General features: G+C 35.7%; 2 protein-coding genes across 4 annotated transcripts; one reads left to right on the top strand and one right to left on the bottom strand.

Moving 5' to 3' along the window:
- Positions 1-15,471: 15,471 nt before the first annotated feature.
- On the bottom strand, positions 15,472-20,389 carry LOC119642331 (rho guanine nucleotide exchange factor 18). 3 transcript variants are annotated; one of them, XM_038041459.1, is made up of 4 exons: positions 20,095-20,388; positions 19,890-20,029; positions 19,309-19,835; positions 15,473-19,098 (listed from the first exon to the last, which is right to left on the bottom strand). In XM_038041459.1, the coding sequence occupies exons 2-4, from the start codon at positions 19,952-19,954 to the stop codon at positions 15,557-15,559; spliced, it is 4,134 nt and encodes a 1,377-aa protein (XP_037897387.1). In that variant the 5' UTR covers positions 19,955-20,029; positions 20,095-20,388; the 3' UTR covers positions 15,473-15,556. The 3 variants fall into 3 exon arrangements, with proteins under 3 accessions (XP_037897386.1, XP_037897387.1, XP_037897388.1); XM_038041460.1 differs by having other exon boundaries at positions 15,848-15,984; positions 16,061-19,098; positions 19,890-20,389; XM_038041458.1 differs by having other exon boundaries at positions 15,472-19,098; positions 19,890-20,389.
- Positions 20,390-24,050: 3,661 nt separating this feature from the next.
- Positions 24,051-28,123, top strand: LOC119642396 (transmembrane 9 superfamily member 4). Its single transcript, XM_038041548.1, has 11 exons — positions 24,051-24,178; positions 24,318-24,354; positions 24,421-24,775; positions 24,842-25,000; positions 25,057-25,334; positions 25,416-25,619; positions 25,676-25,865; positions 25,944-26,171; positions 26,243-26,426; positions 26,491-26,629; positions 27,274-28,123. The coding sequence occupies exons 1-11, from the start codon at positions 24,173-24,175 to the stop codon at positions 27,372-27,374; spliced, it is 1,881 nt and encodes a 626-aa protein (XP_037897476.1). The 5' UTR covers positions 24,051-24,172; the 3' UTR covers positions 27,375-28,123.
- Positions 28,124-54,601: the final 26,478 nt, after the last annotated feature.

Here is a 54,601-nt window from a genome sequence, read left to right as displayed (position 1 = left end):
TTCCAATTATAATATTATTCATGGGCGTCGTCCGAGAAGCATAACAACTTGCTCTGACGGCTTGGTGATAGACCGGTTTAAGGATGTTGATATTAGATTTGCACCTATTGCCGTAAATTATCAAACCATAGTGAATCTTGCTTAAAACAAGCATTTTGGTGAGATAAGCAATAGTGTTAATGTGCGCATGACTTTTTCAAGCAACGTATTGTATGAAATTCACCCTTGTGAAAGTAGAAGTTTTTAATCGAAGACAGTGTGCTTTCCAACGACATTTGTTTGGAATCTGTGAATACGCAGCGTCTGCACGTTTAGTACTGGTAAGTCATTAATATATTCCTGCATCGCATATCTGCTTTCGACAAATGTGTATTTTTTTGGATTTTTGTATGGAAATTTTAACCCCTGACGAGTTTGCCCATGCAGAGATCCCTCGCCGGATAGATTCTAAGATGTTGATTGCCTTCGTGCTATCTTTTACATTTGTAAAAATGTACACATCGTCCGCGTAGAGCGAATGTTCGATTCTCGATACACGGCAAAGAAATTTCCTAATATCTTTGAAGGCGATCTGGAAAAGTGTGACAGAAAGAGGAGATCCTTGTGAAATGCCATTCATTAGCGGAAAAGATTCAGAGAGATGATTGTTGATTCTAACTTTGAACCGCCGATGCGACATGAATGATTTGATGTAGTTGAAGAATTTGTGTCCAACATTTCATGATTTCATGAGTCTTAAAATAACATGAAGACCAACTCTGCCAAATGCTTTTTTGAAATCAATTGAGAGAATTGTTAGATGATTTCGTTCGGAAATTGCTTTGCTTGTAAAATAATCAATATGTAACAGCGCGTCGATGCACCCTCTATCCCGCATGAAACCAACTTGTTGCTTTGTTATTAAGTTCTTGGACTCAAGAAATCAAGATAATCAAGATGCCATTATCTTTTCCAATACCTTTGAGAGGCAAGATAAAAGAGAGATTGGGCGATAATCCGGTGGGGTGGACACATTTTTTGACTTCGAAATTGGAATAACTGCTGCCAGTTTCCACATGTAGGGTATATGGCCAATAAAAAATACCGTATTATATAGGTCCGGTAATATATTTTTACTTGAATTAGACAGAGCACTGATCATTTGGTAGGAGATGCCGTCTAGACCAGGCGTCCTCCCCTTCGATTTAGAGAGACAACTTTGAAGTTCTAAGGTAGATACGCATTTTTCCAGGAAGGTGGCACATCTGTCAATTTGAAGAGAAATTGGAGTCCTTTTATTTTCGATGAAAGCACTGGAAAATTTGCTGTCAGAGGAGTATTCGCACCGCACTTTTGCAAAGTAATTAGAAATCTCATTTGCGTCAGTTAAAGTTCCATTGGGAGTGCTGATGGCAGAAATTTCGTTCAGATTTGAAGTCCCATTGATTCTGTTGATTATGTTCCAGACAACTTTCATTGATGTATTTCTATTATTCCAGCTATTAAAGTCGCGGCAAATAATTAATGGGGGGGAAAGTACAGAGAATATATTGTAGAGTTCTACTTGGGAAAACGATTGTGAACGTGGGATTTAGAGCGAAAGCACTGTAAATTTTACGTTTAAGATTATTTTTATCGCTACGGCTTGTATATTTGAGCTTAAAATTTAGCGTTTGTGAGGTATACTTGGTTTTATTAAAACACCAACTCCTTATTTGGAATATGAATTTTGATCAGCATTTGTGAAGTATCCATTATATGATTTGGGTGGAATAGGATTAAAAGAGCTTCTACAATGGGTCTCTTGAAAAGTTGTTAAGGTTGGATTAAAATCAGTTATGAGTGTACGAAGTTCATCAAAATTATTAATAAGTCCCTTAATGTTCCATTGTAGAATTTTAAAAACTTTATTTAATTGTAGTGACATGGAAACGGACTGATAGGTGGGTTAAGTTGACATTTCAGCGTCTCCGTCGAAAAGGTCGCTATAGGAATTTTGCGTGAATAATTTGTTCTTACCAGCAAAACAATCTGTATTAAGATGGTTGCGTATATTCGAAATGCAACGAGTGGGCACACGGGAATAATTTGAAATTGAAGGTTGATTAAAGGCTGAGAGATTGGATTCATTACAGCTTGTAATTTGTAACTAGAGTAATTTGTTAACTAGAGGTGAGAGCTGGTGATTCTGGGGGATTAAGTTTATTAGATTTTGGCATACGTGTTGTTGTTTTAATTTTTTCAATATTTTCTTTAGCGGGTAATGGAACTGGTTTTGCAATGTAATTTTTGGTTGATGGTAGAACAGATTTTCCATTGGAAGGAGTTGGAGTTAAAGACCTATTAGGCTCGATTTGTGAGGCGACAGCAGCGTAGGTATTACTTTTGCTAATTCTTTGGATTCCAGATGGATTTATCAATCTAAGCCCCTAGTTTATAGGGATTGTCTAACTCGCCAGGGGCGTAGATTACGCTTAAATAACCCCCGTGGCTTGACCCACCGTGAGGTTAAACTATCAGGGCAGGTACTCACTTTAAACCCTTGTTGCGATCTGAGGATAATGGCTATTGTTTTCAATATTTTATTTTTATTTTTATTTTTTGTTTTTTTTAAATTTTTTTTATTATATTTGCCGGAAACAAAGGCAAATACGGTATCTGCGATAGTCAGTTTTTGCAAAAACACTGAAAACACACGAACTTAGTACACAAAAACACCGAAAACAATTAAAAAATCGCAGACGAAAAACAAAATACGCACTACTCAGAACACAAGTCGACAGTTTTGTTAGATATATTAGGCATTAATAACGCTGTGAAATTAAAGGGCTTAATACGGATGTCAAAAACCGCTCAACGTTGCATCGAGGTCAATCTTCCCGAGATTTTCCGCCACAATAAGACGACCTTTGCATCTGACGTCGCTAGAATCTTTGATGATATGGATCATACCACTGGTCGTTGTCACGGCGAAAACTTTAATTCAGCAATGACAGGAACATGAATTCTTCTGGGACCGAGAATTTCGAGAACCTATTGCCAATTGTTGGACTCGATGTTTGAAAGATGGGAGAACAATTGTATGAGCGTCATGTGGTAAGCCCCGTATCGCACAACTTACGACACAAACAATTACACGCTTGAAGTATGTGCTGCTCTATTGACTGCACAACTAATCAGCCGCGTGAAAGAAAATATCAACTGCCTCGACGAGCCCACTTTTAATTGCACTGATTCACAAATAGGATTATCTTGGTTAACATTTCTATCAGCCTCATTTCAAATATCAATCGGTTTGCTCGAACACAAGAACTCTCTTCACCCTTTCAATGGCGACGTACAAAGGATAATCCTTTCGACATGCTATCAAAAGTACTAACATCCAGAGAGTTGAAAAGCTTTTATAATTAGTTTTTTGGATCGCTATTTTTACATAGCCTTACAGGTTTGAGCAGCAATGAGTCTGTTAACATTGACATACCAACGGCAGATGTAAAAAGCACCAGTTAACGTCCAAACAGCACTTCCAAAATATGAGAACATTGAAAACATTACTTGAAATATTAACCACAGGAAGTCATTGCAGTTGTTAATGAATATTGGGGCATACATACGTGATTTTTTGGATTAAAGACAATCTGAAACCCGACAAACGCCGTTTAAGTGACTCCTTGCCATCTACAGAATTAAAAGCCGCCCAATCGGATTTTAAACCAGAATTAAAGGAACTCCAAACGTATCAGTGTGTCAGCAAAACTAGTCAGTTAAATTCACTCAACCCCATTTGGGAATTATTCGAGTTGAAGGTCGGTTATAGTCATCAGCGATTTCATACGATGCTCAGCATCCAATATTATTATCGCACAATATACATTGATCGAGCTTGAGAATGATGCAACTATACGACAAATACTTTCATTGCGGTCGAAAAAAACTTTTCTCACACGTTCGATAAAGCTTCTGGCCTATCAAGGGTAAACTAATGATGTGCCAATGCAATACACTACGTTTGATGTTGCAAATCCAAGCCAAACAACTAACACGAGATCTTCCTTTCGATAGAGTACTGACCTGCAGGTAATTCCTTAGAAGTATAATTCTCAATACCTTTCGTTATTAATAATAAAAAATATTACTGCAAAAGAACTTGCTTCGTACACAACGACAATCAACAAAGATGCAGAAGGCGCAATAATTGACCTTTGTCACAAAAGGAGGATACAATTTCGCTTCATCTTACCAAGGGCTTCACACTTCAGCGCCCCTGGGATGTTGCCGCAAATCTGCCAGAAAACAGTTCTTTTGTAGTGTTGGCAATGCCGCCATTAACATAGAAAGTGTCATAAAGATGAAAGCAGAAGCCGTATTAAGCTTCCAATATGCCAAGAAAAGGTTCGGCGCTATTTAAGTGATTAAAGGATATGCGCAGCACGTTCTGAATTGGTTAAAAATCAAATAAAAATCAAGTGGGTCTTGGATTCTACATTTATGGGTATGGTGTTGGTCAATCCAAAAACAAAAGCTTGGATTGACAATGAATTTCCCACATGTCTTATTAATTTTTACTTTGAAAGACTTGTAACTTGAAGGAAAACGCGAAATTAAACAAACAAGTCAAACAATGGCTCACAGTCGGCTAACAGTAACATTGCTGCAAAATTAGGGGTGTGCTAATTCAGGGTAGAGCAGTAATTGAATTAACATACCTATTGAATAAAATGTGAACTCTGGACAAGCTGAAGATGAAGCAGATGAAAGCGAACATTATGTCAAGCGTTTGTCGTCTTTACCATCACCAATTGAAATTGAAGGCGATAGCGAATTGTTTTCAAATGCATATGAGGCAAAAAATGTCTGTTTGGATGCAAACATCCTTAATTCTAAACGTATAGCCAACAAATTTCAACAGTCGCTAAACTTTTGGGCAAGACAGTTTGTTTCCGACAATTATAATAGTATGAAGGATGAAATGTCGTTAAACAACTGATCCAAATGGAAAACTGCCATTAAAGAAGAAAAGAATTCATTGATGACAAACAATACATGGGTGCTGACAAACCTAACACCAGGTGAAAGAACCATAAAGCCAAAGGCACTGTTTAAAACCATACTATAATGTGAAAGCCGAGATTAGTATGTAAAGGAGTCGACTTTAATGAAACTTTTGCACTTCTTGTCAAGTAAGATTCAATAGGGTATTTATGGGCATTAGCTATCTATGTATATGCACTAAATGGGCACAACGGTGTATATACAACAACTTAAAGTGATATTGGCTCCAAAAAATATTGCAAAATTCAGAAATCCACCTACGGTCCGAAACAGTGGAGACGTGTTTTTAAATGAAGCTATTAGCAATGAATTACTCAAAATGGGCCACGTAAGAGGTGATGATCAATGCTTTCACCACAAAATTAACGGCGACCAAAAACTTTATGCGGCTGTTCACATCGACAACGTGTTAATTTTTTCAAACAACTTTAAGTCTATTGAATCGCTGAAACCAAGCTCGCCACAAATTTAAAATGAAATATGTGGAAGGAGACTCTCCAGTGCTTGTACTAAAATCACCAGAACTAAAGATACCATCAAAATTGACTAGTCGCATTAAGTAGATTTAAAACGAGCGTATATAATTCAACTTAGTCTCCATATGTGTGCGAAGGATGAAGAAAGTAAAAGGCAGGTGTCAAATATTCCCTATATGTAGGCTCATGTATGCTAGCTCTTTGCTTCGCAAATTACTGAACAGGTATTTGATATGCAGTTAATTAGCTTAGCCATTATGGAAACAACTCCAGTAAACCCAACTGATAGGCAACCAAACTATGGTACTTACAAAGCGCAACCGATAAAGTTGTAGAGTTGTATACAAGAAGCAAGAGAAAGACGATATTAAGGCTACTGTGATGATGGTTGGGTCGGAGACGTTGACTACCATCAATCTGCAACTGGGTATACCAATCCAGTGCAATTTCATGTTAACGGAAAAACAAAAAGCAATGGCATTGTCTTAGCGGGAAGCTGAATTCCTGTTATTAACTGCGGCTACCGAAGAATCAGTTCCTTTGAGACGCCTGCAAGCTGAACTCAACCCTAATAATACAAAAGTATGCTCTGGTATTGTTACAACGAATGCACTTCTCACATTACATGTTTAAGCAACTGGCAACTGAAAATTTTCTGACGTGTCTGTCAACTAAATAAAAATAAATTAAAATTATAGATAATAGTAATTGATATAGCTATTTTGTGATTTCATTTTCAAGTGCAAAATTATACTATTGCTTTAATTTATAATCTCGTAAATTCTTTTTAAAAAAAGAAAATATAGGTTGGAGAAAAAGAAATCCATTATTTTTTCGGTAGATGGCAGCACTGACAGATTTCTCGTAAAGTATCGATCAAACAATTTCGTATTTATGCTCGTTGGAAAGGTGACATTTCGCAGTAAAAAAAATTCTTTTGCTGTTTTTTGTTTGGTGCATTCAGTTGTGAGTTACAGCGTGTTAAAAATGGAAATGAACAAAGAGAAAATTCGGTACATTTTACAGTTTTTCTTTGACAAAGGCGAAAATGCAATCCAGGCGGCTAAAATTGTGAATGGTGTTTATGGTTCCGATACTGTAACAGCCAATTATGTGCAATTTTGGTTTTGAAGATTCCGTTCAGGAATTTTTGATGTTAAATATGCACCTCGCAAAGGTAGGCCGGTCGTCGAAAATGTCGATAAAATCGGAGAAATGATCGAAGTTGACCGGCATGTTAGCAGTCGTAACATCGCCCAGGAGCTAAAAATCAACCATAAAACATTTTTAAACCATTTGCACAAAGCTGGATTCAAAAAGAAGCTCGATGTTTGGGTGCCACAACAATTAACAGAAAAAAACACGATGGATCGAATTTCCATCTGCGAAGCCTTGGCCAAACGGAATGAGATAGACCCATTTCTTAAACGGATGGTGACTGGAGATGAGGAATGGATCACATACGATAACCCTGTGCGAAAACGATCGTGGTCAAAGAGCGGTGAAGCACCTCAAACGGCCAGGAAGGTTTTGCTATGCATTTGGTGGGACTGGAAGGGGATTATTTATTATGAGTAGCTTCCATATGGCCAAACGCTAAATTCTGATCTCTACTGTCAACAACTGGACCGTTTGAAGATAGCGATTGACCAGAAACGGCCAGAATTCGTCAACAGGAGAGGTGTCGTGTTCCACCAGGACAACGCTAGGCCACACACATCTACAGTGACTCGTCAGAAACTTCGGGAGCCTGGTTGGGAAGTTTTAATGCATCCGCCATACAGTCCGGACTTGGCACCAAGCGATTATCATCTTTTTCTTGCATTGCAAAATTTCTTTAATGATAAAAAATTGGAATCTAGGAAGGATTGTGAAAATCGACTACTAGAGTTTTTTGCAAATAGAGACCAGGACTTCTATGAGAGAGGCATTTTGAAGTTACCTTTAAAATGGCAACAAATCATACAACAAAACGGTGCATATTTGACCCAAATCGGACAATCCGAAGCATGTTAAATAAAGTCCTAAAGTTCATATAAAAATAATGGATTTCTTTTTCCCCAAACTAATATATTAATTAGTTTTTGCTTCCTTTTATTTCTGGATTTGTGAATTTATGGTAAGTGTTCCCCGGGATAACATCTATAACAGCTAAACCAATATAAGCCCGCCTCCCTACGACGACGGGATCTGATTCAATTATTGCAGATGAAAATGTTTTTAAACATTATTTTTTGAATTTTACTGAAAACAATAACAGATCTAGGATTGCCAGGAATGATGTAAAGTTTACCCCCTTCACCCACTAATCTAATGGCGCGTAATAAGCAGGATGTTAAGAATGCTTCTGATTTGGGAGCCACAGCTTTTTCCTATTTGTTAAAAACGCTGAGGGCAAACGTGTGGATATCCGATCCGACTCTTTCTTTTATACCTTAAAAGTCTTGGAATGTTTGGTTAACGGTTAGTAATGGCAGAGTCAGGTTGCTTGTTAACACAGCCGTAAACGCCAACTCTCACAAAAAATAATGATTTTAAGCAACAAAGAAATCTCAAACCATATATATCAAGATATCCAGAAAGATTCGGTATAGTTCGAAACGTTCTTTTGAATTATGATTTTAATGAATTATGGAAAATGATATTTCTGACATTTCAAAGAACTCTGCTATTAAGCTTCGAGGTCAAATTATGTGACTTTCTCGATGGCGACCAAATTGTGGTTCTGGCTGAAGATTTCAATGCTAGACATTGCTCGTATGGCAATCATTTCTATACCTATAAAAGCAAGATCCCTGTAAATGCCACTGTTGCTACCGATTTTAAAGCTTTAAATTATGATAATCTTATCTTTCACTGTAATCGAAGTGGATGTATGGTGAGTAATGTCTTAGATCTACCTTTCTCTGGGTCAAATTTTTTGTCAACTCTCGATTGGCAAAATGCAACACCCTCCAATTTTATTTCGAGCAAAATATAGAAAATTTTATTTCTCGACAAATCCTACTAAACCGTCTGTCTAAAATTTATCTTCCATCCGATTTATCATGAATTCAAAATACTTTTCAATCCGAGATCAAGTCCGCTAGAACCAACCTTTCTTATATTCAGTGTTTGTCACCTATGTCATTGTGGAATCTATCCTTGTCAAAGCTCTTCCGCAAATATCAAGCTGCAAGGAGAAAACTAGTAAACACGCCAATCCCGCCTATTTCATTGAGTATGTGAATACACTGAAGAAATGAAGGTTATCGGTTAGAAAGGCCAAAAGGACGCAAAAAGCTACCATGATTAAACAGGTGTGTGACAATGGCAACTCGCATCTCTTTAGAACTATAGGAACGGGCATCGACAATTTAGTCAAACATTAATTAGTTGCGCTGTTCGGAATGACTATGACAATAAAGGATACTTGGATAAGCTCAAGTGCTACATTGACAATCAAATTACAATATCTTCAATTTCTTTTACTAACATCAATAGCACGCATGTTTTACAATGCAGGAAGAAAGCTACCGCTACAGGTTGTGACGATATCGAGTGCGACACGGCCAGGACACTGTCTGGGGATGGCTTGGCTGTCTTGTTGTATGGAATGCGCTGATTCATCCTTTTCTGTGACCGTGAGTAATCTTTCGATGAAGGCTAATCTATTTCTGATGCCTGTGCCGATCTTAATGTATATTAATAGGTTGGAGAGAATTTTCTGTCGTATTTTAAAAAGACAGGTAATTTTTCTTGTAAATAAAAAAAACCTATAGCTAGTGAGTCATTCGGATTTTTTGTTTTTTTACATGTTGTATAATATAAAAGCAGTCTTTTTTTACCGTCCATCATTTACTTGTGATATTTAAAGTGAAAAACATGTCAGTAGATAAAGTACATTTACGACACTGTGTTTTGTATGAATTCCAAAAAGGAAGCAACGCATCGGTTGCATGTAAAAATTTATGTGCGGTATTTGCAAAGCTATTGTAAATATTCGTACTTGTCAAAGATGGTTTAGCAAATTTCGTTCCGGGGATCTGGAGCCTCCAAGAAAGTGATCGATCTGGACGACCATCCAAGATCGATAATGAGGTTTTGCAATCCATGTTGGACAGTAATCTATATTTAACAAGCCGAGGAATTTGAGAAGAGTTAGGCATTCATCATACAACTGTTGGAGATCACATTAAATCTCTTGGTCTGTACTAAACCAAAGTGTTTGGATTCCACATGAATTAATGGAAAATAATTTGCCTGATCGTGTAAGAATGTGTTCATCACATCTGATTAAACACAATGTGGAGCCGTTTTCTGTCCAGCTTGTCCAGTTGGTTACTGGATATGAAAAGTGGTTTCTTTAAGAGAATATTAGGAGAAAAAAATCTTATTGCAAACCAGGAACATCATTAGCAACAGTTCCAAAACCCAGTATCCATCAACGAAAAGTACTGCTTTGTTTGTGGTGGGACTGGAAAGGTCCAGTGTACTACTAGTTGCTGAAACAAGGAAAAACCATTAACGCGGATCTGTACTGCAATCAGCTAGATAAATTAAATGCAACTATCAAAGAAAAAAGGCCTACATTAGCGTGTAGAAAAGGAATAGTGTTCCACCATGATAATGCTCGACCGCATACTGCAATCGCGTCACAACATAAACTGAATGCGTTAGGATGGGAAGTCCTTAATCACCTACCGTATTCACCTGACATTGCACCATCTTATTATTACCTGTTCAGATCTCTGCGAAATTGACGGGAAAAAAATTCAAGTCTTTTCAAAGTGTTTCTAAGGCAGCTGCCGACTATTTTAACTCCAAGGACGAGAACTTTCACAAAACAGGAACTCACAAGTTATCTGAAAGATGACAAGAGGTTGTAACAAATAACGGAGCATATATAATTGATTAATATTAAACACTTATTTTTATAAATGAATTCAAATATTTTCTTTAAAATATGGTAGAACTTTCCGTCCAACGTAGTATAGTCCTAACAAAATAAACACAATCTATTTTGCCAATGATTCTAAACGGGAAATTAGGCCCTTTTTAAAGCTATTAAACCCTGTCAAAGGAAGTTCCTTCGATTTCTAAGGAGAACATTAAATCGATGGTAGCCTAACTCTTCGACTGTCAATCTGAATGCAACAACATCAAACTCATGACTAATAATCAGTCAGGATTGCCTTCCAAAAAAGCTCTGCCAGTGTACACAGCACTAGTCTCGTCTAAGATCCAAGTTGCACATCTTGCAACCTTACGAAGTATGTTAAGAAACGTATACAGATATTCACAAATACAATGTTAACCGTTGCAGCAGAGTAGTGTCCTCAACCAATTCTCAATGTCATTTGTAATGAATGCGTCCGTCTGCGAATGAGCTTTTATTCTACTACTAAGGAGTTCATTAAGGTTAAGGCAATGAATCCTTCCCTCTTCCAGAAAATTATAGCTCTCAGCGATAACACTCCGTCATATTTTTGACAAGTTAAATTTAATCCCTCTCTGGAATTTCGTTGCCTATTCATGACCATCTTTGAATCGACATCTACGACAAAGCCAAATGACAATCTTTCTTGTATGAGGATTTTAAGTCAAAAAAACAAGTTCTTTATTAGAATAAAAGCTATGATACGTGTGCCACTGGCGGATCAGTCAAGCATAATGTATCTAGCTGTTCGGTGTTCGAGCATCTATCTGAAACAGTGCACAAAATCAGAATCATGGAGGAACTTTCTTCGAGTTTTATTGAATTGCCCGCCGTCAGACATGCTCTAAAGGTAGCTATAATGAATTTTTTGTGATAGTGTGTTAACTCTGCTTCTAATAAATAACAGAAATACAGAAAGTCAATATGTGCTCGATATACATAGGATGTTGTGTGAATCTTAAATGGATGACTGTCGCCTTATTTGGATGCTTGGTCACTGGTACTTTTTTTAACGAAAAGCTGATTTTCATGCAAAAAGACCTCAATTTGATCTTACAATTCTGTCCATCAAATGAACTCTCAATGAAGCAATACGGGCAATGTGATATCACGTCTTGCAGCAACTAAACGGCGTATTTTAAGAGATTGCCAAATTGTGTACAAAATTTAATTGCATTTTCTATAAAATAAATTTCATCTTTAACTTTCAACCACTCTCAGAGGTTTCCTTTAACTCCTACAAAATCAAAACACCTTGCAGACCGATGATTGAGCAAACTTATGATGAAGTATTTTTCAAAATGTTTCGTGCTACACGATGCGATATTTGTGATATACGTGTTACCAGAATGTTTAAATATTTCCGCAAGTAATTTTTTCGAATGTATGGTTTGTCTAATAAGCCATTCAATTTCTTAAGTAGCAATTGTTTTTGCAGAATCATTGATAGCATAAACATCTACAATAACGGCTATTAGAATATTTTTATGGTAGCAGTTTATCAGGCGTCTAAAAAATAAGCATCAATAATTTCAACACATAATTGATTGAATTCCTAATAACAAAATTCAGTCAAGCGAACAACCAAGTAATTAAGTCCAACAAAAAGGTAACTCGATTAATAAACAGAAACGTAAAATTACGAAATAAAGTTTTGAAGTTGCGAAATCATTCTAAGTCTTAAGCTCAAATGAAACTTAAAAATTACAACATTTGACCGTAGCCTTAGATATTAGTGCTTTAAATCTTTAGTTTTAGAATTTATTTCTCTGGCCAAATTAATAATAAAAACAGCATTTGGCACGATGATGTTACACAATCTACAACAAATCCTTCTACCGTACCAAGTACTTGCACCAAACTAGTTTCTTATTTAATAAAAAGCGCATCAGTTATTACCAAATCCAATACCAACTATTACCACGCGCGAGAGAGTAATTCATAATAGAAAACACACCAACTTATAAAACCTACTTTTCCATTCCTACTCCAAAGTCAGCTAAGGACACGTTTGTGATCCTCAATTCCAAACAATTATTTACCCCAAGAAATGATCTACGTCGACGCCTGCACATCATTACATTCATAGCACTAAACATATCCTGAAAGTCCAATATCCAACCCAGGGAAAACTGTAAAACAGTACAGTGGAACGCAGAAGCCTTCATAAATATAATAATATGATAACTTGGACGATCTTCAGTTGCTAACGACTTGTTATATCACTTCAACAAATCTATTTATCTCTTCTCCAATCTAGAGCATGCAGAGCATAGAGGTCCAAATTAATCCAAATAAAAAATGGGCGGTGTTCTCTCTCTATGTCTGCCCCGCGCAACCGTTCTTTCTGCAGCAATCTATTTGTAGTTCTCGGCATTAGGTTTACGCCCAACAAACCTCGCCTTCCACTAAAATAAGTATAATTCTTTCGATCAGAACCGTCGCAAGCACCATTACGCAGTAGAAACCAAGACTTCGTTCAGGAGATATGTATCCAATTCGGTAAAATACGGTCATCGAAAATAGTATATGTATATCCTATTAACATATGCGCTAACTATTGTCACAATTGAAAAGTCATTCAACAAAACGACAACAAGATAACCTGGTTTATGTTCCATTAAACCATCCATTCATTATTACTATCTGCAAGAAAAAATAAATTACTGGACTTGCACAATATCGTATGTTATAGTGGTGACATGCTAAAGACATGGAAATACTCCCCCACCCCCATTCTTCTCCATTTCTTTTGCCATCTCGAAAATATTGGAAGGTACAGTGACATCTATATTGTTATGGTTTCTTGAATTAAATCTTAATTACAAAAAAAAAAAGGAATTTGAAATCCAGTAGAGCATCAATGCCCTCCTGCACATCGACTATTCTATCACCTTAGGTCTATACCTGATTGTGCAATGTCAGATAAATCATATTCTACACGAAACTGTCTTATATTCACAAGCAAAGCTGCAACCATTTTATGATCACTAAACATTCACATAAAGGTAAATGCAAAGCTGTTATCGTTGCAAACCCACTTTCGGTTTCCATTGGGTAATAAAAGTTATTCGATTCACTCCGCAATTAGATGGAACTTCGTTGAAAAAATAGTATATACCCGAATTGCTTATGACAAAAGCTCAAAATGCTTCGCTTGGTAAATCATTCTCATTAATATATTTGTGAAAACTCGCTTGAATCACACAATCCAAAAAACACATCAATAGATTTTTAAGAACTCCGTTTTTCATATTTGCAATTAAAAAGATGTTATAATCAAACACGCGCAGCGTAACTACCTAGACCTCTCCTGAATTCGAAAGTCATCATGTGAAATATAGAACAATCAAAATTTTATTTTTATCAAAATAATTAGACCACATATTGAAGCATGCAGAAATTTTACGCACGCAACTGGCTGATACAACTGCTTTATCTGTATGTGCAAAGTGGTGGTCGGCACAAGTTATGTAGGAAAGGAAGTTGCCGGCCGACATTACGGGCACTTTCGTATGTGTATTAATACTAAAATCTTGCAGGCAGCATTCGTTCCAATGGGAAAGTAATCTGATACAATCGAAATTGCTGCATATTTATAGAAAATGATAGAATAGGTTTTTCTTCCTAATCCCTTTGATAACAGTGTTGAACAATACAGTGTGGATGGTAGCAAATAGAAATAGACAAACTACTGTCATTGGACATTAAATACAGCGGGCTCCACGAAGTGACGAAATATCCCTTGTCTTTTATTATATAGTTATACCCTACGTCATTTGTGATACAGAGTACGTTAAATTTATGCGGACATACGTAACACCCACAAGAGCTTAAGACAAACCTACCTCCTTTTATACCGACGCCTGTCTATTCATTTTATGTCTGTCCTTATAAATTGTGTTCCATCTACAGGTCGAAATCGTTGAGATATTTTGATGACATTTGGTGAACTGGCGTGTTATGACCCAAGAGCCAACCTTTGAAAGCGGTTCGGATCGGGCCAATTTTCGACCGCTCGCCACACAACGCCTTATTTTACAAAGTATTTCTATGAAAATTTTCAAATTTTTTGACAAAATTCGCTGTGTAATAGTATCTCTAGATTTTAAATAGGCATGAAAAATTTGTTTCCGCTAGCACAATTTTTTGAGAGCCCTTTGATATAAACGTTTCTGCGAACATAGAATTTTTAAACGATAACAAGTTCTAAATTTCAATATGTCAGGTGAAAATTGATTCATAAGAGTAAACTGGCGAATAGTTGTGTTAGCCGAATTGGTATAGAGTATTTAATGGTCGGCCTTGCTCGACTATAATGTTCTGCTTGATTTATTAATAAGATCACTGGAAGGCTTGCATTTAGGGAGAAGTGGACTATGCAAAGCTAACTGCGAAAAAGGCTGTGATGGAGTGCTGGCAAAAATAAGCAGAATAAGGCTTTTAAGAAATAGGTAAATCGAATTGTAATAAACTAAAAATTAAAAAATAAATTGTATAAAGCAAGTCTTTTTAAATAAGAGTTTATTTAAGCAAACCAAAGGATGGAAAATAAATTTTGTCCGGATCACTTTTAGTCGACTTTACAAAAAGGCCTACGACGCTTAGGACTTTAAAATGTAAAAAATATAAAAAACTCACCAAACTTTTAGTTTCATAACAGTAACTAGAGCAAATTATATTTTCCACTTTTCCGTTCACCTAAATAGACATTTGGTAACTTATTTTTTCGTTCAGCCTAAGAATTCACTTTGTTCAATTGTAGTAAGAACAACTGTAAATGGTTAAACTAAGAAGAAAAAAAGAATAATTTAACGAAACGATAAACTGCTATCATTATTTAAGATTATTTTCATGTGAAATTGAAGAATTAAGGATCGAAAAATGTACACTTAACAGACTAAAATAATTTTAGCTAGCAATGTTTATTATATTAGGCAAATTGCGTCAAATCTATTATTTGGTCGATGCTAAAAATTTAATCGATTCTTGACCCATTAAAAAATACGTAGCTAAATGATTAGAAAAAAAACGGTAATTTGAGAGGCTTTAGTTTAGTTGGTTAAATATATTTCAGATTATTAAATATATCTTACATTTATTATATTTCTACTTCCTTAGAAAACTTACGTCAAAAATAGATTTCCTTTTCTTCAGTTTGACCGTGCTTTATTGCTGAGATGGTTGTAGCTGGTGATGAAGATGTTGATACTGAAGAGGTTGAGGATGCGCTGGCTACGATGCCTTCACGTAAAATTTTGGTATTGTCCGCCGCATTCGGCGCTATAATTCTACTAGAAGCAGAATTACTTGTATTGGTATTAGTTCCACCGCGTAAAAAACAACGTTGATCGTAACTATGAACAGAATCACCGATTACATGCAGCGAAGTGTTGTTTATATTCATTTGAGTTTGAACTTGTTGAATAATAGCAGGTGAGCTACCAGTACGTGCGTGTTGGGATCCTGTTTGAGGAGTTATAGGACGTTTATCGGCCAATTTCAGTGGAAATATTTGGGTTATTCCAGCTGACGAAATTGTGGAATGTGAACTGTTTGCTAATGGTGCGGCAATTGAATTAAAATTCATCGATTTATCCACTTTGTTGGGCGAGAAAGAACTTGCACTACTTACGGCTACAGATGAAAGAGATGATAATTTTATCGGGATTTGTTGTTTTACAACGTTAGATTGTACTTTTGGGGCGTTAGCAGCACTCAATAGATTGACTGGAGGAGCTTTGGATATAGTTGAAGCAGTACGCCATTTATCTTTGCGACGGTCGACTGTATTTGAATTTGCTGATGCTACGGTAGTTGATCCTACAGTATCCACTGAAGTCGTAATTGTGCTATCATTAGTAAAATCAGTACCCTCAATATCCATAATACTGCCTGTTGTTAATTGCACTAAAGGACTAGATAGCATTAAAGGTGTATTCGGTGATAACAACAACCCCTGATTAGATAGAAGCTCCATCTTACGATACAATTGCTCACGTTGTTGTTTAATGTCTTCTTGTTCCATTTTTATTTGCTCTTGTATTTTATCTAAAATTTGCTTCTTTTCAGCCAACTCTTGTTCTTGATGTTCCTTTTGGCGCATCCACAAGGTTTTTTCTTCTTGTAATTTATCTTGCAGATTACGTAACTCTTCCAGCTGGTCGTTGTGCGTATTAGGGGCCTTTGGATTTTCTCTATACAGAGCCCACTGCAATTGAAGGCTTTGAATTGCAGTCATCTGTTGTGAAATTATGCAAAGCAGTGTGTGCAAATTATGGGTAATTTGCAAAAAAGCAAAGTTGTGATCTTTGGTATCGTTGATGTAGCTACCGCTACTTGCCGAACTTTCTAAATTATGTTCGGCAGATAACGTAAATAGATCGGTTGCATGAGAGGAAGGTGATAAGGGCAAGGCCGTAACTGAAGTGTTTTTTAAGCTCTTTTTCTCTTCTAATTCCTGCAGGCGAGGAGTCATTATTTGTAATGTATATTTGTTTATATCACGAGAAGTGAAGGTATTCTTGGCCCGCTTCTCATCAAACCCTGCAAAGGTTTCTGCTCTTTTAGGTAGGGTAGGTGACAAATACGTCTCGCTTTGCTTCTCCCCCACTGAACTAACAGAACGAGATACTGGTTGACCTGTGGCTGCAGTGTAAACAGAACCGGCTAACTGGCTTATTTCTTGAACTGTAGTCAACACTTTCTTCCATACCTCACTTGTATCGCAATCAACACCGACACTGATGTCTTTATAAGATCCAAAGGCTGCCAAAAATTGGGCAGCATTCATATTTGTAACTGCGTTGGACTGTTGCTGTTCTACGTCATGAGAGGTGAAAAGTTTTTGATCGTTTTGAATCAAATTTAAAAGCAAAATAATTTTTTCTTCTAGCAGCAAAGCCTGTTCAATGTCTTTTTGGCGCATTTTTTCGATGATCTCGCGCTTATTAACACCAATACGTAACTTTTGCTCGACTGTGTAATCCTCTGCTTCGATTATATCGCTTAGAGGGCAATCTCGTACGGCTCGTCTAATCGATTCTATCCATATATTTTTATCCTTAGGTTTCTGAATTTTCAGTTCATACATTTGAACTGGATATAAGGGGTTTGAAGAAATAATGTAGATGCCACGAGACTCAGTCCCAGCTTTTTCGCGAATTAACAACTTCTGTAAAGGCACTACACCGGCCTTATGTTCGGGCGTAAAGAACATATACTTGTTGTGAGCGGAATTCTCAGTAAGGAAGCACAAACAATCAGTTAGTACCATTACTAAAACCGACTGTATCTTTGCTCGCCCCTGCATCAGCGTAGCCGAGCCTTCGAACTTCAGCCGCCGACGCGATTCGACGGCAACGTCGCTTTTTCGGAAGGGCTTATTCTTATAAATTGCGAATGATTTATTGTCAATGCAATTACAGATGTCAATTTGACGGTCCCTTAATTCCTTTTCATCTACGCATGCATTCACATCAAAAAGCAATTCTTTGACTAGAGACAAAGCCTCTTGTAACTTTTTTGTCTCCAGTTCGTCATCACGGGCACTCTTGAGCAAAGGATCTATCAAGAGCGGGTATTTAGTTAGACGTTGTGTAACAAACAAGATGCACTCTGGAATGCCTTTTTTCTTTAGTAATTTATTTGTTAGGCAATGCCTATACCACGCTAAAAAATCTTGGTTTGTCTCGCAGGACTTATAGAGTTCTAAAGCTGTTCGATAATTAGCACAAAATTCACCGTAGGCCAAACGCAAACGAATCTTCTCCAAGGAAAAGAAATCCAATAATATGTTAGCTATGCTGTCAACAACATGCTGTTCCCTTTGTTTAAGACGCAATTTCTTTAAAAAGTCTGTATGCAATTCTGTAAGCTCAGTTAAGCGGGGAAACATTTTATTGCAGTTCAAGCTTGGAAAATGTCTTTCTAAACTTTCCACAAACGCTTTCTGCATAACCAACAAAGTTTGGCAATGATGTTTTTCAGTCATAATAAATTCGTAAATGTGCTCTTGACGTTTGATTTGCTGTTCTTTCATTGATTGCAATATATCTCTTGGAACACCGGGTGACCAAGAATCATGCTCTTCCAAGTCAATAGCCAACACACGATCGGCGCCTAAATCATGAGCCTCAATGCGAGCTTCATTTGGGAACTCCGATTTTATTAGCGGCGCATCTTCGCTGTAATTTGCCGTCTGATCGGGCCCATCATAGTAATCGAACATAGGACTGCTGTCGGATTTTTCACCCTTTTTATAAACACTTCCTACTTTTTTACCTTTGCATTCAAATTGATGGTCTTTTAGGGTGTTTAGATTAATACTCACACCGCACATATCACACGAAATAATCTGTCCACCAATTGTTTTCATTTTAGTTTTGTCTTTCTTTTTGCGAAAAAATAACGAGCCCCTTTTTCGACGCTTATCTACGTTATCATACACTTCAATTTTCGTATGAGCCCTTAATAGACTTTGGTTTTCATCTTCACTATCAGTTAAATGACGAGCAATTACTTTAATCTCATCTTTCGCTACAATTGACGAAGTAGAAATGCTTTTTTGTAAAGGTATACGACTTATAACATCAGCTGCCAAATTTCGCTTGCCTGCCATTCTTTCGAAATCTCGAGCCAACTCAGCCTCGTTTAATGAATGCGTGGAGATACCTAAAAATGTGAACAAACAAAAACAATGTGAATATTAAGTAATTAAAACGTTTGATCCACTATTATTTCATGAGAACGACAGATAGTTGATGCCGGTTTGAATAAATTATCTTATTATCCAAAAATTTTTCCAACAGAAATCTCCGTGTATTAAATTTTTACTTGCTTCAACTGTGTGAATCGCACCATTGCTTTTATTGATTTACTTACCTCCAGCGCTGTTACGAGCAGAACGTCGACGTTGTTCGGTCACACGAATTGCTTCTTGTTCCTCACTGTCCAAACTCGATAGGCTCATGCTCTTATTGGTGCTATCAACAACCGGTGCAAGATCATTAATAGCAGTCCACGATTTGCGGCGATCAGCGTTTACTGAACATTGCTGCGGTTGACGTTGCTGAGCCATTAAAAAGTGACATCCCAGTGAACCATTAAAAATTTTTGAAGATCCTCCGTTGTGAATAAATGAATTCAAATCTGGCAACGAAGCACTAAGAATGGAAGAGTGGACCAAACCGCAAGTGGAAAGACTATCGTACATTGGAATACTTGAGTTTTTCATTTGCACCACACTTTCACGTATGTTCTGCAATTGTGTCAATGTGTCTTCAAATATGCTGTTGTATTTGAGAGCATTTGCAGCACTGTGGTGGGTAACATTAATAGTGGGTATCATATTACTGCCAAAAATATTATTATTTAATAAATTATTCGGATGTGTGCTGCAGTTGCTGGTGCTGTAATTGAGACTTGAATTATTAACTGAGGAAAGTGTTGTTTGTGTGACTGACTTGTCTTTTGTCATAGCTTGCATTTCTTCCTTTTCCTGTGGTGGTATTAAAGAATTGCAGTCCATTTTAGCGATATTATTCTCCAAATGCGTTGCGCACGAATTTAAGTGATCATCTCCCAAGTTAATAGTGTCCGCAGCCTTATAGACGGAAGAATCATTAACATTAAGAAAATCCGTCACTACATCATTATCACTATCGTCACCAGTATTGCTCTGCAATGCGCTGTCCATATTAAGAATTGCGAATGTGTTCCCTAACACTTATACGATTATTATTTTTCACCGAATTCTAAGAAACCTTGTGGTGTAAACCACCTTTTCACTCAACTTCAGTAATTTTTTATACCTTTTAAAATACTTCTAATCTACACTTTTTTACATTTTTAAACTTCCTTACAATATTTTTTCTTTTGGATGTTGTGTTAAGACAAATCTATTACTTCTTTAACGTTGAGCAATTCTATGATTCTTCAGCAAAATTATGCATTTCTTTTTCGGTTATGGAAGTGCCAAGCTCGAAAATTCCTACATTTGTATCATATTTTTGTTATACTATTGTTTTAGTTCTACTGCACCAACTTACAGCCAACGTATCTAACGCGTACACGTACCGTAAATCACAATTGAGAAGAGAAAACTATGTAACAGCAGACAAGAAAACATTAAATAAAGAGAATACCCTAAGCACGACAACATAAAAAAAATAATTTTCAGCCTTTATTTAGGCGGATTTACTAATGCAAATAATATGCAATGATGTTTCAAGTTCACAACGAATAAACCTATTTTGCCTTTTACATTTAAAAAAATTCAGTTAGTGTATTTTGATTCCTTGTGGATAAATAAATATTGGTTCGCGTTAAATTTCGCTGATTGTCGATAACCGATTGTTGCTTACTTTACTCTGAAAGTATGTTTGTGAAACGTAAGCCATAATAACATTTTTAAATGACCCGTAAAGATAACATAATGAAACAATGACATTTTTTAAGTAACTTTTAAAATATGAAATAAATCCCCTTATCTATTCTTCATTTTTTTATGAAATATTACATTTTATGAATCAAAATGATCAAATATATAATGTAAACAAAATTGCTTCTTCTTCTGCTACTCAGCGATTCAATAACTGAAAATTCGCTGATTTGTGTAAAAAAGACTCAATGTGAACACAGAGTTCTTCATTCGAGCCTTAGTAAAGTTGGAGATAGATTTGATACATAATATTATTATTTATTTATTTTACTGTTTATTTGATTAGTCTTTTTAATTTGCATGTTATACGTCCGCGACGTTATCTATTTGTCAAGAATGCTATTGTCACGAAGACCACATAAACTCAATTTGCGAAGTGTGGGATGGCGGATAGAAGAGGTAACATTCTGCCTCTTGAATTGAAGGAACGCCTACCCCAACACACATTGTGAGCATTAAAACCATCATATATTAACGCAGATATGTCGGAGCTGAAGGCTATTAATTGCAGAAACATTACAATTAAGTGAAATATAGCAACTTATCATCAAGAGACCCTCAAAGGAAGTGTGACCTCAATATTGGCAAAACTAGAGGTGTAAGCGAATGAAAATTTATGAGATATAAGGATCTTCACACCACCGTTTCTTGCTCTTCTTATTTCGTGGTGTTTCTTGTTCTGAATATATCTTGGTTTAGGTTTCTTGTTCTTCTTATTTCTTGGTGTAGGTTTCCTGTTCTTCTTATTTCTTGGTTTAAGTTTCTTGTCCTTAAAATCTCTTGGTGTAGGTTTCTTGTTCTTCTTATTTCTTGGTGAGGGCATAATTTCAAATAATTCAGTTGTTTTTTTTTTTGATGTATTGCAAATTTTTTCTCGGCTGCCTTGCACAAACAGTAAACAGTTTCTTTTGCCTTTTAACATGATTTCGTATTGAAGTTTACATAACAATTGTTAGTGTATTTTTAAGGTTTCATTTTTGCACATTTTTACAGGGCTTTTTATCATAATTTAGTGCAACATTTAAAATAATAACGGAAATTTCTTTTTTTTTTGCATAAAGAAGATTTAAAATAAAATCAATGTATATGTCTTTTTCAATTTTTTTTTTTTATTTTTTATTTGTTGATGCCTAGTAAAAAGTTTCAATACTGAACTAAGTTAAAACTTCTGTGTACGCATATAGATTACTTTCATTTCTATCCGCCTGAGTGGCCAGTAGGCAAGAGTCTCGACTAGCAACTCAATGGTCGTGGGTTCAAATCCCAACTGCGGTAGAGTTTTTAATAAAGCCGAAAGCCTTAGATGCTAGTGCTTTTAAGAGTTTAGTTTAGAATTTATTCTCTGGCTAAATTTATAATAATAATAATAATAGTATCATTTCAAATTTTTAAATTTCAACGGCAGGCGCACATTTTCTTTATGTTCGACTCTTACATAACGTTTCGGGTTTTACATAACTAATATAAAATGACTCACTCGATTCACAGTCATCTGAGAGTAATTTAAACGCGCGGGCCTGAAATCCACCTCGATTCACAGTCATTTGAGAGTAATTTAAATGAGCGAGTCTGAAAACAAACAGGCAAACAAGAGGATGTCTATTTCTATTCACAATGGACGTTCGATAATTCGAATGTGTTACTATAAAAATTAATAATTAATCGAAGATGATTAAATATCAGAAACACTCTATCCTCTTTCTCTTTACTTTGGAGTCGAAAATGTGTAGATTTATTGTATCAGTTTGCAAGATTATTGTATCGTTTTGGCTTATAACATTTTCTGCCTTAAATGTAGCACACACAATGATCGCGTTATGCGTTGCGCATGGCATACGAACTGTCAAAATAAAATTGATTGCATGATAATTAAATGTAGATGAACATAAAATCTATATTGTGTTGAACGTGACAGTCGTGACAGAAGTTTTGACAAACTTTTAAAATTTTTGCGTGCGTTGTTTTTGGAAAGCAAAACAATGATGAATTTTTCTGAAAGAAAAAGATCGTGTCTTTGTAGTAGTTATTTACACTTACTGAAATAACTTTACTGCAACAACAAAGAAGAAAAAATTAAATTATTTAAAATAAAATAAGATTAAGTTGCATCGGACCGCAAAAACTGGCTTGCAAAAGTGAAGAAAGATGGAGGAACAGTTAATCAGGGCGGCATATAATAGCCAAAAACTATGCAACAAACGCCTGCCAGGCTTTCGAAATAAAATGGTAAAAGAAAAAGGTTGGGAAGCCACATGGAAGAAAGTGGGCATATCCAGTGGGCATTTGTGAACAAATTCACGAATATCATAATTGCATTTCTATATTTTTCGGTGGAAAGATGGAAAGTCGCTAAATATAATTTTTGGAATGAATGCTTTACAAAATAGACATTCGACGACAGTAGGGTTTGAAAATGGAATTGCTCAAATATGTAAACAAGACAATTAAGGAACATCATACATAATTTTTTGCTTTATAAATGAAAATTTTTTGGTTATTTACATTTACCTTTTTTTATTAAAAAAAAGGATTTTTATTTAAACCTTCATGGGGCCAACGTTTAAGGTGAATTTGTATTATGCAATTTGGAATTTGGTCAAAATAATTTTTTAAAACATCGCGGAGATTAAAGGCACTTCTGGTAGCGTTATTTTTTGATGGTCTGTTTCCGTAATGTTGCTGAGTTCTGTCTACAGAATCTATCTTTTAGTTCGCCGTTCACTTGGGGGTGTCCGTATGTATTCAGGAATATCAATCCTATTATCATAACCTATATAATTAAATCTTTCCTAACCATCTGCTTTGTTTCAAACGTTTTCGTATAAAGGTCAAAGCGGAAGTAGGTGATATTAAAGATTGCTAATTACTTTTACATATTTTATTATTAAATATAGTGCGAACTTATCAGGATTGATTAAAATTGTCTTTTGCTTCCACAAACCGCTTTCCCTTTCTTGCTTCTTTCACTTTAAAAAAGCACATTTAAAGAAATTTTTCACTTTACTAATTTTGAACTTCTCCGTTAATGTTTATGCGAAACAAGCGCTAAAAATATGATTGTTTCTTAACAGCGCAGGCAAACTATGTGGCCAGACGATTTTGCGTTATACGTTAGGCAACACAATCATTGTGTAGTTCACTTTTGATGCGAAACATACATCTATGTACTTAACACCTGTTACTATTTTTTACAATCATGAATATCATAAAATTGCAGCAGCGAAAATAAAGGTTTTTTTTTATTATTTACTGTTTAGATAAAATATAAATTTTGAAAAATATTAATCTTTAATAAATATTTGGATAATGCAGGTGGGTCGTTCGTGTTTTATTAGAGAATATGAATTTTAATCGACGAAAATCTTTATGAATATTAAGTGTCTTCCGTATAAAAACATAATTTCGTTATTAAAAATAAAATGGTTCAAAAAATTCATTGTTTTTATTGCAGCTTTACGGCTTTACGATCGGTATTGCGATAGGGTTGGGTAAGTTTCCAAAATTGCATATAAAGTTTTTGAAAGATTAATTTTTGAGTTCTGTATATATATAAGTGTGCGGGTCGCATTGTTTTTATGTGCCGGGAGTGGCGCCAGTGGAGTTTATTAAGGGGCAAAAGATTGACGTTAAAGCAGTTAAAATGACTAGCAGCCGTACGCAATTGCCGTATGCCTACTATTCCTTACAATTCTGCTTGCCTAAGAATGGCACACTGGTCTTTAAGTCAGAAAACCTAGGGGAAGTATTACGTGGCGATCGAATTGTCAATACTCCATATGAAGTGCAAATGGCTGTTAATATAAATTGTAAATTGTTATGTAATAAAAAGGACAATACACCATTAAACTGGGTGCAGCCGCAGTCGGCTCTGGTAGCCAGTCGTATACGTCATGAATACTTCGTTCATCTGTAAGTTTTCTGTTTTACCGGAGCAAATAAATTGGCGATATTGTCTTATTCTACTTTCTATGACAGATTGGTGGACAATCTTCCGGTAGCTACTAGAATTGTGAATTTAAATAATCCTTCTGAAGTGACTTACGAGCACGGCTATCGTTTGGGACAAGTCGATGGAGATAATGTATACATAAATAATCACTTAAAATTTATATTGTCTTATCATATGCATACAAAGTAAGCTATAAAAGATTTTGTATTCTTAACTATTCTGAAATATCGCACTTTTACAGAGATAAATATCGCGTGGTTGGCTTTGAAGTTGAAACAGCTTCCGTTAATTATAAAGATATTAAATTCGAAAGTGATAATTGCAATTTTCCGGACAACGCACGTCCCCAATTAGTTAATCCTAAATCTAATACACAGCTGTATTTCACTTATTCGGTAGAATGGAAAGAATCTAAAGTCAGTTGGGCGTCGCGGTGGGACATTTATTTAGGGATGAAAGATGTACAAATTCATTGGTTCAGCATTATCAATTCGTTGGTTGTCGTCTTCTTTTTATCCGGTAAGGTGGTTATGAAAATGTCTTGGAAATATAACACATTATGAATCGTGCACGATCAACTCTACTATTTATCTCTATAAGGCATTCTTACTATGATTATGATACGTACTTTACGGCGTGATATTGCCCGTTATAATACCGACGATAATATTGAGGATACATTAGAAGAAACTGGATGGAAATTGGTTCACGGTGATGTTTTCCGTCCTCCTAGAAACACTCGGTTATTTTCAGCTGTCATAGGTAGCGGCATACAAATATTTTTTATGGCATTAATTACCATATGTATGCAGATATTCTATGCGTAAATGTTACTATTTATTATAAGAAAATGATTTCAGTCTTTGCTATGTTGGGTATGCTTTCACCATCTTCACGAGGCGCTCTGATGACGTCTGGCATTTTTATGTATGTGTTCATGGGCACTATAGCTGGGTATTTCGCCGCTCGGCTCTATAAGACAATGAAAGGGCGTGAATGGAAGAAATCTGCCTTCTTAACTGCTACTCTTTATCCAGGCATAGTTTTCGGGTATTGTTCGTCAAGTGAAAATCGAAATTTTCCGATTTGATGAAACGTTAATTTCAATTTCAAACTTTCGCTTTTCAGAACTGGCTTCTTTTTAAATTTTTTTATATGGGATAAACAATCTAGTGGAGCGGTTCCATTTGCAACTATGATTTCCTTACTTCTACTATGGTTCGGAATCTCAGTACCCTTAGTCTACTTGGGATACTATTTTGGTTATCGCAAACAACCTTATCAGCATCCGGTACGAACTAATATGATACCACGACAAGTGCCCACCCAACATTGGTACATGAATATTACGTTAAGGTATTAAATGACTTTGAAATTTGAATTTCAATATACGCTGATTGCCTTCACCTCTGGACTGTATATTTCAGTACTCTAATGGCAGGGATACTACCATTCGGTGCCGTATTTATTGAACTATTTTTTGTATTTACTGCTATTTGGCAAAATCAATTTTACTATTTATTTGGTTTCCTATTCCTCGTGTTTTGTATTTTAGTAGTTAGCTGCGCTCAAATTTCCATTGTTATGACGTACTTTCAATTATGCGGTGAAGTAAGTTTCGTTAAATTAAATGTATCTTGATGGATTCTAAAAAATTTTCATTTTTAAATTATAGGACTATCGTTGGTGGTGGCGCAGTTTTATTGTATCCGGCGGATCCGCTGTTTATGTTTTATTTTACAGTGTATTTTATTTTTTTACAAAGTTAGAAATTACGGAGTTTATTCCTACGCTTTTATATCTAGGATATACGGGTATGTATGTAGATATACATATTGGTCTATTTATGAAAATAATGTATGTAAATATATAAATATATAAAATATATTATATGTGTATGTATTGTCGTAATTGAGGAGTCTTAAGAAAAATTGTGGAATTGGACATTGAGATATCTAATATCAGTGGACTGTATGACTAGATAAACAAATTTTTTTCTTAAATTAGTTCTGATATACGCAATTCGATTACACATATCTTGTAAATGTAGTCAGAATATAATATTATATATACAAAGAATGCTATAATATCCACGACGATTTAATTAATTGTTATTGTTATTAAGTTTATATTTAGTTTAAATGAACGACGGTTAGTTTTACAATTTGCTTGATATAGCATTTAAGTCATTTTGTTTTGCACGTCCACGAACGGATTAAAATTAGATAAATACGTCTTTCGTGGCAATATTCAGTAATATATAATAATTGTCCTACATATATATCGTCTCATCTTGCGATATCCAGTGAAAAAAAATCACACGTTGTCCTTTTTGTCTTTGTTTAAGCAATCATTAAGATATAAAGTATTCAAATACTTATAAGGAATTTCTAATTTTCACCATTATAAACACTATTAATTGAAAACCTTTTTTGATTAATTTGCCAATTTTTTACAGGTCTTATGGTGTTAACGTTTTGGCTTTTAACAGGGACAATTGGCTTCTTTGCTGCTTATAGCTTTATACGTAAAATTTATAGTGCTGTTAAAATTGATTAATGGCTTCATAGTGTATACTTCTTACCCGCCAATCTGTTTCTTACAGATAATGGATGCTTCAAATTATTTACACTTAAAAGAGAACAAAAGAAACCTCTTATAGTAAGAGTAAAATTTATTTTAGCACTACTTTCCGAGCAAAACTTGTAAGAATATATTTCTTAATAATTTTATTGATATAACGAAACGAACAGCTTAGGGTTTGGACACAGTGGTCTTGATTGGGATTTTAAGCTTGAAAGGAAAATTCGAATGCGCTGAAAGTAATAAATGCAACTTTAAAAAAGTAATCACGCTTAAAAAGTAATCAAGCCATGTTGTGTTCAAGACCTTGAAATTGTCTTGCAAAATAAAATCAAATTTATCAAGATTGGCAATTTATGTAATAAAGTTTTTAGCAATTGTTTATCTTTATCCTTTTTCTTATAATTTTCGTTGGATATATTTTCTTAAATAGCAAGTTTTGTTCTTTTAGAATACATCTTCATAAGTTTATATGTCTTTCATAACGTTAATATAATATATCCACACTTGTTTTATTTTTTATTAAAACAACGCTTAATTATTGTAATTATAATCATCCCAAAAGTGGATATTTACTGTAATCCTCATGCTTATAAACTTTCTTACAGGAATTTTTTTTTAAATAGATGTCTAAAAACTCTACGCTGTATTTATAAGCATAACTAAATGAATACTAATTTAATTTAATTTGTTCTTTTTATTTCTGTATAAAAATTAACCTAGAATAAAGATAATTTGCTGAAAATTGTAAAATTTGAAACAAAATGATAATAGACTACATATTTTTTTCATTCCTTTAAACGTGTGCCCATATATCGCGGTATTTGTTTGCTGTAATAATGACTATACTCCGAATTTACACTACCAAGAAGTGTTAGTTGATGTCGTATCTTGGCAAACGTCTCCAGTTATATTTAAACATCTAGATAAAGCCTCCTTTGTAAAAATATTTATAGATATCCCGTCCAAAATTCTGTCTTAATTCTTTGCTCAGTTGTGTGCATGCTTGATTTAGATAGGCATTTAATTGCATGAAAAATGTATGATTATCTTGAGTGTTGCAACAACTCGTTCATTGCATGTTTTGAGTACCTGTAGAATATGATTATATATGGTTGGTTGCAGGCCAGGTAAAAGTTTTACTAAAACAAGACAGGGCCGCTTCTGAGCGTCTTGATCTTCGAAAACTTGATAGCACCATTTTACTTGCCCTTGAAAGTTCTCCATCAAATGATTGTAAAATAAAGCAACAAGCAGCTGCTGTTGTGTGATAGATTTAGCAGCCTCCAATTCCAAAGTCTGCTTCTATTGCAGAGCGGTGTTCTGCACAGCTCGATAATACTGAAGAAGTTGAGATTTTCTATGAATAGTATTATATATATATAACTTGATTATCTTGGCTTGGTTCTACACGTTTCTGTTGACATTCTTTTATACTAGCCAAAAGTCATTGCTGTTCCATACTCTGAAATGTCTGATAAAAATTTATTGACTTTGGACATTTTTTCGGGATGCGCGACTTCATTGTGTTCATTTACATTAACTTCCGTATATTCAACTTGTATAAAGCATAAGGAAAATACATTATATCAACGCCTATGACGTAGTTAAGGTTGATTGGGTGAGAAACAGAAATGTTAACAACTTTAACACACAAAACTTGAGATATACTTAACAATTTTAATTTCATAGATTTTTATAATAACCAAAGGTGGGTCTTTATATTTTTATTTTGTTTGTCTAATTTTTTGTGATAGATTTTGTTTAAATTTTCAATTATTCAATTCGAATTACTTCTTTTGCGCTTTATTTATAAAAAAAAAGTACTATGCATTGTGAACAGAGAGAGAAGAGAGTTGCAGAAAGAATAAGTGGTAGAAAAAAACGGTATCAGTTCTGTTAAATGGAATGAATTGAACCAATTCTATTAAGCGGAATGAGAATTTGCTACGTCTTTTAAGCGGAATGATGTTTCGAAAGAATTTCTTAGAGTGTTCAAAAATTTACTATTTGTAATAAATCAAGCCTGCTGTATACATTATTTTGATTTTATTAAACATACATTTTATTATTTAAACATTATTATTATTTATATTATTTAAACGTTCATGTAGAAGTTTTTCAAAATTTTGCAACTTTCGTTGAAAATTAGCTAAACATTCCAGCAGATTTAATGTGCATTATGTAGTAATTACAAGGTAAGTATAGTAGAGATTACAATTGGAGCAAAGAGAAAATTTTAACAAAGAACATTATTCATGTGTATGTTTGACATAGAAGTTGCGCAATATTCCCTTTCCTTTAATGCGAACCAAGAATATTATGTATTACTAAAATAACATATTTATAAGATAACAACGTTCACGCAACATCATATCGTAGGTAAACGAGCACTATGAAAGAGGTTGACAGAGCGAACCGCGGGCGTGTCTTTCATTAACTGTCGTTCGTCTTGAAAAAAAAGTTTTCATTTTGCATTATGTTTCATTATCGTTTCCTCTTATTTGTTTTGAAAAAAGGAATGGCAAAATAGTGGATAAGTAGATAATAGGTCATCATGGATAGCTTTGTTAGATATAGACCATGGTGCTTTAGCGATTGAGTTGCTTTCAATAAATGGTAGTGTTTTCAATGAAGATGAACAAAAAGAATAAGAAATTAGTCACATGTGAATAATTTTCTGTTAAATGTACCAAATTAACTTCAATTGTAACTTAGATAGAGGCGTATGCTTCTTATGTTTAACTGTGCTTTCTTAGCTTTTATATGAGTCTAATCATTTTTTGGAATGTCTCAATTGTTAAGGGATACATTTTGACAGTTTCCTCTAAATGGCACGTGTGTAGATATTTCCGTGTTAGCTTTTTCTATTTTCTATTTTTCTAACCATGTTCTATTTCATGAAGTTCCCTTTGCAGCTGATTTGAGGCATTGTTGGGATCTGTGCTTGTAGCTAGTATTGCAGTATCTGCTTAAGTTGCCTCTAAAACATTGCTTGCGACAAATATGTCAGATGTAAAAATTATGTACAAGATTGGTCCTAAAACATTATCTCGAGGAAAATCAGCTTGAATATTATAAATTTCTGAAAATTCTTTATTATACCCATCACCGAAGCATGAGGGGTAATGTCCGTTGTAATCATTCTCCTGGCTGCAAAAATGAACCTATCGATTTCAAATTTTGCAGAAACATTGGAAATAATTGCACGCAGGTTGGTATTGAAAATGGGCCAAATCAATCTGAGGACAACAGCATCTTGTAAACTCAGAATATCTCCATTTTTCAAAAGTAACGAAAATTTGAATTTTTGATTACTCATAAACTGCAGCAAATAAATGTACAATAATTTGGACGCATATTCTATGGTCGATGCTGTAGGTGTAGCATTGGTGCACAAAAATGGTAAAAATTGACCCGTCTACCCAATATTGTAGCGTATTAAAGTTTAATTATTTTGACGTAGAAACAAGCTTAGAACACCCCATAAAGTATTAATGAAAGTAATCAAAACTTATCTTCAAAGCTCCGAAAAAGTAGAGATACAAAATGAGGATAAAATAACTTATGACAAGTACTGATCAATTTTTAATGAACACAGGTTTGAGGTAATTCAGTATTTTAGTACCAAAAATTACCGAGCAAATTACGGAAGCAAAAAAAAAAAATTAACGACGACAATTTCACATTTACATATAAAAAAAGTTCTTCAAGGTTTATAAAAAAAAAGTTACTGTGAGGACGTTTTCGTCCTTTTCCTAGGCTGGGCAGCTCAGCGGCCCAGGGAAAAAACACAAGACACTTATAATTTTACAGGGACTCCTTATTTCAATAATTCTCTTTACGCTTAAATTCAACTCTCTATCTCGGGGACAAAACCGCGACCTCTTGTGTCGACGTCTCAATCTCGACTCTCTAACTACCACTAAAAACTAACTAAAGTTACTTTATTCTATTCTTAATCTATTACTATCCTATCTTAATCTATGCTTAATCTACATTAGTATACTCCTACCCTATTCTTACCCTATAGCTATCCTATTCTTACGCTACCGTATTTCCTAGCATTCCTCTAAATAAATGGTCTTTTAAGTACACAACATAGATATACTTGAATTTAGCAAAGTAAATAATTAAAGGAACAACAACGACACTTTCCAGAAAGTCCATTCAAGTCCTAATAAAAATTGTGGCTGATTGCTAACACTGTCAACAGACAAACTTATACTGGGTGCAACGTGCTTTGGTTCCGCTACCAGTCGTACGGCGTGCAAAGGCTTTCGAGAGGATTACATGGTCGGAATGCTTCAACGAAGCGCTGAACTTAATCCTCCTTGGAAAAAAGGACAACATCCTTTTCAAAATACCAAGTATGCTGAGCACGACAAAAGCAATCGCTATGCGATAATTGTCCCAAGTCCACAATAAGTTTTTCATCATGCATTAAGTAGGATTCCTTTAAGTCGAACCTCACCAAACCCAAGTGCGCAAAATTAATCAAAAATTCCAAAATGCAATTAAACACTTCAAAAACTTTATTTTGTTATAAAAAAATTTATGACTCTCTATTGTTTATATAGCTTCTTCTTGAAAGTGTCTTGTTGAACCACAGTACATAGATGAGTTCGAGGATTATGGCAATCATTGCGTTTGAATTCTTGCGGATTGTTGAGTTGTTTTTTACGATAAGTTTTTGGTGAACCACATTCGTTTGGTAATTCCACAATACGCTTACATTTATAAATTCCACTCGCTGCTCTTTACGTTCGCCCTCGTACAATACAGAGTTATTCCAATTAATGTGTTACTACCTACGTCCGTTTTTGATTGTTTTCAGCGTTTAGATAAAAAGCAAATGGTAGCTGACAGACTTTTTCCCTCTCATTTATTTGGTTCGCGCAAGTTTTTTTATTTTCGGTTCAACGAAATAAATTTTTATAAAATTATTTGTGTGAGTTGACAATGCTGCTGTCTTCATTGATGAAGACGTTAATATTCCAACCGTGCATGACAAAAGTGTTGCTGCGGTATCTCTCCAGATTAGGCCAACTTCTATGATATTGATGAATGATGTTTACTTTTAAGTAGTATCGTCTATCATTAATATACGAATTTAGAATTGGGCAAATATGTATTGAAAGTAGTTTTTTAAGTTTATAATAGAATCATTGATTAATTAATGAATTAATTATTAATAACATTGATGTCTTACATTGAACTACATTGGAAGAGTTAATAATCCGCATAAAAGAAATTTAATGACAGCCTTCGAAACAGTTGTCAATTTAAAATTGCCTACAAAACCTTATGAAACATTAAAGGATTATCAGTTGTTTGCCTACGCAAGCGATTTCAGTTGCATTGCCATAATATTTTTCATCTTATGACTAGAAGCTTTTTCTCTTTATTTATGTATGTTCTACTCTATTAAGAAATGCTAATAAAGTACAATTAATTGTTATAACAACTGCATTCCTTGTTAAAGCATCGACGTGTTCAATTTTTTGGAATATGTGTTTAAAATCCTCTTTTGGAATTCGAAATATTTGCAGAAATCAATGGCTTTGGATTTAATTTCAAATTTTTTTAATAAAATCGGTTTCTGTGTTTTTCGTCTCTATATAGCAGATGAAATTGTTTACAAATCAATGGGAGGTATAGCGAATTCGATTGATCTGTTCTTGATTCGAATTCACTATAGTGAAAATGGAGTAGTCAGAGTACCATACGACAAGTAAGTGATGAGTTCAACATCCGTAAATTCTGTCGTAATTAAGATGTGCCGCTATGACTAGTGACGATGTTGACGCTAACACTGCTGCTGCTGTTCTTGCTACTATTGATTATTTCTTAGGTAAATCGTCAAGTCTATCAAAAAAATCAATACACTTACATACCTATTATAGTCTATGCATAAATAAATGAGAATGTGTCCCCACAAGTATCTTATATTCTTTGTATGTCATTCTTTCGGTAACCGTCCTAAAGTAGAAAGAAAATTAACAAATTTTCATTATTTTCCTAAGGGAAACTATGTTAATAATTGCGAGTTTAACTTTGAATAGAATCGATAATTAAATGAAGAAAATTGAAAGATTACAAAATGGTGATTGTGTTCCATCTAAGAGAGACTGAAAACGCTACTCTGAATTTGGTGAAAATTGAGAAAGAATTAAAAAAGCGAGTCTACATTTATTGATAACTTGTTCAATTGTAAAATCGACTCTGAATTTGGTTCCGTCTGAGAGGAATTGAAAGAGCGAGTCTGTATTTGGTTCATTTGAGAGTCTGAATTTGGTGACAATTGAGAAAAAAAAAAGGGACAAATTATATATGCTTCAAAAGCAAAGATACTTTGCGTCAATTAATAAATAAAAAGAAGTTCGTGTTTGATACTTTATTAGAAAAAACTTGCGATGAGAATGAGAGCGGTTTATCGATTTAAGGTCGTAAACTTTGAAAATTGTCCAAGTAAAATAAATATGAATAAATCGATATTTGTTAAATTTTAAAATTTTACTTTTATTTGGTTTTTGGAAAACAAAGAAATTTGATTTGAACGCATATATATTTTTCTTATCTTTTCACATATTTTCTGTTAATTCTGAATAATATTTTATTTGTTTCCGTTTCACTCCTAGTACGTTTTCATTATGTGCTTTGTAAAATTCCTTATATAAATTTTACTGAAATAAAAATTGTTTTATATATATATTCTTTCTTTCTTTTTGTTTTTTTTTTTTTAAATAGAAGTTTAAGATAAGACTTGTCTCTTGATGCTATACTCTCACATATATGTGGTTCTAGACCTACTATCAAAAAAAACCATACATGAAATGTAAAGAAAACAAAACATGACTATTTTTTCGGTTTTTGGAGGTTGTAAGGAAGCGTTTTTGCTCCCTTACGGAATACAAGTCCGTCCGCCTAAAACAGTTACCCACAGCGAACCACTTGTCAGTCCGAGCGGTCCGTAAACGTCTAATTGAATTAAGTAAACATGAACAACCTCCTCCAGCAAAATATATACACAACCGCATAAGTGCAAAATAGGTATAAGATCGTTAAAATGAACAAAACATGTATGAAATGGCTCCAAGGCATAGAACATGTAAAATCATATAACACAGGCACAAGTCGAACATAGGTGTGAAATCATATGAGATATATAAAATATATAAACACCCGCACAAGTATAAAAATACCTTAAATGGTAGAAGCACACAGGAGAAACGCATACATATTATGCATTATTATACAAACGCCGTTAGGTCATATAAGCACGTCGAAACCCTTATGCTTCACAATGCATACACGATCATGCAAAACGTATAGACGATAGAATCAACATAGAATAGATAGAATAGATAGAATAGATAGAATCACACATAGCAATGCATACCAAATACAGATACTCGTAAGCGCAAAATGTACAAACACATACACAATATTACACAAAATGTATAAACGCCGTCAGGCAATATAAAACCTTTAACATGTATAGGCACATGAGATCAAAAAAAAAGAAGAAATATAAGAAAAACAGAAGAAAAACAAAAAGCGCATAAAACTATAGAAGCAATGTATAAGTGCCGTTAGGCCATGCAAACGTATAAACATTTATGTTCAAAATGCAGAGAGATCACACATCCCAATTATGTACAAACTCACCCGTATAAACATGTATAAACACAGAGAAACAGAAGATACACTTATTCTACCTAAATATAACCATAGAAACGTACTCGACGGATGAGAAGCATAAAGAAAGAAGAAGAGCCATGTTGAAGAACAAGATGAGGAAACATAGCAATAATAGTTGCAAGCTATACTTTTGTGGTTGCAAGCTATACTTTTGCGGTTGCAAGCTATACTTTTTGGTCGCAAGCTATACTTTTGTGGTTGCAAGGACTGCCTGTTAGTATGTAAAGGTTGAGGTTACTCTGCAGCTGCATGTATGCACAGAGTTGCATGCATTTTTATAATTAATTAAAAATTAATTATGAGATAGACGCTAGTTAGTCGTAAGCTACGTATAAGTATGTCATGCAACTCGTAACTAAGGTTGCGACAGCTACCAACCTAAATTAAAAAAACCGCAACACACACCTAAATGTACACAGCATAGGACACGTTGGAACGGAGCGAGCGAGCCAGACACCAGCTATAAAAGAATAGTAAGTGCCCACGGACAGTTTGACGAGTTGACCTTTACAAAGAATTTTTTTTTCTGACTTTACGGATAGGGGATGTGTTGGTTCAGCTGTTAACCGCCATCCCTGAAGGACTTTTAGGACCACTGACCCTACGGATAGGGAATGTGCTGGTTTAGCTGTTAACCGCCATCCCTGAAGGACTGGGAGGGAACATCCTTTTTCTTTTTAAATACGAATAACCAACCTGAGACGAACCGTCGGCCCAGGCAGCTATGACGCTGGCAACGTTTCTGTTTTTCTGTAGCGCTCCGAGATAATTCAAAGGAAAAAAAGAGAAATATAATCATATAAGAAGTAAATCTCTCACCACCTGTAAGCCACACCAGAAGTCGGGTCACCTCGCTGGTTCCTGTTCCTAGCCAGCCTCTACATAACGCCGTACCCCGCTTAATATACAATAAAGGAAATTTTACACCATCCCACCGAAGGTTCAGAACATTTCGTTCTAAATAAATATTCTTGCAACGAACCCCGGATTGACTGAGTTCCACCCCGATTAAGAAGACTCGTTACAGGGTATGTATCAAATCCCTCTTCTCTGAATTATGGTATAATAAAATATTACAAAGCGAAACAAATTATTTTAATTCGTTTATATTTTTGAATGGAATATTTCTAATAGCGTTAATTTTGCTTCAATTTGCTTTCATAGTAAATAGTTTTACACTTCATAAATTAATTAATTTTATAGTAAATACGATGGTACTCTTGGCTCATATAGTATGAAAAATCTTACACCAGTTTCTTTAACAGAAAAACACAAGGAATTGCAAATTTTTATAGTATGAAAAAAACTTACATCAGTTTCTTTAATTCATTTATTTTTTCCTTAATCTTCAGATTATTTTGGTTAATTTTAGTAATATTGTCACTATGGAATTAATATCGTGCATGTTGCTTGAATGAATGATTGAATGAATGAATGATTGACTGAATGATTGAATGAATGAATGAACGAATGAATGGATGAGTGATTGAATGTATGAATGAATGATTGAATGTATGAATACATGATTGAATGAATGATTGAATGGATGAATGGATGTTTTGCGAACTCTGCGATAGTTCCAAAAAATGATTTTGAGCATTGATGTATCCATTATTTAAGAATTGAACGTAAATAATTGGTAACTAATTATGTTATAGCAGTTTACATCTATTGAATAATTGGTCAAGTATTTGTATAAAAATTTGCCACATACGAAAATAAGCGAAAAATGTGAGAATTAGCGTCCAATTTGTTTACATTTGTTGAATAATTGTTCAAGTATTCGTATAAAAATTTGGCCACTTACGAGAATAAGCGTATATAGTCTCAATAATTTGTGCTTTTTTTTTTTTTTTCTTTTTTAGGATCCTCATTTCTCAGGGGTACCGACATATGTTCAAGAACTTATTGATAAAGGCTATACACGCTGGCGAAATATCAATGAATCTATAGATAAATCGAAATCGGTCATAGAGTTTTATCGTGCCTGTTGCAACTTTAATACAAGACCCCGAATATGACGCAATCAGGAGCTCCTATTATTGGCGGCAGGTCAGAATGGCTAAGGGCACATATTCCCAAAAGCGTTTCAGTAAATAAATGGTATACAATATTTTGTTGCGTGCTACAAAGGATGAACTAATCTGAAATCTTTTGGTAAAAATGGCAAAAAAAAGAGATTATACGCGTTTTTTTATTATACAAGCAAAATCTTGCTATCTCAATTTTATTTAAGCAAAAATTATATGTAAAAAAGTTACTGTTTTTTCATACAATTAAATAAAGGGTTTCAAATTTATTCAAACTACCTGTATGTAATTTATACAATACAATATAATATAATAGTATATATATATATATATACAATAGTACAATAAGAAAATCATTAAATAAGAAAAAAGCATAAGAAAGCAAAAAGATACAAGAAACCGAGGATAAGAAAAATACATCCAAATGTCATTAATTAAATAAAATGCGAAAAAATAGCAAAACTAATTTGAATGAAAAAAGATATCGGGACGTTTTTGAATTCAAAAAAAGGCTTCCGTTGCTTTTACACAATGTAATAAAAGTAGTATTTATTTCTTTGGACTAACGCCAGTACGTCTTAAGCCCGAAAGCCGTCACCTCTTTGGTCTATCGACGCCTGGTGTACTTGTTTCCACAGCATTATTAATAAACTCCCCTAATTCTGGTGTCGTAGTCTCGGTTTGCCGTGTGTTTCTATTGGGTGTCTCACAAAGTTGGGGTGGCCTATAATTAAATTTTGGGTTTAATGGCAATGATAAAAGCCTTTTGCGACACAGAATTGGACCAGCTGCTGACAATCTGCTGCTACAACTGGGATAGTCGTACATTTTTTCTTCTTTCCTGCTTGTTAAAGATGCTTTTTTTTCAATCAGCATGCTTTGCTTTTTTGAAATCATTTTATTTTTTATAGAAAGCAAATTATTCTCAATGTCACCATCTTCACTTTGATTAAATTCATTTAGCAGGCTTCCAACACGTTTGTTTCCTGTCTCGGATATGAGCACTTTTTTACCACTCGCTGTTTGAAAACCTGCAGAAACAAGCGAACTTCCCGGATTAATGATCTTGCCAACATTATCTTGTTGTATTTTAAAGTTCGCTTGAAAGCCTGTTTTGTTGGCTACTTTCGCACTGCTGTTTATATTTTTTCTAAACTTTGACTCCATACTTTTAATCGACATCCGCGCTTTTATGTCTTTTAGTTCAGTTTTATAATTCTTTTCTTGCAAAATGTCTTGAAATTCTCTTAGAATATTTTGTACGGATGTTTGGCTTTTTTTCAATATGGAGATTTTTTTACCATTCGCTGTTTTAAAACCAGCAGAAACAAGCGAACTTTCCGGATTATTCACCTTGCCCACTTCATCTCGATTCACTTTACTTTTCACTTCTTCCGATTCGTTTTCAATAGAAATTTCACTCAGGCCAACTGCGTTTTTGCCTTCTCCCAACTCCGGCCGTTCTCCGCTAGCTTTTTGAAGTCCTAATGCAACATTAATTTCCGTCAGCACCAAGTTTTTGGAGTACCCACTAATATTGTCTCTTTGGTTACCTTTAAAGCCAATCAAAATAATAGTAAAATAATAAGCATAATAAAATGTAAGGAATATCAATGCCATACCCTGGGTTATCTGCTTATTTACTGGGAACTTAGACGTATGGCGAAAATTATTATTCATCTTCACATCTTGATGTAGGATTTCTTGAGTGCTTATGGAAGCAATAATGTCATCATCATCGTCATTCCAACCATAATTGTTACTTATCTCAGTTTTACACTGATTAGATGGCGTCAAAGCTGAAAAATTTAGGATTAATTGATCTTAACTTAAATGTTGTCTCTTCACAAATTTTAAAAACAACTTACTTTGAATTACGTCGTAAGTGTCCTTTTTCTCGATATCGACAGAACCTTGATCTGAAGCTTTTCCTAAAAAGAATGTACAAAGTTGGGGTTGTTAAAAAAAGCCTACAAAGAGCCACTTACTTTCTGGCGTAGGATCGTATAAAAGACTCAATTTTGCCTTTTCTCTAAATTCACGGCTGTAGTTTTTCTTAGGTTTTTCCCGTAAAATGAATAAAGGGGACCGTTCCAAATTCTTTAACTTACCCTCGGGTGATACTACAGGACTGTTAAAAGGCGATGTAGAAAAGTCCTCAAATATTATATCCACAATTGTTTCTTTTTTGTTGTCATCATGATCTTCTTCTGGAGCGTCTATGTTTTTTACTTCTTTCATCGTATCTTCCGCTTTATTGCAACATTCGACTAACTCTTCTTCAGAGATATGAAATTCATATCCACTTGTCGATAACTCAGCAGACTGTGACAACAATTCATGGCAAGACGTAAATTTTTGCATTTTTCTTGCTAATTGCAAATGCCTTAAGATTGTAAACAACATCAAAAGCTAATTGAGTTATTTCATTTTCTGTGAAAAGACCATATTATCCTAAGCACCGAGGCGAGTGAATGCTTGTATTGCACGTTCATTTCAGTGAACATGAACCGAATTGTTGTTACTAAATCGTACAACCACTCAGTGATGCAGGGCTAGAAACATAAAGTTATTATTTTGTTCGACAGGTCACGGAATTTTTGGGACTTTGCTCTTTGGACAGGATTTCTATTATTTAATTTTATAGTGCATATATTTTAGGCACTTCACATTAGTCATTGTTAATGTTAAGTTGAGCTTCATGCTCATTCAATTAGAGAAGTGTAAAAGCATAATTGATACTAATAATCTCGAACATCTACGTAAAAATGGCAAATTGTATTAATTGCGGGCATAGCACTGAACCGTTGAGGATGCCCTTTAAGCTTTCAAAAGATCTTTCGATGATTTTAAATCTTTGTACAAAGTTTCACATCGATAGCAGTTACGGATTGTTAGATACAGTTAGAACTGTAATAGAAGTGAGAAACAACTTCATATTGTATAACATAGGCCGGATGAAATAAACTGTCGGAATATTTTGATATAGTTTCAGATAGCAGGCATATATCACTACAATAGTTGACTAAGGAATCACAAATCTCGACGTTACATTCACGATAATGCACACATTTAGCTTTGACAAATGCTGACGGAATATGGTTAAGGTATGGTATGGTAAGTTTTTTAAGTTATGGCCAATATTAAGACAAAAATCCATTCGAGGGAAAGAAACCGTTTAGAAAAATCTTCAATGGAGCATTTTTCGACACAAATGTTTCATATACTTTTATTGGATTTCCCGAAAGTATTAAGGTAAGTGTAATTTTTTGTTAAGAATATAAAGTTACCGTTGCGCCCACTAGGGTTATTTGTTATCGAATAAATTGGAAAATATTACCGAAAGCAAATGCAATACTTGCCATTAAATTTAACTTTTTAATTGGAGATTTAATACTATTTGCAAATACGAAGGACAAATCCATTTTTCAAAGTTACACCTTTATTAAAGCTTTTGGAACAGGTCACGATGGAAGACCAAGAGAATTTTATTGAGAAAATGAGAGCGGTTAACGGTTTTAAGGTCGTCAAAGGTCTAAACGGTCCAACTGGTTGTGAACTTTGAAAAATGTCCTAGTAAAATAAATAAATAAATAAATTTATATTTGCTTAATTTTCAAATTTTCGTTTTGTTTGGTTTTTGTATACAATAAAGAAACTTTATTTAATTAGAGAATCTGATAAGCTACAGGTGTTTTTAATAAAAAATTCCATGCAGCAAAATGAAGCACGTGCCATAGAAACACAAACAAAATAAAAATGTTGCGGGGAGAATTTTTCTTAGCTATTTTTCACTTTTATTAAAAAATTTTTGGATTTTGGCCGTTTTCAGACACATACTCCTTGATTTCGGTGATTTTCAGACACATACGGGTTGATTTTGTTTAGATTTAAAGAAAAAATTTGTTGCTTTTGAGTATTTACAGATACAACAATAACATCATAAATTTATTAGAAACAACTCTGTGCTGAACATAGTGTGGAGGGTAAAAGAAGTTAATTTAAATTATATAAAAACAACTCTGTCATGAGCATTTAATGGAAAGTGAAAAAATTTAAAATTAATTTTTGAGGTGCAGTGATAGTGAAAAAAGAAAAAAAAATTTGGAAAAAAACAGTTTTCCATAAAAGTCGGTTTAATTGTGAAATTAAAAAAAAAAGTTTCCTGAAATTAAAGAAATTCAATATTGACAATCATTTATTCTCTTAAGATTATTGAAAATAATATTTTGAACTTTAACTGATGTGGTTTTATTATCATTTTTGATCGAAGAAAACATTTATCGATTCTTTTGGGCTTTTTAATTTTGCTTGGAGACTTCTCATCTAGCTTGGATTTCGATTTCTTTTTTCCGCTTTGAAGTTTTTCTGCACCTATGACTTTAAAGAGTTCATCTTGCATCAGCTTCGACGACCTTTGCTTTGCCAACACTTTCGACATTCTACTTCCGACAGGCTACTTTTTCCAAAGCGAAATCTTCACCAAGAGTATAGCCTATATGAAAATCATTGCCTTTCTTAATCATAGGTGCCTTGCTGAATTTATCGCGATTTTGGTGCTGTAAGTTAAGAAAGCTTTAGTGTTTTTAGCTCAGTATACAACTTTCACAATTTCAAAGAATAGAAAAACGGAAGAATTTATGACAGAAACTCAATATGAAAATGACGTACACATTCGTGGGTCCCTGACCTCAATTCTCAGGCAAAATGCAATGCCTTGCAATGCATTGCAAAATGACAACACTTCGCTTCTTAGGTTCTATTGGGAAATTCGCTTCCACTTTGCTTGATTATCTATAGAGCATTCAAAATCTCCTTCAGTATTCTTCCTCGCGTATAGCGTTCAAGCCTTTGGATCAAAATTGATTGTTGTGTTCTTCTTAAAGATGGCGTGCGAATGCATCCGACTGCGAAATGCATGTACTGAACACACCACGCAGACGGACGGGCGTGGCTAAATCGATTTAGAAAGATAGACAAGCAAAAAACAAAAAATAGACTACATCGCTTAGTTAAGCAAAGAAAAAACAATGGACTAAAAGCACCACGACTCAGGCTGAACAGATTATAATAAAGTTTTCCTCCGATTATTTCGGAAGCTTAACGGCGTAAGCAGAAGCTCTCTATTGTATTCACTTAAATAAGTTTTAATGTAAAATGGTAAGAAAATGCATATGCTCTGCATTGTGTACTAGAGGCTTTGCACAGGCCGACATGCTTAGGTCCGTAGGGAATTTGGTACACATAATGTATAGATTTAAAAAAGATAGCATTACACTGGCCTACATGAGCACAGTAGTATTTAGGGTTACTCTTTTCTGTTATTGATCTGTTTTTGAATGGTAAAAATGGGCTTAATTGGCTGAAATCTTATATAGATAATAATTACGCGTTAGTGCGATTTTTTCAAAAATTCTTTGTTTCTATTATTTCTTTAGTTATACGATAGAAAATAGGAAAGCGATGTATGAAGCGTTAAGTAAACTACTCCGCAAATATCCGAAACTGTTGCGTCCTTGGGCGGCGTCGACTAACCGACAGTTCAAGGAACTGACGTGTAGACTTAGCTCAGAACCAAACCGAGGAGGGGCTATGCGCTGGGTAATAACAATTTTAAAATGCGTCAGGCTTGGTCTGAAAAGACTTGAGGGGGGGTCGGTCCGTATCCGTTATACCGCTTACCTATGGAATGCGCATGAACTGGGATATAAGCGGGTCGTGGAGACAATTAACAAACAAATCGAGCATGACAGGAGACTAAGCGAAAGACTCCGTGTAAAGGTCGAGGGTTTCTTTGGGCTTGAGGAGGGCTTGTTAGATGGGGGCTGTACCAGTCATAGAGGATCTACTAAGAGGAAAAATAGAAGTCAATAGCGACGGTGACACTAGCAGAGGAGCCGCTTGGCTGATTTTCTAGAAGCCTGGACGCGCTTCCAGTCCTCCGCGCGTGCATGCCTCCACCCCTCCTCGCAATGAATTCGCTATATTCCAAACGAAAATTTGCATTTATCTTTACTCATTGTTATTTATAACTTATTTACTTATCTCTATTTAATTTTAGACTGACAATGCAGCCGCAGCATTCGCTTTATGCCATTTTGATATACTGTACATAGAGACAAACAAGTTTATTATATATATTGTGGGATCGAGCGTCGAGCCGCTCCTCTGGTTTAAGAAAAAGATATCTTAAGGTAGTTGTCAAATATCAACTCTGGAGTTTGTGGCAGATTTTGAGATGTTTGTTTCGCAGCCATTTTGGAAAATAAAAGGTTAGCATATCATTCGAAATATGGAAGATTTCAATACAAAACTTTGTTGAAATTATACAAGAGTTTTTTGACTAAGTTTCTCATACTAATAATAACCTGACCATGGAATTGGGACCGTTTTGGGCAATCGTTGATTCGATAAGCAAACCTGTGAAGATTACTACTTAATAGTTTTATCCAATCCGAAGGAGATCATTGAAAGTGTGACAGTCAAACCGAAAAGTAAATGGCGGCCCGGAGCGGGAGCAATCGACACAGTAGCATTGGAAAAATTGGGTTCATGTAAATTGAAATTATCTGCTAAAGATGTAATGACAATTACCGAAAAGCTTTATACTAAGCGGCTTATAAGTTATACGTGCACCGAGACAAATATGTTTTCAAAGGATATAAATTTAATGTCTGTCTTCTTCTTGAAAGGAGCACAGCTTTCTTTTAATTTGTAATTTTGTTAAAGGTCAGTTGTTGAAGAACGAGTCGAACATGCGGTTTGAGGAACGTTGGCTAAGCGTGTAAAGGAATGGAGCCCTAATCCTAGAAATAGTATGAAATCGGATCAGGCACATTCACCGATTCATCCCACGAAAATGGCACATAGTAAGTTAACTCAAAAAAAAAAGAAAAAGGAATTTGCATGATTTAACGTACATCGTCTATAGATCTGGTTACCAAATGTGTACGAATTGATATGTCGCCATTTTTTGGCTTGTGTTAGTAAAGACGCTGTCGGATCTAAGACTATCGTTAATATTAACATAGAGGGTGAAAAATTCTCGTCTTCAGATTTAGATATTTACGAAAGAAATTACCTCGAAAAATGGAATGCCAAGCGGATTCAACACTATATAGAAAGTTAAAGAGAAGTTTAGTTTTACTTCAAAAAGTTTTGTTAAAAAACTATTTTATTAGGGAAAGTTTTTCAACGTATTGAAATTGTTATGAACGAGGATGCTACAATTGGTCCATCTTTGTTAGCTGAAGCTGATCTTATAGCACTAATCGGAAAGCATGGTACGGATGCAACGCATGGCGAACATATTAATACTGTAAAAGAACTTAGCTATATTGACGTAGCGGACAACCGTGGCTTGGTGCTGGGTAAAAATTCTCATTCTATGTTAAAAAGTAGTTTTAAAAATTATGTTAATAAGTGGCTTTCACTTTTTTATATTGTTAAATCGCTATCTTTATATTATAAAAGAGAACAAAAACCGAAACATCTAATGGCCTCGTTAACTTACATTAAACGATTTTCGTGTTCGCTTTGTTCATTAATTAATTATTAATTATTTATATATTATTAACATTAACAGGTGAAGCAAGCTATCAAATGCCTGTTGCAAATCTAAAAATATTATTTATTTTCCAAAGCGTTTCATATGTAAGAAATTACACGAAGGCATTGTTCAAATGCATCATGCTTATACGTGAATTCAAGTTGATATTCACGTATTACCTTAAGTTTTTTTAACTCCAGCAACATTTTTTTCAACCATATTTTTGTAAATATTTCTGCACATTTCCATTGCGAAGGAAAGTGGTTTAATGTCAAGATTGAATTGAATATCAGTGTAAGTAAAATAATTGCTTTTTTCAAAAAGAATTGAGAAACTTTTGCATCAATACAATCGTACACTGGAGATTTCTTGCAATAAAGTTTTATTATTTCTTTCTGAAGTTCCGAAGGTGAAATATGTTTCACTGGCCAATCCGCCGGAGAGGGACTATCTAAGAAATCTATATTTCGTTTGTGTAAAGACTATTTAAATCATGGGGCTGAATAGGTTTATATAAATAAAATGCCATTCCTTCTGGTTGATGGATGATTTATTTATTTATTTATATATGAAACTCAGTTAGAATAAATTAATAGCCGAATTCAATTGGCTCTTAGAAGAAAATTTTATACTGGTTATCATTAAAAACTAACTCAATATGTATAAAGAAAAAAAATTCATGCGTAAATAAATAAGAAACGAAAAAAACATATAGATTAGTAGCACAAAGACACACCCACAACCAGTGCAGATCCAAGTTGCAAGTGAACCCCTAAGCCATCGCAGCCATACAAAAACTTGGCAACCGATACAGTAATCAAAACTAAATAAATTTTCGAATCATAATAAGATATTAAGATTAAGATTTAGTTTAAAGGCGACATAGACAAGTCGTGCGTATTAAGCCCAGTTTGTTTGATAGCCTTTAAAGAATCCGATATTGAGATTAACTGATAGAAATCATTTAGGTTTCTGTAAACAATGTAATAAAGAGCCTATAAAAGCGATCAGGCATATTGAAGCTTATCTCGCCAAGTAATGTGGTCGAATCCATTAGTACCATTAATTAACATAATTGAGAAGAAGCGTAAATTTCTTAACCAAGAATAAGTCTAAGTTTCTTAAGTGACGGTAAGGCTAACAGGAGCAACCTTTTTCCATAAGAAAGAAAAAAAGCGACAAGCGGGTCTCAACCCAATTTGCTCAGGGCAAACAGCAAGAATTGCCGTTGAACTGATTCAATTCAATTTACATAACACCTATAGGAAGGTGACCACACAAGAGAGGCATATTCAAGTATTGGTTTAACTAAGCACAGATGTAGCTTTTTGTAATGCAAGGAAGCTGTCTTTGGGTCGCCTCTTAATGCAACCAAGTGAGGCCATGGGTTTACTTAAAGAGAGCTCAATCTGCAAATTAAAACGTAATCTTCAATCGAATAGAATCCTTGAATCGATAAAACAATCAATGTTTTTGAACTTGTGCGGATCAATGAAATGCTCAGTAATGAATGACTTCCTTCTTAAAAAAGGAAACTTCTTGCATTGTCTTAGATTTAATTTCATAAAATTTAACGAGCACCATGTAACCAAATTGTTTAAGTCAATTTAAAAGCCTATACGATAGCGCTTTCAACAAGAAGGAAGAAACCAGTTTAACATCACACATGCCTTTTAGATGCCTCAGCAAGGAATCCAGCATTACATTCCATATAAATTGACCGCAGATAGACCATTGCGGACAGCCTCCTATTTTCTATAAACAATGTCGTTAGTACCGACAACACACGCGCTTCTGCAAGAGAAGTAACTAACCGAGAGTTTAATTTTTAAACAGTTAGCTTCTTTCAACCTGGCAAGTAGTTGTAGTGTGAACCGTTCTGCTGCTAGTACAAATGACATTTGCTTTAAGCCAGTTCCACCCAGAAAAGCAATGTTTGTGTCAAGACTGGCGCCTGATATATCTGTGGGTAAATTATCTGGCGGCAAAAGTCTTATCTGTCAATTTTGAAGAGTGCTAGCATTTTCAAATTGGCTCCTTCTCAACCTAGAGCAATCTCGTCTTTTAAATTCTAGTTCCGACTGAAAACATGGATGTGTTGTTCAATAAACCATTGTGGTCGATTGGATCCTTAATTAAAGAATTTATCCCTCGACCCCGTAATGCTAATATAGTAGTTCTTTCCCCTTCCAAAAACTAAATATTTCTTCAGGCTCATTATCTCTCATTTATCAAAATTTTTGGGGGCCTAAATTCAAACATTCGTTTTACTTTCCTAAATTCAGTGAGCAGGAAGTTTTCCTGTTTGGCCTTCACTGAAACTTGGTTAAGGCCTGATCCACATTCGTCAGAACTTTTCCATAATTCGTTTCAGGTTTTCAGAAATGATCGATTGTATCGCAATAGTGATGGTGTTTTAAAGTCCATATCTGCAACAGTCCCGTCCTATTCAATTGAATTTCCAACTGCTCCCGACGTTGAATTTATCGCCATTCGAGCGAAATTTTCTAATAAACACTTATATGCGACCTGCTCCTATATTCAACCAAATTCGGATATCTCCATGTATAAGAAACAGGCCGCCCTCATTTGGAAAGTGGCCAAGCAATCTAAACCTACCGATATAGTCATTGCGTTATGTGGCTTTAATTTGCCTCAAGTCACTTGGTGTTACAGTGATAACTCTGCCTGTTTCATTCCTACATCAACATCTGAGAGATCTGTTGTGTTCTTTAATGAATTATTCGATCACAATTTAGTTCAATACAACGATACCCCTAATTGCAATTGTAGACTGCTTGATCTTTGCTTTGCCAATTTTCCTGAGATTTGTGTTAATCGTTGTCTTCATTTTAGTTTACCTGAAGACCCTTATCATCCAGCATTTGGAATTTCCTTTCATTGCAAGCATAATGGTTCGTTGATCTTCTACAACGTTCCAAATTCAACTTTTTCAAATAAATTTTATGATTTCCATAAAATCAATGTTTTAACGCTAAAATCACTTCTTTCACATATTGCGCTTGATTTCTCACTTGGAAGTATTGAAAGCTCACTGTCATCGTTCTACAATATATTAAATCCATCTATTTCTGCATCTGTTCCGGTCATGTACTCCCGACCTCGAAGCAGGTGTCCTCCGTGGTTTAAGGAGACAAATATTTGAAGAATACGAAAAAAACGCTTTTTCAGTTTGCTAATCCTAAACACTTTTTTAAATTTGTTAACTCAAAAAAAAAAAAATTCTCCATATCCCTCGCATGTTTCTTTTAATAGCTTTGATTTTGAAATCTCAAATCTCTTTACTAAATACTTCCGACGAAACTTTTCGACTATTAATCAGCAAACTAGCCATATGATAAATCAGCGAACTACCCATATCCTATAATTAATTTGGTTTCACTTCCCAACATGGTTATTTCTGAAAATGGTTGAGTTCTCTAAAATATAGTTATGCGCCTGGACCTGATGGAATTCCATCATATGTACTTATATCTTGCACTGTCGAGTTATGCGGCGTTATCTTAAACATTTTTAACCAGCCCATGAATTTAGGTGTTTTCACTTTGTGTGGGCAGAGTACTTTGCATATTCCTAAAGTGGAAGTAGACAACTCGTTGAGAACTACACGGGCATAGCCAAGTTGAGTGTTTTGCCCAAGTTGTTAGAGCGAATTGTGACTCAGCATTTGGCCTTGGCCATTAATTCGTATATTTCTCCACATCAGCACGGCTTTCGAAAGGAAGATCTTCGGTCACCAATCTGTTAGAGTTTACTTCTTATTTTTTCAAGCCTTTTTCCATCCACAGTAATTTTAGCAAAGCGTTTGATTTGGTTAACCATAAACTACTTATGTTTAAACTGCAAGCCTCTGGCTTCCCTTTCTATTTAGTAAACTGGATAAGCTCTTATCTGCACAATACACCATTCAGGGTGTTGTTTAATTTCATCACCTCGGATGAATTCCCCGCGACGTCTGGCGTACCTCAAGCCACTTAGGTCCTATATTATTTAGTTTATACATTAAGGATCTCCCATCGGTGATTAATTCCAGACAAATCTTAATGTATGCTGACAATAAAGCGTTGTGTTCTGTGCTTCTATATTGGTGGCGTTCCTGCGCTCAAAGGTTTTTCGCTTGGTGGCGTTCGTGTGCTGCTGTAGTACTGTCCAGTCGTTGGGGTAAGTGTCGTTTTCTTATACATTTCATTATATATATATTTAAATCTAACACTTCGCCGTTTTATTGTACTAGTACACTAACTGAGATATTTGAATAAATCTCAGCAGATCAGTGCACAATGGGGAAGAGTAAGAAAAAGAACCATGGCCCAAAGAGTGCTGCGGGGGGACTGTCCGAGAAAATGACGTGCTCTGACGATGAGTTTGTGGTAGCGAAGGGTGGTCAGAAGGTTGGACCTCAAAAAGATGGTGGTGTAAAACGCAACCACAGTGCGTCCGATGTGTCGGAGAGTGACACCACGGTTGAAGGACACATGCGCCGTAGTGACTCAATGCCTACGATTTCAGGTTCCCGGTTGTTGAAGAGGCGCAAGTCGCTGCACCCGTTGCCTCCGTCCCATTAATGGGGACGGCAGCTTCCGCGGCTAGCAGGCCAGTGCGCGCGGAGGAGCGGAATGATGCTGCAGGCTCCGTAAGCAAGCTGAAGGCGATTACCACTCGCCTGCAGAAATGCGTTCTTTCGCCGGATTGCTAGAGGCTGCTAGCGAGCTTTTAAGCTTTGGTGGCGAATATGAGGCGACCTTCTTCGTCCTGGTGGCCGAAAATGTTCGCCTTAGATGTCACATTGAGGAATTAGAGAAAGGCGGTGAGTGTTTGAAATCCGCCACGGGCACCAAAAACGTCGATTCCTCCCCCCGTTGTTGAGGCTGCACGGACTGTTGTACCGCCAAAGCCAGTGGAAATCTGGAATATTGCGGACACACGTTGCGGAGATGGAGAAGATTGTTGCCAACGCAAAGTTTGGGGAAGTTGGGCCTGACGCTTGCATTGTGAACAAACCACGTCCGAGAGTTTTAGTTCAGTCCGTCCATCGGAAATTGAGTCCGTCTGCTTTTATGGATAAGTTGTACATGATGAACCGTAAAGGTTTATTCTCTAGTCGGAAGGAGTTTGACGACAGGGTCCGCCTTGTGTCGAAACCATGGGCAGATGCCGACAGCAAGACAAATGTTATTTTAGAAAGCTGCAGCACTGCCATGGAATGCCTTTTGCGCATTGGTAGGGTCTATGCTGAATGGATGTCGCTCCCGGTACGATGAGGTGCACATGTGCTACCGCTGCCTCAGGTTTGACCATATGGTTAAAGATTGCGCTGTGAGGGGAATCATTTGCCGACACTGTGGTCAAAGTAGCCACAGATACAGTGTGTGTACAAACGCCGCACACTGCAGAAATAGTGAATTTAGGGGGCTTCCAGCGGATCATCTTATGATGTCCTCCGCTTGTCCTGAATACAATAGGATGGTTGCACGAGTGGCATCTCACCATTAAAATGGCCTTGCCCATACTCCAATATAACTGCAATCGCATTTATAAGACGCTGTGCGAGTCCGACCAGTGTATGCGTGTGGTAGGCAGTGGGGTGACGTTGATGCAGGAGCCGTGCGTGTCCGGTGGTAGGCTTAAGGGATTGCCACCGGATATTCGCGTGTTCCTTGACCACAACAGCCACTCTGCTGTTATTGTGAATGATGTGAATGTGCTTATTCGGGAGATGGTCACTACGGCGCTGTTTGGCGACTTTCAGAGGAAACCCTTAGATGAGCAGATAGATCACGTAACTTAATCGGTTTGGAGCGTCAACGACTTGCTTTTGGAGACATGACGCAAGGCAAATCAAAGAGGGGTAAAGTGGTGGAAACGTCCTTCGAAAAAAAAAAGTTCGAAAGTTGTCCGCCGCCTGAGAAGGCAGTTTCAGCGGGCGTGAAGGTCTAACGCTCTGAATGCTGTTGAGATAAGAGTCGAATTAAGGCAATGCCTCAGTGACTACAAAAGCACGCTTACTGAAACTAAAGAGGACGATCAGAGAAATTTTGTCTCCCGGGACCGTGATGATCCTTGGGGTCAGGTCCACCGCGTTACCAAGGGGACAAAATCCTTGGAGATAAGCGGTATTCGCACTTCAAATGGAGTGCTATTTACTTGGAGGGAGTGGCTGTATGCATTACTGGGAACATTCTTCCCTGCGCAGGGTCAGGAGATGGATCCCAGCATTGGGTTTGAGCCTCTTACTCCTCCCTTGGAAAAGTATGAAGTTGAGTATGCAATGTCCAAAGTCAGATTAAAAAGGTCCCGACGCGTTGGCGAAATTACCGGTGAGATGGTCTTCTCTCAGTGCTTGGAAAAGTTCTGGAGAGGATAATGATAGAGAGGCTTCAGAAGACTCTTACTCTTAGTCTGTCTGATAGGCAGTTTGGCTTCTGTAATGGTCTCCGTACGGAAGATGCCTGGTTACAGGTGCAGGCATGTGTTAGGGATTGTAACGAGAAATATGTCCTACGCATATTTATTGACCTTGAGGGTACGTTTGACCATCTCAATTGAAACAATATACTTGCCAGGCTGGGCGAACTGAATTGTCTGCAATTTAAACTCTGGCCTAGCTATTTCTCTCGTAGCCGAGCTAGTGTTGTAGTAGAAACGACATTGTCTTCAGGGATGTGGTTAGAGATTGTCCACAAGCATCCATCAGTGGACCATTTATATGGAACATTATGATGGATGGTTTGTTAAGGTAGCTAGACGGCGTATGCGACGAAGCTAATAGAATACTTAACATCTCTGGACAGCTGACCTGCTCATCTTAGTGGAAGGTAGGGCTCGGAAATTTATAGAAGCACGCGATGAAAGCGTTGTGCGAGTGATCAGCGCAAGGAGGCATAGTCTTTGTGTTGATCTATAATTGGAGAAAACTCTGATTGTGCTGCAGAAAGGTATCCTCTCATCCGGCAGACCTCCAGTGATCAGAGTGAATGGGGTCAATTCCAGGTACGTGGCTGAAGCCCAATACCTAGGTATTACCATGTACGATCAGGGCAATTTTATTTACACCTTGACAAGGTTAAGGATAAACTTATGAATGCGGTAGGGCAGATTCGTCGTGTCCTACGGTGCGAATGGGGTCTTACCGGACCTGCCGTTCGGATAATATACGGCGGGATCTTTATTGCTTTTACAAGATATAGAGCTCCCGTGTGGTGTGCGAACGTTACATCTGTTGTAGGACGAATAAGATATTAAACACATAATGTTGTTGGCGTGTTTGCCCGTTTGTAAAACGGTCTCGACTGACGCTCCCACTCTGGACCTTGAGGTTTTACGTCTTAGTAATGCCTACAGGATAAAGAGGGTTTGCTCCTACTTGACGGGTTAAACACTCAGAATGTAGAGAGATTAAATTCTCGGGAGCAATCACGTTGGGACAGTAGTGAGAACGGTAAAATTACTTTTAACTTTATCCGTGACGTTTGCTTTGTAGAAAACCACACGAGTTTTAGCTCTGGCCTGCATCTCGAGTTTCTACATACGGGCCAGGGATCTCTGATTGCATTTTTGCATGAAAGAGGCCGTTCTGAAACCAGGGCTTGCTTATGTGGCAGCTTGCCCGAAGATTATCAACACGTGCTGTTGGTGTGCCCTGAATACTCTGCATTCAGAGACTTATAGGCCATGGAAATCAAGGTAGTTCACGATAGCATTGATTGCAATATCGTTTCCCTTATTAAACGAGGTTGGGATAGGCCTCCTCCACATAGTGAGAATGCAGTGCCCATGCGCATTGTATTGACTGGTTCTCTATTATTGCAGCTTCCTCTGCAAATTCTATACCGAGTTTTCAGGTGGTATGGGACCTGATGCTAAGTCTGACTGGAGGTTTTCTTATTCTTCTTTCATTACTTATTTTTCTTCTTTATATCAGGTACCACGGGCGACAGGAAAGCAATCTTCTAGCTTCGGCCCGTCAGCGGGAACGGCCCATTGCGGGATTTTCGTGGTGGCTGTGGTTGGCCCAAATCGCGGGAAGAGCCTCGGCTCGATGTGCAGTTGCATAGCAACCTGGTGTCTGACCCAAGGAAAGACAGAGGTTTTGGGTAGTGCCTCGCCCTCACCAGGGGGGAAGATACATCCATATACGTATCTTCACTGGAACTCGAGGTTTTCCTCGGGGCGTTGAGTGTATGTTCCTACACTCCCTGTCCCATCGGGCACCGTGAGGTTAAGCCTTTGCGGCAGGTATCCACGCAAAGCACTTAAAGACATCTGCATGCTTATGATGTGAAACTACTTTCTTCTTTCTCCGTAGAATAGCAATCACATCAGCTTCAAAGAGACTTGGATAATTTCGTTGCAAGCTCTCAGAATCTTCTGAAACTAAATCTAAATAAACGTAAGAAGCTTGTCACGGTACTAGCCCCCTAGTTGCCGGTTTCTTAACGGGGTTTGGCTCTCTGAGCCTCATGACAAAGAATACAAAAAAACGAATAGTCTCGCCAGTAGTCTATCGTACGTCTGTCTACCGTGAATCCGTCCGTAACCGTCTGACGTTCTCCCTACGGCGCCATCACATGCACACTCCCTAACCTGACCTCAGCCACAGCGGTGGCAGGCTAAACTCAGCCACACATCGGAGCTCCTCCCTAAATAGGGGGCAAGAAAAAGAAAAAAAAAAGGAAATAAATGAATGAAAATACCTGACCGTGAATCTGGTCGTTGCTTGAGTCTGTGGTGGTGGCTGCTTACATCATCTGGTTCCTTCTTCTTACGCTCTCGCTCTCTTATTCACCCCTTTTCCTTTTTACCTTGTTGGGTTGCCTTGTGGCGTAATTTAAAGCGTTTGTTCAATGAATTTTTATTATGAATTTCATTGACGATCAATGATATACGTCATATTACAGCTGCCGTTGCTGTTATCGTTGTTATTGCCGTTTGTGTTTGTTTCGGTCTAATTATTTAAATTTTTTTTTTTTTTTTTTTTTTTACTTCAAGATAAAAATATAACTCCATTTGGTGAAATGTAATTTCCAATTTATTTACATCAAATTTCCGTTTTTCTTTTTTTTTTTTGGTATTGTAAACCATTTCTTGTACATTAACTCATACATTAATGTTGATGTTTCTTTGCAATAATTCTCTTTCTTTTTAAATATTTGTACATTAACAATGTTTCTTTGTAGACCACTTTTTCTAACTTAACTCATACATTAATGTGGATGTTTCTTTGCAATAATTCTCTTTCTTTTTAAATATTTCAATATTAACAATTTTCTCCTTAATGCATATTATTTCGCAAAAGCTACTGTAATAAGAAGCTCACGTATATTTTATACAAAATTTCCATAATTTTATGTTATTTACATAGATATGCCTTAGGCTTGTTTATTTTATTTCTTTCTTTTCTATTTTGGTACGCATACCGTCACTGATATTTAATATATTCATGCACGAATGCTATGCGCTTTGCTTGGTGCATTCTGCCAACACACTCAACTCTTCACTTCGTTATTCTTGAAGGCAGTTTTATCGTTTAAGAATTAATAAAACACAATACTCTGGCGTAGTACTGATTTCTCTTATTTGTTTGCTTCATGACGTTTCTTGACTTTTGAGTTTTAGCTATCAACGCCCTATTGCAATTGAACAAAACCTGCACAGATGCACTTAAATTTGACAGCGAGACAAAGAGAAATGGTAAATTTATCTACTCATACTTTAGTTTCTCTTTCACGATTTGCCTTAGTTAAGAGACATTTTTCAATCACTCTTTCGTTATTCCTATTTATTTCTTTCTTCTTCGATCTATGGGCAAGATGCTACCGTAGAAGTTTTCTTTTATATTCCTTTTTTTCTGTTTTTTTTTTCTTACTGCTTTAACTGCGGGTCATGTAATAACATTTGTG

Source organism: Glossina fuscipes, unplaced genomic scaffold (genome assembly GCF_014805625.2).
Source record: "Glossina fuscipes isolate IAEA_lab_2018 unplaced genomic scaffold, Yale_Gfus_2 222, whole genome shotgun sequence".
In the NCBI taxonomy this organism is placed as follows: Eukaryota; Metazoa; Arthropoda; class Insecta; order Diptera; family Glossinidae; genus Glossina; species Glossina fuscipes.
The sequence above is the reverse complement of the archived record's forward strand: the minus strand, read 5'-3'. Positions and strand labels throughout refer to the sequence as shown.

What these genes read in the sequence shown, in the direction of transcription:
- LOC119642331 (XM_038041458.1), bottom strand. Translation starts at nt 20,122, where the DNA reads ATGGACAGCGCATTGCAGAGCAATACTGGTGACGATAGTGATAATGAT. An exon ending in CAAGCTATGACAAAAGACAA is followed by an intron (nt 19,836 to 19,889) that starts GTCAGTCACACA and finishes TCTCAATTACAG; the next exon opens with CACCAGCAACTGCAGCACAC. An exon ending in TGCTCGTAACAGCGCTGGAG is followed by an intron (nt 19,099 to 19,308) that starts GTAAGTAAATCA and finishes TCACATTTTTAG; the next exon opens with GTATCTCCACGCATTCATTA.
- LOC119642396 (XM_038041548.1), top strand. An exon ending in CGGTATTGCGATAGGGTTGG is followed by an intron (nt 24,355 to 24,420) that starts GTAAGTTTCCAA and finishes TATATATATAAG; the next exon opens with TGTGCGGGTCGCATTGTTTT. An exon ending in TACATGAATATTACGTTAAG is followed by an intron (nt 26,172 to 26,242) that starts GTATTAAATGAC and finishes TGTATATTTCAG; the next exon opens with TACTCTAATGGCAGGGATAC.